The 71,815-nt window shown below is 37.6% G+C and overlaps 5 protein-coding genes across 6 annotated transcripts; 2 read left to right on the top strand and 3 right to left on the bottom strand.

Moving 5' to 3' along the window:
- Nucleotides 1-624: 624 nt before the first annotated feature.
- LOC124837607 (NADP-dependent malic enzyme, chloroplastic-like) lies at nt 625-2,811 on the bottom strand. Its single transcript, XM_088097205.1, has 11 exons — nt 2,695-2,811; nt 2,449-2,546; nt 2,119-2,224; nt 1,959-2,024; nt 1,695-1,790; nt 1,509-1,580; nt 1,321-1,404; nt 1,132-1,230; nt 983-1,030; nt 815-868; nt 625-729 (listed from the first exon to the last, which is right to left on the bottom strand). The coding sequence occupies exons 1-11, from the start codon at nt 2,809-2,811 to the stop codon at nt 625-627; spliced, it is 945 nt and encodes a 314-aa protein (XP_087953331.1).
- Nucleotides 2,812-15,775: 12,964 nt separating this feature from the next.
- LOC148194364 (uncharacterized) lies at nt 15,776-18,880 on the top strand. Its single transcript, XM_088097206.1, has 5 exons — nt 15,776-16,465; nt 16,580-17,677; nt 17,762-17,985; nt 18,071-18,328; nt 18,418-18,880. Exons 1-5 carry the CDS (start codon nt 15,776-15,778, stop codon nt 18,878-18,880), a joined length of 2,733 nt encoding a protein of 910 aa, XP_087953332.1.
- Nucleotides 18,881-28,576: 9,696 nt separating this feature from the next.
- FZL (FZO-like protein) lies at nt 28,577-36,977 on the bottom strand. Its single transcript, XM_047296341.2, has 11 exons — nt 36,396-36,977; nt 35,152-35,684; nt 34,969-35,037; nt 34,237-34,431; nt 33,965-34,096; nt 33,777-33,863; nt 33,240-33,680; nt 32,978-33,142; nt 32,485-32,715; nt 29,499-29,614; nt 28,577-28,995 (listed from the first exon to the last, which is right to left on the bottom strand). Exons 1-11 carry the CDS (start codon nt 36,886-36,888, stop codon nt 28,713-28,715), a joined length of 2,745 nt encoding a protein of 914 aa, XP_047152297.1. The 5' UTR covers nt 36,889-36,977; the 3' UTR covers nt 28,577-28,712.
- Nucleotides 36,978-37,478: 501 nt separating this feature from the next.
- CSP41A (chloroplast stem-loop binding protein of 41 kDa) lies at nt 37,479-39,503 on the top strand. The gene is made up of 6 exons (XM_047296340.2): nt 37,479-37,961; nt 38,107-38,228; nt 38,312-38,414; nt 38,516-38,654; nt 38,748-39,025; nt 39,224-39,503. The coding sequence occupies exons 1-6, from the start codon at nt 37,575-37,577 to the stop codon at nt 39,404-39,406; spliced, it is 1,212 nt and encodes a 403-aa protein (XP_047152296.1). The 5' UTR covers nt 37,479-37,574; the 3' UTR covers nt 39,407-39,503.
- Nucleotides 39,504-43,492: 3,989 nt separating this feature from the next.
- RANGAP1 (RAN GTPase activating protein 1) lies at nt 43,493-46,361 on the bottom strand. Of its 2 annotated transcripts, XM_047296339.2 has the most exons (3): nt 46,211-46,361; nt 45,987-46,135; nt 43,493-45,323 (listed from the first exon to the last, which is right to left on the bottom strand). In XM_047296339.2, exon 3 carries the CDS (start codon nt 45,310-45,312, stop codon nt 43,714-43,716), a length of 1,599 nt encoding a protein of 532 aa, XP_047152295.1. In that variant the 5' UTR covers nt 45,313-45,323; nt 45,987-46,135; nt 46,211-46,361; the 3' UTR covers nt 43,493-43,713. The 2 variants fall into 2 exon arrangements, with proteins under 2 accessions (XP_047152295.1, XP_087954009.1); XM_088097883.1 differs by lacking the exon at nt 45,987-46,135 and having other exon boundaries at nt 46,211-46,354.
- Nucleotides 46,362-71,815: the final 25,454 nt, after the last annotated feature.

Consider the following 71,815-nt stretch of genomic DNA (forward strand, 5'->3'; position numbering starts at 1 on the left):
AACATGTTCTTGAAAGTTAGGAGACAGGTATTCGTTGGTATAGTTTGTGGAAATAAACTTTTGATACAAATAGAAGTTCACTTTAATCAAACTTTTTCCAAAAAGGGGAGTACTTTAACTGATCGCAGTCTAATTAAGTCATAGTCATGTCTAATGTTGAAAACTTTTGATGATTTTAGCGAAGCAGGGAGGTAATGCATAGAGCAATGTGAGTTAAAGGAGAATGAATGGGTTAGGAATGTGTATATGGGTCATGAAAATGCAAGGCTTCTCAAAGAGGCAATAAATTCTCTCTCTCTCTCTAAACCTAAAACAAGTTGTGGTGTACGGAATGAGTACCACCATTGCCCAGTAACAATCAAACACTACAAAAAAGAAGGGCATTACCGAAGGCCAGAAGCCATCGGAAACAGCCCAAAACCGTAGGTAGAAGGTAATTACCGAAGGCTTATCAACGGCCAAAGAGCCCTCGGTAAATCCCTTGTCGCTAACATTTACCGAGGGCTTCGGCCCTTCGGTAATTACTGAGGGCCACAAGCCTTCGGTAATTACCGAGGGCCAAAAGCCTTCGGTAATTACCGAAGGGCGGAAGCCTTCGGTAATTTCCTTCTAAAAGATAAACAATCATACATTAACAGCATCTAAAAGATTGTTAACAGGTTCATGCTCATGAGCCCAGGGCTTCTTGAAATGTTGGAGTGAATCTTTGCGGGAGCTAACAATCAATCCCTATTAAAGTTTAAACAAAAGATTAATGAAATGGAAGATGAGAATCTACTTCGAACAGGTGGGGCTAAATTGGGTTTTAGACAACCTTTGAGTCCACCAACCAAATATTCTTGCGCACTTCCTCTAGTGGAGCATTTGTCTGCATAAACAAATGTAGTTTCTCAATAACTAAATTTCATGCATTGTTCACATCCAACATTCTCACCATCCGCCACAGGAAAAAAAAACACAACACTAAAAGCAGCTAACAAACCTGTTTTGATGTTTCAAGTGCTATGAGCTCTGTTATTCCAGTGCCAGCCTACAACCGCAAGACAATGCAATTAAGCCAGAAGGATAAAAACAAGCCAATCTTTATCTATGACCAATAAGGAACGTGAGCCCAGAATTGTACACACTCACATCTCCAGCACCAAGAAACAATAATATGTGATCAGCTAAATTACCACCAACCAATTTCAGAGCTGCAACTAATCCAGCAAGGACAACCGATGTTGTTCCCTGGAACACAGTAGACACAATATCAGGGCTGGTTATAGGTTATAAGTATAGGTAAGTACCTGAATTCATTGGTGAACAGAAATTTCTTACCTGAATATCATCATTAAAGACCAGATGTGTTGACTTATATTTCTCGAGCAGATCAAAAGCATTGTGGTTTGCAAAGTCTTCAAACTAAATACATGACAAAACAGGTATAGAAATCAGAAAAACGAAACTAGCAAAGACTACAGTATAATATGCCAAGAAATATTGTCTCTTGAAACACTTGTTAATACCTGAATTAGGACCTTTTCTCCATAAGTTTGCTTGAGTGCTGTCATAAATTCGTGCATAAGCTTGGCGTACTCCTGGAACCAAAGAAGTTGGAACAGAGTAGGTACTTAGCATAATAGGAAATTAGGATGCCTGAAATTAAAAATTACTAATTTCACATAATTGAGCAAGGAAAATAAATCACGAACCTGCCCAGTTGCACGTCTTTGCTTTAGCCCAATGTATAATTCATCATTCAGCAACTGCTCATTGTTTGTACCCACATCAATGGTAATAGGCAAACACTGAAAAACATAACATTATAGGATTACTAAGAAACGAAAGTTACAATATGCACAACAATTTGTAATGTCCGAAAAAAAAAAGTTAAGATCTTCAGACAAAGAAACAGATGATTATATGTTTATGACAGGCATAACTTATAGGTTAACAGTGTGATCAAATATACTTACAGCTGATGGGCGAACTCCTCCAAGTGCTGTATATAAAGAAAGTTTCCCCACTGGTATTCCCATTCCCTAAGAATACAGTAAAGCAGAGATTATAACATCAGATTTTGTGATTCAATATAACTCATAAATAATAAATGTAAACAGGTATAATGGAATTTACCTGACAACCAAGATCACCAAGACCCAGGATTCGTTCTCCATGAGTTACAACTATGACTTGGATGTTCTTCTCAGGCCAATTCCTTAGTACTTCACGGATCTTCCCCCTTTAAGTTCAAGTACCACCCAAGAGACAAAGGAACAATAAAATCAATACAACTAGTGATCACTTACAAAGCATTCTAGGGGAATAAAACAGAAATCAAACAGATTGAAGAACATCAACACACACTGTTGCCACAAGAACATCAACACACACTGTTGCCACAAGAACATCAAACAGATTGAAGAACAATTAAACTCAGAACAAATTTTTAAACGCACAACTTACCTCAACCAAGATAGCCCTAGACGATGGCAACCTTTGTAGAGCACGACAGCGATAGAAGCCCACAGTGGCCCCTCCAACGAAGTCCGTCGACCAAGTTCCTTTAATTTCAGAGCACACCGTGGTGAGGTCGCCAGAACACCGTCGTCAAGTCGCAACACCAACCACCACCCTCGACCAGCCCCCTCAGAATAATTAATTTCGTCAACCACCACCCTCCTTACCGTCACTATCCTAACGTCCACACACCAATTGCAGCAACAAATGGGTTAAACTGCAGTTCTGAAGTGAGAGAGAAAAATTTGGGGGAGAGGTTCTGCGGAAACAAAAATTGGGAGAATAGAGAGGGAAATCCCAAATTTTCATTTCATTAGGTCGATTAATATACCGACGGCCTATGGAGCCTTCGGTAAACTTAAAAAGCCTTCGGTAATCAACCACTTACATGACCGTCGGTACATCCTTCGGTAAGTCAACTTTACCGAAGGCCCCAGAGGCCGTCGGTATTATTCCTTCGGAAAATAACGCTTTTCCTGTAGTGAAAAGGACGTGGGGACCAAAAAACACTACTCATTCATCTTATTTTATTTGTGTTTAAGGTTTTCTTACATATTCTTGCAAATATTTTTTTTAAATATCTATGCACTTTGTAAATAATTAAGATATTAAATATTCCTCCTACTTAATTTGTTTGTAATTTTCAATATTCTTTCTCACTCATTTGTTTATGTTGAAATTAAATTGTATTTAGGGTTAAATATGTTTTTAGTCCCTCAACTATCAAGCGATTTTATTTTTCGTCCCTATTTCAAACTTTGTACGATTTGATCCCTCTCCTTAAAGAAATCATAATTTTTGGTCCTCCAAAACAAACGGCGTTAAAAATTAGCTGAGGTGGCTAACGTCTAACCACGTGTCGTTTGCCACGTTGGTATTTTTTTTGTTTCCCAGGAGGTCGTCCGCGGTTTCTTCTACGTCTCCACAGTCGTTCTCTCATCCACAATCGACGAGGATGACACCTCAAACGCTGCAAGGGGCTCCTTCACGGCGAAGAAGGAGCTTTCGGAGAAGAAGTGGAGGAGAGATCTAGGAAAGGAGTTAGGGTTTCGCACTGACGTCGTGTTGCTAAGTGACGCTTATGGGGCAGAAGGTGAACTGGGCATTGTTTTATCTAAGAAATTCATCGAACATGATGCTTATTGTATGTTTGATGCTTTGATGAATGAGGCTCGTGGTTCAATTTCAATGATCGATTTCTTCTCCTATTCCCCTTTGACTGGATCCCATATTGGCTTGCCTTCTGTAATTGAAGCTTCTGCTGCATTGTATCATTTGTTGTCTCATGTGGATTCATCTCTGCATGCCCATCTTGTTGATCTCGGGGTTGAACCCCAATACTTTGCTCTCCGCTGTTTGCGAGTTTTATTTGGGCGAGAATTTTCACTCAGCAACCTTCTAATAATTTGGGATGAAATCTTTTTATCAGATAATAGTAAAGTGGAAAAACATGTTGAGGACAATGCAAACTCTGGTTTTAGGATCTTCAATTCGTCTCGTGGAGCATTTATCTCTGCTATGGCAGTAGCAATGATGCTTCATTTAAGATTTTCACTTCTTGCTGCAGAAAATCCTACAACCTGTCTTCAGATATTATTAAACAAAAAATTGGGTGATGAGGTTCCCTGCATTGGATAGATCTCCAAGTGGTTTTCTTCCCCGGCTCTACCTTTCCTCTATCCTGGTAAATCTGCCTTCTCAAAAACAGATTTTGCTCCTACGCCAGAAAGAACAATACACCGTGAAAGAGAGAGAAAAGGTGAGAAAGATTCAGTGAGTGTCAGAAAAAAAAATATTTGGCATACACCGTTAGCCACCTCAGCTAATTTTTGACGCCGTTTGTTTTGGAGGACCAAAAATTATGATTTCTTTAAGGAGAGGGATCAAATCGTACAAAGTTTGAAATAGGGACGAAAAACAAAATCGCTTGATAGTTGAGGGACTACAAACATATTTAACCCTTGTATTTATTACCCCTAAATAACATGAACTAACTTCTTGAGGTAGTGTGTCATCTAGGATGCGCTTGCCTTACTATATGGTCCTATGGTCTTTCCAAGTTAAAGAAATACTTTTCCAGGTTATATACATTGTTTACTTTAAAATTGAATTACCAGTAATTTCACTTCAACTCAAGAATGAATGTGTAGACTTTATAAAAAAAAAAATCATAATTATATAGTTTATGAGTATCATAAAACTTCTTTTAGAGTAAGTTAACTTGGCCGGAAAACAAGCCTATGGTGACCAATATTTCAAGGAGAGCCAAATGTAAAATGTGTAGGATGATGTTGAAAAATACTGACTTAGTTTTGAACTGAAATTGTTGTAAAAGTTGGGTGAGTTTTATAGTGGTATGGTTTGAAGTTTGATGTTAAGAAACGGGGAATATGGTGGGATAGAGAGAGAAGGCGATGAGGTTGGGTATGACAGTGAAACGCAATTTTCAAGCCTCACATGCATCATTTTGTACCAAACATCATGTGCTTTAAGAACCTTGTTTGTGAGGTATATAGGTCCTTTAAGCACATATTCTCTCACCGTATCATGTCACAGCAACAAAAATCTTGTGCCAAATCACCATGTCCCCTAATTTTAATGTCACATGGAGGTACTAATGCTAATATCTCCAAAAGATAATTTAAAGAAGAAAGTGACTCCACTCTCCCCCGTTTTTCTCATTCTCTTTTTAATCTTTTCCCCTCTTCTTCGATTCGCTACTTACTGTCCTACCTCACAAATCCACCTATTCTTCTTCTTTCTTAACACCATCTTTAAATTCATCCAACTTCTACTGTATGTTCTTCGGCCAATAACTCGACTAACTAACAACTTAGTAGCCGATCATGGAGACAAAACAGTCGTTAAAATAATTAAAGAATAATTAATATCGATAATAATTATTAATGAATAATTAATAAAAATAATAATAGTTATTAATTAGTAATTAATGGGTTTGATTTAACTGTTATTACCTGGTTTATAAATATAGATTTGTTATCAAAGTAAAGCACACTAAACTTGCTGAGAAATATATACGATTAAAACTTTGGACAGCACAGCATAACTAGGAAGACCGGGAAGAGCGACCCCTGAAGTGAAACACAACCATTTCTTCACTCTCTAGAATCTTGATCATGGCCTCAATGAGCGACACGTGGGACCTTTTTCAGTGGTGAAAGATGAGATTCATGCACATTTGAGGGTGATAAAAATGGAGGCTTATGCTGTTCCTGTTGTGGCATTACTTAAATTGTAATCACAAATTTTGTCTACACCAAATCGAGGTTTCAATTTCAGGGTGGTATTTGTGTACATTTTTAGTGTTTCGTATTTGGGAATCATGATGTTTGTACTTGCACCTAGGTTGTTGTATTAAGGAAACGAATTTTACTTTATATGAAGTAGGGTATCTATGATTAAGTCCTAATGAGTTTTTATTTACGACTGCATACGTTGCATCGATGCTACTAAGATTTGATCGAGAAATGAACCAGTCTATATTCTTCCCCTGTTTGTACTAATTTGTATATAGGGATCAGAATAAGATCACCCCTCTTCAAATCCACTTCGGTTTGTCAATGGCCCAAGGTAAAAAGGATTTTTATTTTGAAGCAGTAAAGAAATAAATGTTTTTAACTAATGTGTATTTGAGCTACCTACTGCTTCACAAACTTCTTTTTATGTTTTTTAATTAATGAATTCATTCGTGTTAAACAAAACTTTAATATTAAAACTATTCTTTATTCCCAAAATTCGTCGGACCTTATCAAATATTGAGAAAGATCGGACCAGTGGCGTACGAGTTATCCTTACCTCCTCAACTATCCAACCTTCATCCAGTCTTCCATGTTTTCCAACTCCAGAAGTACATAGCCGACCCCTCTCACATACTGGAGTTGGAAGACGTTCGTCTTCGTCAAGACCGAACGCTGGAGATGCAGCCAGTTCGCGTGGAAGACAGTGACACCAAGTACTACAAAAGGAAAGCTATCAGAATGGTGAAAGTGGTGTGGGACGAAAAGACGGGCGACTCTACATGGGAGGTGGAAGATGCCATGAAGGACTTGTACCCTCACCTATTTCCGGGTAAGTTTTAATTTTCGAGGACGAAAATTTTTGTAGTTAGGGGGAATGTCAGACCTCGGAAAACGCAAACTGAAACCCCTTGTCAGTCATTTAAAACGCACCCAAACCCCTCTGCGCTGACGCCAGGTGTCAAGAAACGAGGATCTGAAATCAGATAGTGGAGTGCAGGTGTCAGCAGGAGAGCGGACGCTCGTTTTACGTGGGAAGAAAAGTGATTTTTTGAAACCTTCTCCCCACTCTCTCTGCATGCACCATTAGTCTTCCAAAAATCTGATCTTTCATTTTCTCCTCCACTAGAAATCCTATCTTCTCTCTAAGAAAACTAACCTCTCCTCTTCTCCGATCATCATTCAGAAACCGTAGAAGTATTCCCGGCGACCCAAGCTTCATCTTGAACCGAACAAGTTTCAAGTTTGAGCTGGTAAGTTTTCTCCCCTCAGTCGTTCGTTCTTTTATTACATGCAAACCAAGTTCTGGTTGCATGCAGGGATATAGTCTAAGTTATTTTTGGTTCTTTAGGTTGTTCGGTTTAGTTTGGAGAATTGTTGATCGTTAAGGGTAGAAGTTGTAGTTGGACGAACCAAAAACCCACTTTTAGACCGTTCCATCACGTATCTAGGTAAGGAAAACTTATTTAATTTAATTTGAATTGTATGTTGTTGAACTGTTTGACGTTCGTTTAGTTAATTGGATGATTTTAATGCATGATGGTTGATATGGTTGGATGAATTGAATGTTCGTTTACTTGATGAGATGAAATGAAATATGGCTGAGTTAGGTTATGATGTACGAAATATATGAAACCTGTATGATAGGTGATGTATGAGATATGAAGGTTGATTTTGATAGAAAGTTTATAAAGTTCTGAAGTTATGAAGGTATAGGTTGAGAAAACTGATTTGAAATAAATGATTTTGTATATGAGATTATACTTGTTAGCAAAAATCAAAGATAAAGTTTTGATGATGAACAAATTTGCACAAGTCAAGATCCATAAAGACAAATTGAAGATCTCTGTATTTTATAAAGCTTTTATAATAATCAAAGTTGATGTAATAGTGCTCAAATATGTATTAGGGTTGATTCTTGTAATTTATATTTGATTTATTTAGTTAATCGATTATTCCTGAGAATAATCAATTAACATTAGCCGTTGGGGGTTTCAGATTTGAAAAACTAGCCGTTGGGGGTTTCAGATTTGAAAAACTAACATTTGTACTCATTATTAATCGATTAATATTTATGTTAATCGATTAAATGCGTTAGATGGCCCGTTTTCGAAGAATGGAAGGGTATTAGGCTGAGTCTATAAAATGGCTCACTCTTTATCTCAAAAATAACTCTTCCCTTGTGAAAAAGATCTCTGAACTCTTTGAGAACTCTGTCAGATTGTTGAAGCTAAGGAAACTCTTGTCTGCAAAGTCCTGAAGTGCTACTGCGGTGACAGAGGAATAGCTTGTTCATCCTTGGTGTGTCCGAGGAAGTGCCTGGAAGAGAATCATCCTTCGTGAAGCATTCGAAGGAGGTGGTCATCCTTTGTGAAGATTCAAAGGAAGTGTAAGTTCATCTCTTGTAGTTTCAAGAGAGGTGGTATTTCTAAACTCTTACAAATTATTTTTCTTTGTGACTAATATTTGTAAGTGTTTTGTGTTAGTGAAAAAGGTTTATCTTGTTTGAGATAAGCGACTGGACGTAGGATCCTAGTGATCTGAACCAGGATAAAATCACCTGTGTAATTTTTCTCTTTCCCTTACTCTGTCATTTATATTTAATCATTCGCCCAGTAAGAAAAATTAAGAGAAAAAAAATAAAAGGCACAATAAAAGTATATAACCAATTCACCCCCCTTTTGGTTTGTTCCACGCTAATAATTCCGTTGCAGCAATTCTAACAATTGGCATCAGAGCTTGCTTTGATAGTCATTCAAATGACAGGATCACATCAAACCTTTGCAGAGGGTGCATCAATCAATAGACCCCCACTATTCACAGGTGAGAACTATGCATTCTGGAAGGTAAGAATGCAAATATTTATTGAATCTATTGATTGTGAAATTTGGGATGTTATTGCATCTGGTTCTTCTGTTCCTACTAACAATATACAGGAAACAAAGCCCCGTGGTCAATGGACCATTGAAGAAAAGAAAAGAATTCAGAATGATGTAAAAGCTCGGAATATTATTGCATCAGCATTGACTGTTGATGAGTTCTACAGGGTTTCTGTCTGCAAAACTGCTCAAGAAATGTGGGACGTGCTCAGAGTGACACATGAAGGAACGGATGACGTAAAGAGGGCAAGAAAGAACTCCCTAATTCAAGAGTATGAAATGTTCCGGATGAAGCAAGGAGAAACAATTTCCGACGTTCAAAAACGCTTCACCAACATTGTCAATCATCTCATTGGACTAGGTAAGTCATTTGATACTGATGAATTAAACATTAAAATCTTGAAGTCTTTAGACAGGTCGTGGCAACCTAAGGTGACTGCAATCTCGGAGTCACAAAACCTCAACACCATGACTATGGCGGCACTATTTGGAAAGTTGAGGGAACATGAATTAGATCTTGGAAGACTTGATGAAGAAGAAGCAAAAGCCAAAACCAACAAGAAGAGTTTGGCATTAAAATCAGAGGTTGAAAGAAGCAAAGCTAAATCGGAAGATGAAGATTCAGACGAAGAGGAAAACTTAAGCCTAGTGATCAAAAGATTAAACAAGTTCATGAAGTCTAAAGGTAAAGGAAGGTTTAGATACGAAAAGAAAGATAATCAAGCATCTTCCTCAAATTACCGATGCTATGACTGTGGAGAGAAGGGGCATCTAAAGGCAGACTGCCCAAATCAAAAGAAAGGTGAAGACAAAAAGGAGAAAAAATTCTTCAAGAAAAAGAAAGCATACATTGCATGGGAAGACGATAATGAGTCCATTTCATATTCAAGCGAGTCAGATGAAGAGGCAAACATCTGTTTAATGGCAGATGATGATAATGTCAGCCAAGTAAGTAGCTCACATTATTCTGATAATAATAGTCAAGTTGATGAAGATGAGTTGCATGAAACATATGCTACATTGTTAATTGAATCTGAAAAATTAAATATTGCTCATAAGAAATTGAAAAAGGATTTCAAAAATTTAAAATTAAATTTTGAAAATATTTCTGAAGAAAATAAAAATTTGAAATCAGACTTTGAAAATATTCTTGAAGAAAATAAAAATTTAAAATTAAATTTTGAAAATATTTTTGAAGAAAATAAAGATTTGAAAAATAAAGTTTTATTTTTTGAAAAGGATAAATTTACTAGTAGTGATGAATGTGCTTCTTGTGAAAATTTTAAGAAACTACTAGAACACACAACCTTAGGAGAATGTAGTAAAAATAACGAAAATAAGGTTGTTAAAAATAGGTGTGTTCCTAAAATTAAAAATAAACATAATAATAGAACCTGTAGAACATGGGTAGAAAAAGGAACAACTTATAGGAACACAAACTTTGTATCATGCTTTTATTGTATGAAAAAGGGTCATACTTCAAATAAATGTAAAATTAAGCATTATGGTGTTCCAAGTGGTAGATATGTTTGGGTTGTAAAATGATTTCTTTTTTCTAAATCTAACCCAAAGGACCCATACAAGTAGTTGGGTACCTATTGTTTAATATTTAGAATTTCTTTAAAACAAAATTTAAGAAAATTTTATTCCAAGGCCGATGAAACTTTTTTTGGATATCTTCTAATATACAAAGCATATATAGTTTTCAATCGGAAAACATTTGAAATAGAAGAATGTGTGCATGTTGTCTTTGATGAAATTGTAGACCTTGAGGCAAAACCTCTTGAGTCAGTTGAATTAGATGCAGGCAATGATGAAGATTTGTAGAAGACAACAAATGAAGCGAAGAATGATGACAATCCTCAAGATGAAGATCTAAACAAAATGTGGAAACAACCTAGAGGATTATCATTACGAAGTTGGAGGCATATCTAAAGGGGTAAACATTAGAAGAGATCTAAGAATCTTTAGAAATATCTTAGGATTGAATTTTTAAATGTGTTCCAGTTTTGCAATTTTGAAAAACTAGCCATATTTTTGTATGCTTTAAAATTCCTATCTTATATAGTTCAATGTATGTTTAAACAATGTTTTATAAGTTCCTCATCCTAAAATTATTTGCTTTAAATATCCTATTGTGTATGTTTGAATGAATCTTTAAATTTGAAATATTTTTAGCTCATATGCATACATGCTTTTATTAAGGGGGAGTATTATCTTAGGGGGAGAACATCAAACACACCTTTTAAATTATGATCAAAAAGGGGGAGAAAGTGTTTAAAGCTTATTTAAGCTTATTTGCTTATTTGTGTTTATTCACTAATGCACTTTTTCTTCCATAAGTTGTGTTTTATCCAGATTATTACTAAAAGCTTTTAATCAAAGGAGTTTTTTGATCATCATCAAAAAGGGGGAGAATGTTAGCAAAAATCAAAGATGAAGTTTTGATGATGAACAGATTTGCACAAGTCAAGATCCATAAAGACAAATTGAAGATCTCTGTATTTTATAAAGCTTTTATAATAATCAAAGTTGATGTAATAGTGCTCAAATATGTATTAGGGTTGATTCTTGTAATTTATATTTGATTTATTTAGTTAATCGATTATTCCTGAGAATAATCAATTAACATTAGCCGTTGGGGGTTTCAGATTTGAAAAACTAGCCGTTGGGGGTTTCAGATTTGAAAAACTAGCCGTTGTACTCATTATTAATCGATTAATATTTATGTTAATCGATTAAATGCGTTAGATGGCCCGTTTTCGAAGAATGGAAGGGTATTAGGCTGAGTCTATAAAATGGCTCACTCTTTATCTCAAAAATAACTCTTCCCTTGTGAAAAAGATCTCTGAACTCTTTGAGAACTCTGTCAGATTGTTGAAGCTAAGGAAACTCTTGTCTGCAAAGTCCTGAAGTGCTACTGCGGTGACAGAGGAATAGCTTGTTCATCCTTGGTGTGTCCGAGGAAGTGCCTGGAAGAGAATCATCCTTCGTGAAGCATTCGAAGGAGGTGGTCATCCTTTGTGAAGATTCAAAGGAAGTGTAAGTTCATCTCTTGTGGTTTCAAGAGAGGTGGTATTTCTAAACTCTTACAAATTGTTTTTCTTTGTGACTAATATTTGTAAGTGTTTCGTGTTAGTGAAAAAGGTTTATCTTGTTTGAGATAAGCGACTGGACGTAGGATCCTAGTGATCTGAACCAGGATAAAATCACCTGTGTAATTTTTCTCTTTCCCTTACTCTGTCATTTATATTTAATCATTCGCCCAGTAAGAAAAATTAAGAGAAAAATAATAAAAGGCACAATAAAAGTATATAACCAATTCACCCCCCTTTTGGTTTGTTCCACGCTAATAATTCCGTTGCAGCGATTCTAACAATACTATGATAAAATACGTTCGTTACTGGACGGTCATTGACCGTTCGGTTCTCCTATTGAACATAGTTGAAATGGGATTCTTTCATTTGGAAAGAATTCTAGTTAAGGACGAGCGCCTCCCTATCGTAATGCTGTGCTTGAACGATCGGTCAGCGTAGTTGCCTCTGAGTATCCAGTAGTAAACCTAAATTCGGTATCTATATATATATATATATATATATATATATATATATATATATAGATATATATATAGATATATATATATATATATATATATATATATATATATATATATATGATTGTATAGGTAGTTGTTTCTAAACACCATTCCTATGATATCTTATTTATAAATCTTTTATTCTAAATTTTAAGTAGTGCTCGGTCTCACACCAAGCATCTCGAATTTTAGTGATGCTCGGTCTTACACCAAGCGCTCGTATTTTTACAGTAGATTTACCCTGATAAAATAGCGTTCGTCCAATTTCAGAAGAACCTTCCTTTCCTCGTTCGGTCATTTACTGACATGAGATTTCTGTATGTGAATTATTCTAAGTTTGGTCCTTTGACGTCTTAATATGTCCACTTTATTGTCTCGGATCAAGAGTTCCCAGTTCTATGTATTCTTTGAGCTTCGATTGGAGTTCACGAGAGTCAGTTCATTTAACTGATTAGGGTTGTAGAAGACGTTCGTCACATATTGCATAGGTGTACCTAATTCCTTTCTAAAATTTCAGTAAAACCCATTTTGAAGTATTCTGTTCTAGAACGAGAGAGTTTCGTGTTTCGTTTCTGTCGTTCGTCCTTGTATTAAAGAGGGCTGAATGTTCGGTATCTGATGTTCTTGGAAATGATGATAAGAATGACACTTAAGTGAAAAGTTATAAATGATGAAGAGTATATGAGATGAATGTAAGATCTTGGATTTGAACGAGCGTTCCAGGGAGGAACGATTCTTGGATGAATATTGAATTGGTATAGTATGAATGTGGTAATGCTAAGCTGGCGGTTCATCCTGATGTTTCGTGAGTACTCGTCCTCACGTAGAGGAGAGTGGGTCATGTGTGGGAATGATAGGAGGTCCTAGTCCTTATGGTTAATTTGGACAGATAGGACTAACCTCGGGTGGCAGCTGATGAGGATTCCAGTTACTACATCACCCGGGTGCACGAACGTCGTAGCTACACAGAATTCATACAGTCCGGACAATCGGTCTAGTATCATGGTTTTGCTTGAATTGTTTATTGGAATGTATTTGAATGTGCTTGCATATGAAAATGTATGTTATTACTTGAATTAAATTACATAAGCTTACCCTGTGTTTTTCCTTGTGTTGTCTCGTTTGTACGTTCGTCCTTGTCTTTGCAATGATCATCCGTGTGGATGTGAGTAGAAGGAGACGCGCTACTGGAAGAGGCGTTGGAAGAGCAATATTTGGAGGAAGAGAACTTAGTCGAAGTCGAGGTGAAAACCGAACAATAGGACGTTCGGCTTGTAGTTGGTTATTTTGGTTCGGTGACCGTCTGTTCACCTTTTTCTTTAAGTTTTGTATGACCGCTCGGTGTTGGTTTTGTATACCGTTCGGCCAAGTGCTGTTTTTATTGTACAGTTAAGTTGTGGTTCCTGTAAGGTCGTTCGGCCACAGTTGTACTCTCTTTTAAATGTTAAAACTGACTTGTGTTATTATTAATCGTAATTATTCTATTATATGGTTTTATTACTGTATTTTTTGGAATATTACAAGACATCATTAACTCAATTAAAATTCAAATAAAATTAAATATGTTTGTAACTCCTAAATTTATTTCAATAAAATTAAATACGTTTATAATTCCTAAAAGTGAAATTGAAATTTGTTCTTATTGATATATTTTGATATTGAAACTTTAAAAATAAATGGATCTCATTTGCATCTCACTAAATTCATATTTGGAAAGGAAATTTTTTTCGTTTCAAATTACTTTTTCATCAACTTCCTTGAAGAAAAAATTTGCATAGAATTGCTCCAACAAAACAATTATTTCTAGGTTTGACTCTTCATATTTAATAATTATATGACTTGTAATATTTTATAATTATATGACTTTTAATATTTCATAATCATAAGACCATATTTGAGTGTATATTGTAATTTAATGTCACATACAAAATAAATATATTAAGGAACATTACGGATTTTTTTTATATTACTAATTTTATTTCTTGTGCAAACCTAGTCTGAATTTTGTTTTTCTAGGACAAGTGAAACTTTTAATCAATCTTACCTAGATTTATTTTGTCAACCAACCATTAATTTATCACTTAACTTTATTTAAAATATTAAAAAAAAATTCAACAATTGAAATAATTGTTATTAACACATAAAGTAAAAATAATTTGAATAAATTTTAGTTACAGAGAACTTTCTTGAAATTAGGTGAAAATCTTGTATAAAATTTGACAAAAAAAAGAACTTTGATCAACATCATTCGTTGATATTTTTGAATTATTAAATATTGAGTAACATTAAAAAAATTTTAATTTTACTAGTAATTCAAAACATTTAAAAAACTAACCAATTTAAAATAAAAATAAAGAAATTTAATAAGTTTTAAATTGTAAACCATTTCCTCCAAAGATATTCACCATTAAACCCGCACCCAAAAGCCACACCCTTGATGTTGATGAATATTGTGGAACATTGTTCCTATCTCAATAATAATACCTTCAAATCCATACCAATTGCGAAATACATATTTCTTTTCAATCTAACACAAACATTTTGAATGTTTTTTTTTACACGTTTTCAATATTATATGTATTTATGTATCCATACAAGTTAATGGTTCAACTTTATAAAATTAAGGTTTAATACCCAATGTTGTCCCCACTTTGGTTCGGAAATCTCAATTTAGTCCCTTTTTATAAAACTTAGTGTAATGTATCCTTATTTGTAATTATGTGAGTCTATTTAGTCCCTTCCGTTAAATAGAGGCAAACGGAGTTAATGGGCTGATGATGTGGCAGTAGTCACTGATTAGGTGTCAACACGTAATTGAGATTGTGCTTACGTGTTGTTAGGGCACATGATTTTAAAGTTAGGGTAGGGCACCTAATTGGAAATTGGGGGATAAACTGATTTGGGGGTGATTTGTTGCAGATTAGGGCATTGTGGTGTGTGCGAAAGAGGACAGAGGCAGTGATCGCGGGAACCATTAAGTTTAAGAGAAAGCATTTGTCAGTGGACGACCATTCGTGGAGATCGTGTTGGTGGGGTATCGAAAAGCGACTTTCGAAGGTGCGTTTATGGCAGGTTTTGTAATGTGTTGTGTTGCTTTGGGTGTGGTCCCCCCAGAAGTTTTGATTTTTGTATGGTTTGTCTGTGTTGTGTGCCCCATTGTCAGTGCATTTGCTTTGTTTCTGTTGCGCCATTGTCGTTGTGGTCCCCCATGATAGTGTGTGGTACTGTGTTGTGGCATTTTTCTTTATTTACTGTGATAAATGTGGTTTTGCTTTGTTTGAGTTGTTTATGGTCTGTACAGTGGTATGTTTATGCTTTGTGTTTTGGTTAGATATTATTTGAGTCAAGGGTTAAGCATAGATTAACTGTGAACAATTTTTATATTAGATAATATGGCCAACTCAGACATTGAAGTCGTGTTTCACCATGGAGGGAAATTTGAGAATAATGGGACATTTGGATATCACTATGGTCAAACCACAACTTTAAAAATAGACCCTGACCGATGGAGTTATTTTGAAATATTAAGCATTCTAAAGGAGATGGGTTATAGGAATGTAAAGGACTTATGGTATTCATTGGGTCGTGGTCCTGTATTAGAAGATTGTTTGGAACCTTTATTAGATGACAAGGGTGCTTGTCATCTGATCAATATTGCTATGTTGAATGGTGAAGCTCACCTTTATGTTATACATGGGGTGTGTGAACCTGAGTATCTTCTGCAGTTGGAATACTTTTCTGAACCCCAAATTGATAGACCTAGTGGTGAAGGACAAGTTGAGAGAGAGAGTGCTGATTTGCAAGTTGATAGACCTAGTGGTGAAGGAGAAGTTGGGAGAGAGAGTGTTGAAAAGGAAGTTGAGATAAAGATTGGTGAAGCAGATGTTGAGGCAGTGGGTGAACCTGATGTACAACCTGAATCAGAAGTTGATCCACAAATGATAGAAGTTCAGGTTGATGTACAACCTGAGGTAGAACCTGATGTAGAGGTTATGGTAGAAGTTGAGGTTCATGTACAACCTGAGGTAGAACCTGAATCAGAAGTAGCCCCACAAATGATTGAAGTTGAGGTTGATGTAGTGGGTGATGTAGAGGTACAGAGTGATGTTGGTGTGGAGGCACAGATTGAGGTACAGGATGTTGGTGTGGAGGCACATCTTGAGGTACAGAGTGATTCAAATGCTGAGGGAAATGGTGTGAATGTAGACGTCCAGTCTGATGTGCAGTCAGAAGTAGAGGGAGAGGTAGAGGGTGAGGTAGAGGGTGAGGCAGAGGGTGAGGCAGAGGGTGAGGCAGAGGGTGAGGTAGAGGGTGAGGCAGAGGGTGAGGCAGAGGGTAAGGCAGAGGGTGAGGCAGAGGGTGAGGTAGAGGGTAATGGAGTAGAAGCTGATGAGTATGATGTTAGAAGTTGGAATGGGTCCGAAGAGGATGTATTGAGTGACCATGGAGATGAAGTGGGATTCGATATTTTTGAAGCTACTAATGAAGTTCAATTTGGTGGACCTAGGGGTTTATCTGATAGCGATTGGGAATCCGACAGTTTGAACAGTGTTGTGGAAAGTGATAACACAGATGATGACAGGGATGACTATGGGGATTTTGGTGTTTTTTCAATGCCCAAAACTATGGAACAATATAAGTGGGAAGTGGGCACGTACTTCAGTGAGAAAAAAGATTTTATAGAAGCTATAAGATCTTATGGAGTAGAAAATGGTAGAAAATTAAAAGTTTATAAAAATGACAAAAGAAGAGTGCATGTCAGATGTTGTGGGGCAAAAGGGAAATGTCCTTGGAATGCATATTGTGCATATAAGGCAGCTGAAAAAACATGGCAGCTAAGGAAAATAGTAGACAACCACACTTGCAATAGAGAATTTAACATTCGTTTAATGACTTCAAAATGGTTGAGTGGAAGGTTAGAGAAGACTATGAAAGACAATCCAAATATTAATCTATATAACCTCCATAACAAAGTTTCTAAGAAGTGGAACATTGGTGTTTCTCGGTCCACAACCTGTAGGGCAAAAGCAATGGCTTTTAAACAAATAGAAGGTGATTTTAAAGAACAATATAGAAGAGTGTATGACTATGCCAATGAGTTGCTTCGGTCAAATCCTGGTTCAACTGTCAAAGTTCATGTTGAACCTAATGAGGACACTCCAATTTTCAAGAGACTATATGTGTGTTTCAAGGCCTGTAAGGACAGCTTCGTGTCTTGTAGGAAGATTATAGGTTTGGATGGTTGTTTCTTAAAAGGGAAATTTGGAGGTGAGTTGTTAACTGCAGTAGCAAGAGATGGGAATGACCAAATGTGTCCTTTGGCATATGCTGTTGTGGAGGTGGAGAATAAGGACAGTTGGAGTTGGTTTCTACATTTCCTCATTAATGATCTTGGTGGTGTGGAGATTTCTTCAACCATCACATTTATGTCAGATCAACAAAAAGTGAGTAACTTACTATTGCAATTTTTTTTTATCTTTTAAGCCTTCATGTCTTTTATTTTAACTTGTATACCTTCATGTGAATAGGGACTTTTACCAGCATTACAAGAACTTCTCCCTGGTGTGGAGCAAAGGTTTTGTGTTAGGCACATATATGCTAATTTCAGGAAGAGGTTTCCTGGCCAGATTCTAAAACGTCTACTATGGAAGGCAACAGCATCAACACACCCTCAAACATGGGAAGCAGTGATGAGAGAAGTTAAAGAGGTGAATCCAGACGCCTTTAAATACTTAATAGCCATTCTACCAAGGTATGTCAATCCACATGCCATTGTTCCTATTAATTGTTCTTTGTTTTCATAGCTGATATTTTGCACTTGTTATTTGTGTAAGTAGATTTTGGTCACGGTCAAGGTTTACAAGTAATGTTGTTTGTGACACCTTAGTGAATAATATGTCCGAAGCATTTAATAGTGTAATATTACATGCAAGAGGTAAGCCTATCATCACAATGATGGAAGACATTCGTCTGTACCTCATGAAGAGATGGGCAACAAATAGAAACAAAATAAGTACATATGAGGGTACTATTTGTCCAAAGATTAAGAAAAGATTTGACAAGGAATTGCACTTGACTAAATACTGGATCCCTAGGTATGTTGACATCACTACATTACCATTTCACTTCTTTATGTATTCAATTTTGTACTTTAAACAGTGATTTGTGTTTTAAAAATTTGCAGTTGGTCAGGACAAAAAATTTTTGAGGTCAGACACATTTCAATGATGAGTGACAAGTATGTGGTTGACATAGATAAACTGGAATGCAGTTGCAGAAAGTGGACTTTAACAGCTATCCCATGCTGTCATGCACTAGCTGCCATGACATTTATCAACATCAATGGAGAAGACTACGTCCCACATTGGTTTACAAAGTCAACCTACCAAGAAACATATATTCCAATCATCTACCCTGTCAATGGTCCTCAGCTATGGGAAAAGACTTCTCAGCCTGATGTTTTGCCTCCAAGTAAAAGAGTGTTGCCTGGTAGACCAAAAAAGAAGAGAAGGCTAGAGGCTTGGGAGCTAAAGAAGGATGAGACACAACTCAAGCAAAATGGAACTCGTAAGAGATGTTCCATATGTAGACAGCTTGGTCATAAAAGAAATACTTGTCCACAAGCTCCTCCAGCAAACCGAACTTAATATCAATCAACTCAGCAAGCTGAAACCCAAGCTGAACAAAGTCAGCCAATTACTGGACCAAGTCAGCTTACTCAATGCGTTTTGGAACAAACTCAGCCATCTACAACACAAGTTTAAAAGTGATGGCTATTTTGTAATCAAAGACAAGTATTTTGTTTAGGTTAAGTATGTTTAGCTTAAGTATGTTTAGCTTAAGTGATGGCTGTTTTGTAATCAAAGACAAGTATTTTGTTAACTGTCAAACGTGCATTTGAAGTCCACTTTGTAATTCCAATGACAGATTTTGTTTTCTTTATGATGTAATCATGAATGGTGTTTGGACCTTTGGCATATCAATTTCAATGACAGATTTTGTTTCTATGTCCATTTAACAATTCCATTTTGTCATTATATTTTTATCAGAGCTTATGTTTTGATCACAGCTTCTGTTTTGGTGTTTGGTCACAGCTTCTGTTACAGAACTATTTTTTTGGATTAAAACAATGCACATATACTTCTTCCAATCACTGAAAGTCCCTTCTTATACAGAACTCTCTTTTTGGATTACAGAACTCTTTTTTTATTAAAACAATGCACATATCACTCCTCATTTTATTGCCAGTTACACACCACTTCCTCATTTTATGTTGTATCTATCAAACAAAATGTAAATTCAAACCATAATTTCAGATGCTTGAATTCAAATTTCACATTCATTTCATAACATCATATTACAATTTGCCCAAAGTGCTCTTCACATAAACTATCTAATAGAACACATCATGGACTTTTAAACAAAATACATAGAACAATAATAAAACATATCATTGTTATTAACATCTTCTCCCTTTTCTGACATTCCCTAACACATTTCTCCATGCTATTAATCTTCCTCCTTTGCCTTCCAATAGTACTAGCAGCATCATCTACGTAATCTTCATTAAGCCATTTAAAGAAATTGCATCCTTGAACTTCTTCATTTCTTGTCCGCTGTTCAAAGTATCCAATCACAAAATTTTCATTAATAACTAAAAATAATTTATGACAAACATTACACTACAAACCTTGTAGTTAGGGCAGCCCCAGAATTGTTTCCCCTCGTTCTTAACTGTTTTTGCCACTCTCAACACAGCAGCCTCCCCACAATGGCATATTTGGCTTCCAACCAATCCTCTGGATGAACCACCACGAGAGCTCCCCCATGAGCAAGATGAACAACCGTGATTCAAAGACATTGCCAACCCCAAAGCGAGACAACCACTGAGAACGAAGAAGAAGTCGTCAACCGCGAACCACCACCAACCACTGACTTAAGCACAACCCGTAAAGAAGAACAACACGAATGACAAGATGATGAACAACACACCTACAACTGCTCCGTGTTCGCAATGTACGTGAAGAACTCCAACTCCAGCTGCCCTAACTTTCTTTCTATTCAATGCACCTGAAGAACTCCACCTCCAGCTCCCCAAATCAGTTTATCCCCCAATTTCCAATTAGGTGCCCTACCCTAACTTTAAAATCATGTGTCCTAACAACACGTAAGCACAATCTCAATTACGTGTTGACACCTAATCAGTGACTACTGCCACATCATCAGCCCATTAACTCCGTTTGCCTCTATTTAACGGAAGGGACTAAATAGACTCACATAATTACAAGTAAGGATACATTACACTAAGTTTTATAAAAAGGGACTAAATTGAGATTTCCGAACCAAAGTGGGGACAACATTGGGTATTAAACCTAAAATTAATTTATATATATATATATATATATATATATATATATATATTAAAAGTATATTTAGTTACATAAACATTTTTTAATTTTTTTATTAATATTTTTAATTAAATAAATTAAAATAATTATTATATTTATATATTAAATTATTTTATTACAATTAATAATATTGAAACTTAATTTATAAGTATAATGATTTAAGTTACACTACTATTATATATTTAAAAATTTAAAAATATAATATAAAAAAATATTCCTTTGAAATATTTTTTATTTTAATTTTTAATATAAAAAAAACGGGTCAATTTGCTTTGATCCGCATTTAGTATGCAAATTTGATATGTTAGATAAGTCAATAAAATTATTAGAAAATTGAAAATTCTAACTCAAATTATCAAATTTCGACGAATAAGTTAGTTTTTAAATCATAATCCACTTTGTCAACCTTAATTTATATACTGAGATTGCATTTTTGTGTCTTTTACAAATTACATATATTTATAAAAACTAAATAATAAGAATGTGCATGGATCTATAATAAAGAATTAAATCCAGAAAAGAAATTTCAAGAATATTATATTAAAAAGTAAAACTTAAACCTAATTTAATTTAAAAATATTGAATTTAATTTATTTATTAGCTATGTGAAATCTCCAACCATAAATACACATTAAATTTACGCACTATAATTTTTATTTATTTATTGACTTTCTATGATAATAAGCATACAATATTTGTTATAAAAATATATGGAAATGTAAGGATACTCTGAAATCTACGATCTTGTTTTTGAAAGTTGTGAGATTTGAAAGGAAATATATCAAATATTCCTAAAATCATTGCCAGGGTGGTAATGACGTATTTGATCCGATTGTATTGTATGATTCCCTTTGCAAATTTGAAGTGAGAAATTGATTCTGTGTGGACAAAAGATTATGCTGATAGGATTATTGTGTTGAATATGGATTCATACCACAATTCATTATCTGGTTTTTTTGTCGTCGACGTTTTCCAGAATTTGCATCACCAAGTAGGCCATATCATACCACAACTATGCTTTCAATTTGGTCGCGTCTTTTTCTTCTTTAAGGATTGCATATTTCTCCCCACCTTTCATACATGTCCTTTACATTTCTCACAAAATCTTTTTTTTTTATGTGAACTCAAACCAATCTTCACGGGTTAATATTCAAAATAAAGGAAAATGTTATAACATTTTTTACACAAAATATAATTAAAAACAAAAAAACATTATAGCACTAGTGAATTAAGACACTCGCTTTAATAAATTAATAAATTTCTAGGAAAGAGGTCATTTTTTGTCTTTATATTTTTAAGAAAATAAATTAATAACAGTAGTTTGTATAAAAAAAAGTAATAGGTTGTTTGTAACGTTTCTTTATATTTTCTCATAATCTCCCAATTGAACATTTTGATTAAATTAATCAAATCTTTGTTTCATTTTTTATTTTTTGTCATTATGTCGTAACACCTAACTTTTTTTTTTATACATCTCAGAATTCTTTAATCGTACTTCAATTCTCTTCACTAGATTTGACATGAACACACTAACCAGTTTCACTTCTTGTGCAATGTTTGGTCTTGTACAAATCATAGTATACAAAAGGTTACCCACCACAAATGCTTACGGTACTCAAGACATGTTCATCCTCCATGTTTCATTGCTAGAGCTCACACATGTGGAACAATTGATAGGAAGTGTGGTAGAAATTGGCTTGTAATCTTGCATGTTGAAGTGTCGCAAGATTTTCAATAAGTAATTCTTCTAAGAAGGCCAAATCTTCCTATATTTTAATTATCGGTAAATCTGCATCTCTAAAATCCTATTTGTCGATCCCAAGTCCTTTTTATCAAGCTCCTTAGCTAACCATATCTTAAATAATTGGATTCAAGCTTTTTTGGGGTCTACCTCCAACATGTCATTGACATACAATAATAAGATGATAAAATCATCCTTACCAAACCTATTGTAATAAGTACAATGGTATAAACCCAATGTATTGTAACCAAGGCTAATGACAAAGGAATCAAATATCTTGAACGAACACCTGAGGTTCCCTCTTTAAACCATACAGAGACTAGTTAAACGTGCAAACCAAGTTTTCTTGTTCTTTAAAGCCTTCTAGTTGGAGCATCATTACATCCTCATTAACAATAACCTTATGGATAGTGGGACCCCATAAGTGATATCCCTTCACATTGTCAGCATAACCCAAACACTTAATTCTTTTTCTAGTTTCGAGCATTACTCGTTGGGATTACTTGAATATTGGTAACACACCTTACTTCCTCTTAATGAGGTACACCCACAATCTCTTGAAGTAATCATCCATTGACACAAAATGTAGGGATGGCATATAAACACAACCCCGTTGGTATTGCTTGAACTCGTACCCATTTTGACGGGGAATCCCTACATTGACTGGTATATGTATAGATAATACTTGATTTTTTTAATTGGATATAGTGATAAGGATGAGTATGTATATATTCGTCCCATCCGCATACCCGCTATATAATACCCATCCCTACCCTTATCCTCGTCCCCATTTGAATTATTAAAAACTCAGTCTATATATATATATATTCATAGTGATAGAAAATTTTCTTTAGACCTCTCAATAGTTCACTTGCTAAAATAGATTAATTTATCACTGTAATTATATAAATACACAATCCAAGATATATTGAAGTCCAAAAGATGAAATATTTATGTTAAATTTCAATTTTTATTTGTTTAATATTTGTTCTTTGTAGGATTTTGATAAAGTGGTGTATTATATTTTTTATTAGTGTATAAAAAAAGATATTTCATTATAATTTAAAAAATCAAAGTTGTGAGACATTTAAAAAAATTTAATTTGAATATTTGTTTTCCTTTTATATTTTTTCAAAATTATTTTTTAATTTTATCAACTAGGTTTCACTAAATTTTGTCATTTTAATAAATATTTTGATTTTCATGGAATTTTATTTGGTACTCTAATTTGAAATGTATACAATTATAATTTTTTCTAAATATTTTATATTAAAAAGACGAGAATATCATCTTTTTTATATTGAATATTTGATAATAGCATGTTTCCTTTGATATATTTTTATTATTTTATAAAAATTAATTAATTAAAATTGAAATAGTAAGAAAGTGGATAGGAGTACAAGTACAAGTATATACTCATTACCTAGTACAAATGGGGACGAGACAAAAATTTGATACCAATGGAGTTTGGGTTCGAGGATGTGGATGAATTTTTCTTTAGGGATGAGTATGAGATAGTGAAACTCGTCCTAATCTCATCCCGTTGTCATCCTTAGATATATGTTTGTTTTTGGTAATTACTGTAACAAAATTTAGTCTATGTTGCTTGATTATCACAATGCTTGTAAAAAGGTAAACTAACCTCCTTGAGCTCGAGTAAGAGACTATGTTATGTGAAGATTTGCGAGCCTCGCTTTGAATAATATTGTCTATTGGAACAACAAAGGCAAACTGAGTGCACCAAGTAATTTTCAGGAAAGAGAGGTGAGTCACTAATGTACACACTTAAATACCATATATTTTCTAAACAAAACTTTTTTAAAGAAGCACTTTCACACAACCACACTATATTAGCATAACACTATTCTAGTGACAATGATAAAAAAATATAATCACATAAACTAGTGACTCTAATATTAGTGTTGTGTATTCATAATGAACAAAACAAATAATAGATTACAAAAAATGTAATTTTATTAAAGAAAAAAAAATTACATACCCTTTTTTCTATCCTAAAGAGAGAACAATGATAACCTCTATTTTGAAAATAAGAAAAATAAATATAAGGAGAACTTAAAATAAAAAATTAACCTCTCTCTTAAAAGAGAAACTAATTTTCTCTTTTAATTTTTCTCTCAAACAACAAAAGAAAGAAAAAAAAGAAAACTTTAAATCGAGATTCTAAATAAACACTAGACTTTTTTTATAACATGACAACATAAATTCTCACACTTCTCTTCTCACATATACTAAATAAAAAACCATAATCATAAATATTAACTAACAATTTTTGTTTGGAATTAATACTAACAAAATTATATCTTTATGCGTTCACACTTTTAAATAAACAAAGTTAATTATGTTACGATGAATTATTCATCCAGTTTACAATGTGAACTTTAATTTATTTTAAAAAATTATCTTATCAAATATGTTGCTTTTTATAATTAATTTTAAATCTAATTCAACCTATAAAACTGATTTTTAAAATAACATTTACACCCATTCCAAATATAAAATTTATAATATGAAAGTACAGGAAGAATCTTTCTAAGTCGAATTGATTTTAATTCATGAATCCAGGATGATCTAAAAAAAAATCAAATATCAATGCTAAAAAAAAGTATAGATTTAAAACATACTCCCAGTTTATAAGCTATTCTAAATTTTGGAAATAGAATAAAAAAAAATAAGTACAAATGATTATTCTTTCGGTGTTCTCTCTGAATAAAATGTTTTGGTGTTCTCTCTAACTAGAATCAATGGCGTTCTTAAACATGGCATGTGAATCCTAGTAAGAATCTTTGGTTATATTAGTCAATATCGTAGTTCTGTATTTTATATAATTTCGTTATACTGCTAGGTCAACATTTTGAACATGAATTTTGTTTGTCAACTTACTTTGTGCTTCTATATAAAATATATCTTTTGTTTTCATTTAATTTTGGTAGTATCTAAACATGAAGTCTAACCCCCAAATTCTGAAATTAATATCATGCATTAGGTTGCAATTTTCCATTGCAAATAGTTTTTTTTTAGTAATTATAGTTCAAGTAGGATATGGGGAATCAATTTCACTATAATCTCAATAGGGTGTTGCTTCTTCCACCACCATCCTATACTTCCTCCACCTTCCCACATTATTTTAAATACAATTATATCCTTAAATTAAAAAGATTTTTATTTTTTTTTATTTTAAATAATTTAAAATCCTAATTTTACTTCCCCAGCACCCATTCACGGAACTCTCTTCCCCTTTCCCCATTTCCGTTTCACTTCCCCACCTCCCGCACTTCTATTCCTTTTTCTTTCCAGTTTTTTTTTATTGAAAGCTTCCATTGTCGCCGTGGTGTGAAGGAGCGTTGCCGCCGTGGTGTGGAGGAACATCGAGGAGCGTCAAGAACATCAACCAGTATGAGGAAGTATACATCAACGGAGGTGACATCCTTCAATGGATGTCCCCTAATAAAACAAATCCTAAAATAAAAAACATAACCTTTAAACGGAGGTGACATCTTCAACGGATGTCAACATCCGTTTAAGGTAAAACGGATGTCGACATCCGTTTTTCCTTAAACGGATGTTGACATCCGTTGAAGGATATCACCTCCGTTTAAAGGTTACGCTTTTTATTTTAGGGTTTTATTTCAAGGTTTATTCGAATATGCACCTGAAAGAAGCACGACACGCACTGCACCACTCCACGCACTGCACCATGAGAGGGAGACTAATTGATAATTCTTTCCACCACCACCAACCTTTGCAACTTATAGTATCTCACAACGACGAAAGAAAGAGAGGAAAAAACATAATGTTAAAATGAAAGAAAAGTATTTTACTCATGTACAAGACTATAATAGGTTATTAGTGAAATAGGTTATGAATGAGTAAAATTAAAAAATAATAACCTTAAAAAAAAAATTTTACTGAGAAGCAAAATAGTAAAAGAGAGGTGAAGGAAGAAAGGTGTGGTGGTGGAGGGAACAACACCCTCTCAATAGTGGGTGTTGCTCCCTCCACCCCCACACATCTCTTCCTCCACCTCCCCTTTACTATTTTGCCCCTTCCTCCACCTTTCCTTTACTATTTTGCCCCTCAGTAAAATTTTATTTTTAAAATTGTTGTTTTTTAATTTTATTCATTTATAACATATTTCACTGATAACCTACGTAGTTCCTTGTATGAGTAAAATATTTTTCTACAAAGCTTGGTGATCGTGAAAAGAATTATCAAACAATCTTCTTCTTGTTCTCGGTGCAGTACGTGGTGCAGTGCGTTTATGGTGTAGTGTCCTTGTCGTGGTTCCTCTCCAGGTACGTAGTCATAATCCTTCCAATAATCCTAAACCCTAAATCCTTCCCATACTTCCAATAATCCTTTTAATATCCAAGCCTATAATCCTTGCATGAGCCGCAAAACGTAGTAAAATAAAAACGAAACGTAAAAGGAACACTGCCTATGGACGGATGACATCCTTCAACGGATGTCAACATCCGTTTAAGGCAAAAACGGATGTCGACATCCGTTTTGCCTTCAACGGATGTTGACATCCGTTGAAGGATGTCATCCGTCCAGAGACAGTGTTCCTTTTACGTTTCGTTTTTATTTTATTTGTTTATTTTATTTACAGTAATTTATATTTAAATTTATAATTTTAAATGTTATATATGGTTAGTTTTTAAACGTAATAATTTTGTTAAAATATGAATTTGTTAAAATATGAATTTGTTATAGGTGGAGAAGAAGCTTAACGGAAGAGAGAAAGGTAAACGAAAATGGAAGAGAGGAAGAGGTGCAGAGGGAAGTAAATCAGAAGTTTTAAATAAATTAAAATATTAAAATAATAAAAATAAAAAATTTTAACTTTTGAGGATATAATTGTCATTTTAGAAGGATATAATTGGCATTTTAGAAAATTGGGGAGGTGGAGGAAGAGACGTGTGGGGGTGGAGGGAGTAACACCCCTCAATAGTTTATACCAAAATTCATACCACTTGACTTAATGATTTTTATGTTGGGGTATTTTTTCTGCACCCTCCTATTTTTCTCCTTGCACCTCCGTAAAATTCTATATTCCCATTTTACCCTTCAATTGAATTATATTTAAAATCCTAATTTCAGCATTCAATTAAATCACAGTACCGCTATTTATCTCCTTCTTCCATCAGCACCAGAAGCTTTAACTGCGTCGACGTGCGTGTCTCTTCCACGTGCCACTCCCTGCGACTAAGGGCCTTTCCAATCATCACTATTTTCTCCATTATTATTGTTGGGGATGAATGGCATGAAGGAGATTGAAGAGAATTTTTGCAGATTCGTTTATCAGAAAAAAAAAATCCTATTTAAGAAATAAGCTCAAGTGGTGTATATATAAAAAATTGGGTGTATAAAAAAAACTTCTCCATTGGGAGTTTTCATGAAATGGGCAAATTTTCGTGGTAAAAACAGCTTTCGAAGGGTATTACGTGAAAGTATAAGTGTACAAAAAACAAAGGTATACATAACCAAATATTTAATTTACGATTTAAATAGTTTTTTCCTTTTTAAGACATGTCGTTTTGTAATCCATAAATTACCTTTTTATTTATAATATCAATTAATATATATTTTTTGTTTTTAATTTTTAAAAACATGTCATTTTTAACGATACATTTTTCCGTAAATGGTAATTCTATTTTCGATGTTATTCTTTCTTTTATTTCAAGTGACGCATTTATTGCCATGTAAATATAATAATCTTATAAATATATTGTTAAGGTAAAAAAAATACTCTATTTTTATTTTTCTAAAAAGGCATTAAACACTTAAAAATTAAATGAGTACCAATTTAGCCTTAAAACTATTTTTTAAAATTTATTTTAAACGTGTAAACAAATATGACTTGCTGAATGAGAAAAAGATCACACATAGCTTAGCAATAGTTCTTAGTTATGGTATGTTTTTATACATACACAAACTAGAACAAATTTGTCACTTCTTTATAAATTAAATTTAAAATGTTCCACACATCGAGCACTTGTTAATTTAATACTTCCATAATATCATGACATAATATTTGATGTTGTCATTATTTATAAAAGTTTGACAATGGCCACGTCAACTTCTTCTTAGTCATTTTGAAAATTTGGACAAAAGATTTAAAATCAAAATGGATGGAAAAATCTACGGATATGCTTAGAAAAAATAACAACAAATGGGAGAAGCGTCCTCCAAGTTGAGAACTTATCATTGACAATTTTAAAAAAATAATTACTCCAAAATTGGGAGGCTAAGATCCATGGTAAGGTAGAACTGTTAGAAGGGGCGCTAACTGAACAGGAGAGTTCAAAGTCAAGACACACGAAGATTTTGAATGTCAATTTGTAGTGTTCTAAGTTTTTTCTCAACATTTGATAATTCTTCTTGAATCTGTACTAAGTTGTTAAGTCTATTCTGCGCTTCATCGTGGTAAGGTTCGCTAAGGACTTTCACAAAGGTATTCAAACTTTCTATGGCTTCAGTTAAATCCTTTTTCATGGCTTCTTCAAGTTCATATGCCAAGTTATCTGCCTTTCTTTTCACCTTATCTATCACCCTCTGCCTCCGACCAGGGAAAGTTGATATAGCTAGATACCTGCAATAGAAGGCAATGTCAATCCAGACATTTATTAGCAGCTAGTGAGCAAAACCATCAAGCAACCAACTAGAATTATCTTTAACCACCTTATGAAGATTTTAAAAAGAAAATCACTGCATTGTCAAGTAAACAGAAATCTGTGACACAGCGAAAGAATATTTAAGTGTACTTCCAACACCAGCTCATTGTTATTGATATATATATATATATATATATATATATATATATATATATATATATATATATATATTACAAAAGAATGTAGTAAACTAACCAGTTTGTGAATTGTTATGCCTTAGCACAAAAGATACTGTTTTATGATCGATGATTTTGAAGCAGGTTAAAAGTCTGATTAGGGTATTCATGGATGTTCATATGCATGTTGCAGTAATGGATATTCTGATTAGGGTCTAAGATCACTGTCTCATCAATCACTATGCATGCACGTTTTTGAAATAAAATCAGTGCAATCAGAAAGGAACTCTAACTGAATATATTACCCGCCAGCTGAACAAATACCAAGAGCAAGAAGATCTTCCAAGGTTGTTTGCAGAACAGATGTCAGTAGCGAAGCAGATAAACCGGCCACACCCAGTTGACCAAAAGTTCCTATGATCTAAGTTAAAAGGAAAACACTTTTAGATCAAATTGGCTTAATAACATCAACGATAACCATAATAATGATAACATGATGCTAGAACTCAAATCTCAAAGAGAAAATACAGTAGTTACAACTCGGGAAGGTTCATAAATGATTCACATTAGTACATGGATTGCAGGATCAACACATACTAAAAGAGATATTTGCAGAGATCACAAAAATTATCACTAACTTATTATAACTACATGCCGTATCATAGAAACTATATATCACAAAAATTATCACTAAATTATCACTAACTTATTATAACTATCAACGCTCACGGTAATCAGAAGAACAATGAAAGAATGAGTTTCTGTATTGATATTGAGAACAAAGTATACTTATAGCGCTAATGGAGGCCTAATCCCCCTCTTAGCCCTAGCGGAGGCATAATCCCCCTCTTTTAGCCAAAGTCCAGATTTACAAAACAATACTCAAAAACTCCTCTCTAACAATGAATAGAACTTTATTTATATAAGATCTCCCATCCCGCCTTTCCTAACTGCTCTCTCATTTTCCCGTCTTTCTTAATTGCTCTCTCATTTCCTCTTCCTTCTATCCTCTTACCTTAGATCCTATCATTACACCCTGCTGCAAAACAACCTTGTCCTCAAGGTTGGAACAATGGTCTTATCATAGGAAGGGAACCCTCTGGCTACTACCTACAACTTCCTGTCTGAAGACTTGGGTGGTGGTCGAAATGAGAGACAAAACTTATGGGACCATTTTCGTGTATACATTATTTCCTTGAAGGCAAGGAGCTTCTTAATCTAACCTGAAAAATAACTTCTTCTACTGTTCGGCTCTCTTCCCACTATCTTTATACCGTTCAGCTCTCTTCCCACTATCTTTATATTGTTCAGCTCTCTTCCCCCTATCTTTACACCGTTCGGCTCTCTTCCCCCTATCTTTACACCGTTTGGCTCTCTTCCCCCTATCTTTATACCATTCGGCTCCTCCCCCTTGCCTTCAACCGTTTGGCTCGCGTTAACAACCCTTGGCAGAGTTGCTGCAAGATCTACAGTTGTGGACAACTCTGTCTACTTCAAGTCTAATTCTGTCTCAGCTCCTTCAATCTCCTCCTCTTCATCCTCCGTCAACCTAACCATTCGTAGACTCCTTTCTGGACAATAGTTGCTTGGACCGAACTGTCCCCTGAAACACCTTCCCTCCTCTCTCTGTTTTTGGAATTCTGAGTAAGGCAGTTTCCGGGTGTTCAGTACTAACCCCACATTCTCGGCGGCTCCCGATCGGCCTGGGTGATTTGCTTCGGACCGCTCGGCAACTCCCGATCGGCCTGGGCTATAGCGTATTGCCTCTGACCACTCGACAACCCTCAATTGGCCTAGGTTATAACGATTGGCCTCGGACAGTGTGACCTCTCCGCTCGTTTGTCCCCAAGACGACTGGTCTTCAGTCCCGCTCCCATTCCCCACATTTGCGCCTCCCTGGAACTCCTCAACATCCCTTGCGATCCACATCGCCACCATTAATTCATGCGGGTTATGCGGATCGGACTTGATTCCGGATGTCCTCTTGAAATCCCGCAAGAAAATATCCTAAGAGCTGCTCGTCCGCACCCTCCTCGTTCGACCCGCGAATATCTTGAACTATTGTACATACTCGTCCACTGTCCCTATCTGTTTCAATGCCGCCAAACGCTCAACAAAGGTTCCAAACCTTATCACCAGGGCTTCCTTCAAACCATCCCATGAACGATTCTTGGCTTTCTCCTTCCAGGCTCTGAACCAGTAGCCAGCGCTCCCCTCCATCCTGATATCAGTTAGGCGCACCTTTTCCTCCTCCGATACCCCTTGAAACTCGAAGAATTCCTCTGCCTGTGCGATCCAGCCAGTGGGATCCGCATCGTCAAATGTAGGTAGTTCAACACGCTTCCTCCAACTGCGTCGAACTTCTCCTCTATCTTCTTCCAATTCCTCCTCTAAGTTTTCCAATGGTTGTTGTTCGCGTCCTGCATTGACAGAATCACCACTTCCTTCAGAGCTCCTAGGCTGGTTCCTGGTGCGACGTTCTGAAGTTCGTTGAAACGCGAGAGTCATCGCTCGCACCTCCACCTTTGATTCCTCCACCGTCGACTCAATCGCCATCAATCGTCCCTCCATTCTTCTTCTTCAATAATGAAAGAATGAGTTTCTGTATTGATATTGAGAACAAAGTACATTGATAGCGCTAATGGAGGCCTAATCCCCCTCTTAGCCCTAGCGGAGGCATAATCCCCCTCTTCTGGCCAAAGTCCAAATTTACAAAATAATACTCAAAAACTCCTCTCTAACAATGAATAGAACTTTATTTATATAAGATCTCCCATCCTGCCTTTCTTAACTGCTTTCTCGTTTCCTCTTCCTTCTATCCTCTTACCTTAGATCCTATCAGAAAGACATCAGCAACATGACAAAATAATGTAGTTGTGATACTTATTTCTCAACTTTTGAACATGCCTGTGATCAGTCAAGTAGTTTTGAGGCTTTCACAACAACTGACTAGCACAGTAGCACTACATTGACGATAATTCTTTCTAAATAGCCAAGACATCCTTCAAACTCATTGTCATAAGTTGATTTAGCTCTTCCAACAAAATTGTATTTCACTCTACATTGACGATAACTCTTTCTGAATAGCCAAGGCCCACATTAATCATCGCCTTCAATTTAAGGCAGTCTGATGAATAAGTGCATTTGTTTCAAATCATATGAGCAAAACTAAAGCAAATGAAACAAGAGGACCAAAATTTAATTTATCTCAAACAAGGAAACCAAATTGCACTGAAAGGCATTACAGAAAAAACCAGTTATAAATTATTTTACAAAGAAGTCCAAGCTTACCATTTCCCGTACTTCTTGCTCAAATGCCTTTGAAACTGCACTGCTGCTGAAATTGGCAATCACCTGACTACCAGCTTGGTCCACTTTCTTTTGCAACTGGTTTGTCTCAAAATTCGTCTGATTACTTTCATGCCTCAAGGAGGGCCACCGCTTTTCAAAGGATTCCTTGTAGAGTCTCCCTTGTAGGGTATATTTGGAATATAACCAATCTTCATATTCTTGAAGTATTTTCTATGAATAAAAAAAACTATTTTAGCATAACAGACCAACCTAACTTCTACTCACAGCATCTATGTCATTTTATGTCTTGGTCCTATTGGGGTTATACCAATAAAAAATAGAAGAATAGTTGAATTGAACCAAACTATTCTAATAAGCAAGAGTAAAAATCACCAGAAAATTATTAGGATTAACTAGGTTTGATGTCAAACAACATGGTAAACAATGCAAAACCAAAACTATAATCCTAAACAGATTACATCCAGAAACTAACCTGGACAGCAGAGACAGCAGGGCCAATTATGTCATTCTGAATCTTTGAGGTAGTGGGCATTGCATTTTTTTCTCCTTTGAAAGCGTATGAAGCAATAATATCAAAATTTGCCAATTGCAGATTAGTTTCAGCAAGCTCTACGATGCGTGATTTTGTAGTTTCAATCTGATAATGAGTACCGAGGCATATTCAAGAACATACGCATCAAGAGATAATCAAATTGGCCTGAATTTAAAAAATTTATAAACATCTTATAGCATACCAAAGACACAGCTTGTCTCCTCCAAAAGAGGCTCTCAGTTTCCATATTCAAAGCAAAATCATTTACACTATTAACAATGTCTTTCACTGCAGCCAAATCCTGCTTGGCATATCGATAGTCTTGTGTCACAAGAGTTTCACATGCAGATATTAGTCTATCTGCAATTGAAACAGGTGTTTCAAGTTTGAGCCTCATTCTGTCCATTCCTGGGATTGTTGACCCATCTAGAAAGCTATACAAGAAGTTTTCAAGTTCAAAGAAGCTGTTGGCACCATAATGAGAATCAGAGGTTGACAGTTCTTCATTTAGCTTTCCAACATTGGAGGTAGCTATAAGTTTTGATTCAAGAGCTGACCGAGCAGATACAGGATACAATATGACATTTTCAGTGTTCAGCAATCTCTGTATGTTGTCCTTAATGAACGACATTGCTTCCTCAAGCTGCATTGAATTTTACAAACAACTTCACCACAAAAGAACTCGTTGATATAATATCAGTATGCCAATAACTAAAAAGAATAAAAACACAACACATACCTCTTGATTATTCTGATATATGTCAGCTTTATTCAAGACAAAGACCGCTTTCTTCTTCCACTGCTGAGAATATCGAAGAAAAGCAATCTGAAAACAAGACAAAAGACCACACATGATGATCCTGCCTGACCAATGATAATAAACACAAAAGTAAGAAAGTATGCCCCATCCACAATGACTGACCATACCTCACTTCCAGTTAAAGGGCGATCAGCAGAAATGACAAAAAGAAGTAAATCTGCACGGGGTACAAATTCCTCAGTAAGACGCTGCTGTCTCTGAAGAATCACATTAGTTCCAGGTGTATCAACAATGGTCATCTGTTATCAAACAAAACAACAGCTGAGCGCATTCCAAATTTCTAATTGCAAGCAGACAATAGTAGTTAGAGGGGATAGTATAAAATATCTAAGTCTTGAAACACACAAAGGACAGGAACAACCATAATAAATTGACTTACTTCTTTAAGAATTGGAGCAGGAAGGTAACAAATATATTGACCATCTGGGTGTCTTTCACACCTTTGTTGTTCGATATCTAAGTCATTATATCGTAAAAATGTGATCTCATTAGTTGTTGGAACAACTCCCTCTTTGAGATATCTTTCTCCAAGAAGTGCATTAATCACGGTGGATTTACCAGAGTTGAATTCCCCCTGGTAATATCAAGATTTTAAGAAAAGAAAGACAAAAGGTGAGATGTCAAGTTTGAAGCCTATACAAAAAGTTTATATAGAAAGCAGCTGATTTTGGCATTTCATTCAACTAATTCTTTTGAGTTATAATTGAAATATTAGAATAAACTGCAAAGGGGAACTGGATAAATTGTAAGAACCAACCAAACATATATCATTGTTCCAAGTAGAATATAGAATAATAAGAACAGAGAACACGACCACAAAATATATGAAAAAAGACTCCCCGGAAGACAATAATGTCTATGAAGTTTGTAAAGCTAGAAGAGACAACTACTACCCATAAAGCATGGATAAACAGTTTCGGAAATGTTTACGTAAGAAGGTTATCTGACGTTAAGGTGAATTAAAAGTAGAAAATTCTCACAACAAATAGCACTTATTAGTTAAGTAGTTTCTATCTAGATGTATTAAGAGAAGATTTCTTTTTGAAATTTAGAGCTAATACCAATGTATATTCCAGGAACCAGAATTTGTTGAGATTCAGCACACAATTACCACTATAACCAGTAAGAACGGCTCATCAATTTGAGAAACCGCATCATTGAGAAGTGAAACCTCCTCCATCTGTCATTTGAAAACGACCACAATTCAACAAAAAGTAAACAATATACTGGTCAAAACACTGAATAATGAAAAAAGAATTACTTCAAATACCAAATTTTTTAATTAAAAGATCACCAGAGGTGCAGCCTTCTTGATAACTTCAACAGCTTCATTCAACACCAATTTCTCTGTTTCTATTAACTGTTTCTCCCTATCCTCCAGCTTAACAAACCCAGCCACAATCTCCGTCCCACTCTGAAAACCATTATCATTCAATTCAATCTCACTCACATTCCCGCCATCAGTACTTGCATACACAGTACCAAAAATTTTGTGCAGGAACTCATCACCATACTGACCAAAATTTGCCAAACTTGTAACAAAACCGCTAGCACCAAGGGCAAGCAAACCTGAGATGTCAGCATAAGACAAATTATCTTTTCCACATGAGACAAAAATAGGTATCTTCACACTCTCACGCACAGAACCAACTTCCCGACCAACAAGCTGCAGGTCACCACCGCCATATATAAGAAAATCGGCACCTTCTGATTTAGACGCATTCATTGCAGCATCCACAGTGTGGACAATCCTAGCAACCAATGGAAGAACCACCAATTCAGATTTTGAATCCAGCATCGTACTCCTGGCAACAACAGTGGGAAGACCTGCACAAAATTATATTCAAAGATATTTCAAATTAAATCAAGCAAAGCTGCCAGCCAAAATACCTAAGAGACAGAAAGAGAATTTATTATGGGTTCAACACCACCACGATCCATGGTCCTGATCAATTTCTAGTGGCATCTATCGAGTTTTATTCATTCCATCTTCGCAAATTGAAAAACCCAGGTAACATGTGGAACGTGAGATAGGCATAGGCATGAGTGGAGTTTAGGAAATATTGACCCAAACTTACCAGAGCTATTCAGGTCAGGTCAGGCTATTTTGTTTATCAATGAAAAATAAAACACATAGAGAAAATAGAAAATATTGAAAGAAAAAGGAAAAAAACAAGACACCATAATAAAATGAAAGAAAATTAATGAATAATTAAAAAATCAGAAATACAGTTACACAATCATAATATTGCACAACATAATAAAAAGTATAAAACGGTACGAATTTGAATTGGTTGGAGTCAATTTGTGTTCCATGTGCCCAGATCCACTACTCAAGCCTATATAATTGGGTCTGTAGTTTTAAAACCTGAACTAAACCGATGCTGTAAAAATCTTCTAAAAATTAATTTATTCAGCTTGTGAAGAATCTAATCTCAATTTTTCTTTCTATTTTTCTAAATACAAGTCCTGACTGGAGATGATCCTCCAAACAGACGATGTACACTAATTTCCGGATTAAGTAGAGTTAAAAACAACCTTGGTCAGAGAGCAAAACTCCACTAGCGGCAGCGGCAGCAGCAATATCGACGCGCTCGGCGACTAGCAAATACGCGCGATCTAGAAGCAGCGATTTCAAGGAGCATGCAGCTTCGTAGAGCTTGCCACCGCTAGGTTCACTGCTTGAAAGAAGGACAATTCCAACCCACTTGGAGACGGCTTTGTCGATTAAAGCGAAGGCGTGGTTGTCGGCGGCAAGGACTTCGTCGGAGTCCAATTGAAGGACGAGAGTGGGGACCTTGAGCTCGGGGCGCTTGTAGCCGCCGGGAAACAGGGTCCGGGGTTGCGAAGGGTCGCTAGGGCTGAAGAGTTGGTTGTTGGATTGGGAGGAGGAGTCATTGGAGAGAGAATTGACTGGAGAAGCACGTGAGAAGCGAAGAGGGAGAGAGTAAGGACGAGAGAAGAAGGTGTGGCGTGGAATGATTGCGGCGACAAGCGAAGAAGATGGGGCTGTGACCGAACAGGGTACCATCGCATGAAGCGGTTTTCGGAATTCAACCACGAGAAGGGAGATTGCGCTATCGCACAACACTGTCCTTCCGTCACTCAAATCTCATTAGTTTATCCTCTCTTTATCAATAACCACTATCTACATCACCCTCATTTCTTTATTCACCTCCATTATTTTATTAAATAACTTTTATCAAAAAAACTATTAAAATAAAAAATAACAGTATTATTTGTCAAAAAATAATTCAAATGTTGTTTAGAACATAAAATAATGTCCAACTCAAACACGCATGAATTTATATAGTGTTTGGTTTGCTTTACATTTTACTATCTCTCAGTTATTCGATCATTAAAATATATTACTAACATGCAATTTAAATGGATAATATAATGTAAATAAATTTCAGCCGCAAAATCAAACACTTCTCTCTCTATCCATAGAATTTATAGCGGATCCCAACATGCAGAGTTTATAACTAACATGGATTTTAATTTAGGTTCATTTTACAAAAGATTAAAAAAAACATCATAATTTTTTAATTTAATTTACGTTTTGATGAGAAATTTTACAAAGGTGGTGAACATTAAATTCTTGTAGTGTTTATATCCACATATGTTGGTAGAGAGAAATGAGGATGGTGGTTGTGAGTTAGCTTTATCTGAAACTGCTGGTTCTCACTGTCTGAAAGTCAGAAAGGTTAACGAGCAATGGCCACCACTGCTTCTTCCTCATCCACTGTGCTCTTCTCTGCATCCTCTTCCAACCTCCTTCCAGTTTCACACCCTTCTACTTCGCGCCTTTCCTTCTCCTCCTCCCTTTCCTCCTCCTCCTCCTCTCTATCAATTTCTCCTACCTTTTTATCACACACTTCTTCAACTTCTAGACACTTTGTTAACCACTCTGCCTTCACCGTCAGTGCCAGTTCTGTTGAGAAGAAGAAGGTGCTCATCGTGAATACCAACAGTGGCGGACATGCCATTATTGGCTTTTACTTTGCAAAGGAGCTTCTTGGTGCTGGCCACTCGGTCACCGTGCTCACTGTTGGTGAAGAAGGCTCAGACAAGATGAAAAAAACTCCTTTTAACAGATTCTCAGTTAGTGATCGATCCTTAATTTTAATAAAACTCTCTTGTCTTAGACTTATTCATGTTCTAAGGATTTAGCTACTTGCATTGAATGAATGTTGCGAATTCCAATCACTGAGTCAAGATTTAATTGTATGATTTGAGAAACAATCAGGAAATTGTGAGTGCCGGAGGGCGCACGGTATGGGGAAATCCTTCTGAAGTCGGAAGTGTTGTAGGAGGGGAAGTGTTTGATGTGGTCTTGGACAACAATGGCAAGGATCTTGAGACCGTGAGGTTTGTTGTGTTAATTATTGTTCTCACATATCTGCAATGGTTGACTTTTAGGCATCATAAATATCATCCATGTTCACTTTTAGGCCGGTGATTGATTGGGCTAAGAGTTCAGGTGTCAAGCAATTCTTGTTCATCAGTAGTGCTGGGATCTACAAACCGGCAGATGAACCTCCACATGTTGAAGGGGTATGTTGAATATTCTTATATTCGTCATCATCATCAGTATTTGTAAAACCATTATGGCAATGCAATTGCATAAAATTGAAGTAGCATGCACTGTGGAGTAGGATGTTGTTAAAGCTGATGCTGGTCACGTTGTTGTGGAGAAATACCTTGAAGAAACTTTTGGAAGTTGGGCAGCGTTCCGGCCACAGTACATTATTGGGTCTGGCAACAACAAAGACTGTGAGGAGTGGTTTTTTGACAGTAAGAACACATTTCTTAAAATCTGCTATGTTTCAACAACTACTCTTCTCTTTGTAAAAAGAAAAAAAAAAATATGCACTGTCATAATTGCAGGGATTGTTCGGGACAGACCTGTGCCAATTCCTGGCTCGGGGTTGCAACTGAGTAACATATCTCATGCTAGGGACTTATCCTCGATGCTTACTCTTGCTGTTGAAAAGCCAGAGGCTGCAAAGGGTAGCATTTTCAACTGCGTCAGTGACCGTGCGGTGACTCTGGACGGAATCGCCAAACTCTGTGCTCAAGCTGCAGGACGCCCTGCTAACATTGTTCATTATGATCCAAAAGCCGTAGGAGTTGACGCAAAGAAAGCCTTCCCTTTCCGCACCTACGTAGCTTCTGATACCTTATCTTCTGATATACTTTAAACCTGATCATAATGCATGGAAACACCCTATTTATTGCTAACAAAAATACCTATTTAGAATGCCTGTTTAACAGCATAAATACATAGCTATGAATTCTTGCAACAAAGACCTATTTAGAATGCTCTTTCAACCATTTAAAGATCCTGTTTGTGTATTATGCAGCACTTCTATGCAGAACCCAGAGCAGCCAAAAGTAAATTGGGATGGGAATCAACTACGAACCTCCCAGAAGACCTAAAAGAACGGTTTCAGGAGTACGTACAGATTGGGAGAGATAAGAAGTCAATCAAGTTCGAGGTAGATGATAAGATTTTAGAGGCATTGAAAGTTCCTGTGTCTGTGTGATCAATTCATATCCAACATGTACGAAACATATATCAAAAGATTGTAGTAAGATCTTTTGTCCCTCAATTTCAATCATGAGTTATATTTGTTTTGGGTATATGGAATGGAGTATTCTCTTCCGCGGCTGGTCTTTAATTGATAGTATGCAAATCCAAGTCGCTAATTACAATTCAAAAATGGCTAATCATGAGATTAATTTTCTATCGTTCGGTTTTTATAATGTTACAATAGTCCGGTCTGATTTCACTTAACAAAATGTTGACCACTAGGTTTGATTTATCTAATAAAGAGTTGAGCGTCCGACTAATAGTTAACTGAATATTGTACATAAACTCCCAAACCTCATACAAGTTGTAAAGGAGTTCGTAATTTGGTTGAACCATTTTTTCTTTCTTCTTAGCCTATATTATTATTATTATTATCATCATATTAATGACTCCATTATTAATTATAAAATATTAATAATATTATTTATTATTGTACATTTTTATAATATTTAATAGGATTCTATAATTTGTGAATTATTCAATTTTATATACAATAACGTAATTTTATAATAATTCTAATAAAAAAACTTAATTATTGTTATAATGTTAAAAAACGTTGTAATGAGAATATATAAATTTTTATTTAATAAAACATAATTTAAATTCATTCTTACAAATCTTTTATAATTTTACTTTCATTGTTTCAAGTTTAACTCTCTTTTTAATTTTAAATAATAACTTCAATTTCATTTTAACATAATTTTCACTGTTTATATTTAAATTCATATTACATTTGTAACATCCCAAAAATACAGCCATGAACCATATAATCGAATAATTACATTTAATAATATATCAGATCAGTTTTATATACGGTCTCGGCCGAACAGCCTTGTAGAAAGAGTTACTATATATATAAACAATACATAAGTACGAGTCTGACCGAACGGTTTACAAAAGCCAAATATCGAACGGTCATACATACAAAGATGAGAAAGAGGTGAAAGACTGCCTCATTACAAAAACTACTCTACTGACCGAACGTCCTATGGTTCGGTCTTAACTTCAACTTCTACCAAATTTTCTTCTTCCAGCGTATCTTCCAGCAGCGCGTCTCCTTCTGCTCACATCCACACGGATGATTATTGCAACGACAAGACGGACGTACAAAACAAGACACAACAGAGAATACAGGGTAAGCTTATGTAATTTAATTCATGCATAACATACCTTTCACAAAAATCAAACAAACAAGATAATTCATAGTTCGTTCATACAAAGCCTAAAATACTAGACTGACCGTCCGGACTGTATGAAATCGGTGTAGCTATAGGCGTTCGTGCACCCGGGTGATGTAGTAACTAGGATGCCCTCAACAGCTGCCACCCGAGGTTAGCCCTATCTGTCCAAAGTACCCCTAAGGACTAGGACCTCCTGCCGTTCTCACACATGACCTACCCTCCTCTACGTGAAGACGAGTACCCACGGAACATCAGGATGAACAGCCAGCTTAGCATGCCCATAGTCATACTTTACCAATTTCAATATTCAAGCATGAGTCGTTCCTCCCCGGAACGCTCGTCCAAAAACCACAACCTTTCCATATCTCATTTTCTTCATCTTTCTTTAATAATCATCTTACTTAACCAATTCACACAAAAACCCGTTCGGAGACAATTTACCGAACGTTCAACCCTGACTCAGAACGAGACTGAACAATTTGGAGCGAGACTGAGAGGCCTCCAATTTCAGAATGAATTTAGACCAAGAGGTTTACTATCGGTTTAAGAAAGAAACGAAGTACAATCTAATATCCCTACCAATGAATAGAACGAACGTAACTTGCAAAATGAGTCAATTAGATGAATTGACTCTTAAGAACTTTAACCAAGCATCTAAAAAGAAAAACCATACTCAACACTAAGCTCCAGGCCGAAGCCAATAGACACAGACACTCCAAGAGATTCAAAGAGTAATACGTAGAGGAATTCCCATGAATAAACCGAGCGTTTATGAGGACTTAGATTATTTAGATTTAGTATTAAGAAATACGAATGTCAGTTAAAGACTGAACACTATAGGGAGCGAACGTTAGTGGTTTGAACGAACGCTAGTATTAGAAAATTTTATTTAAGGAGATAGAACGAGTGCCTGGTGTAAGACCAAACACTAGCTTAGGACGAACACTTGGTATAAGATTAGGAGCTACTAATCTTATAGAAAAGAGGTTTGATAATTATGCTAAGTTACTATGGAAGTAATATTTAAGAATAGCCAAGATATACAATCTTATATATGTGTGTGTATATATATATATATATATATATATGTATATATATGTATATATATATGTATATATATGTATATATATATGTATATATATGTATATATATATGTATATATATGTATATATATATATATATGTATATGTATATATATATGTATGTATATATATATATATATATATATATGTACATACTTAAGCTTATAACAGGGTATCAAGACAGCACTATGCTTGGCCGAACGCTCAAGCACAGTATTTCAAAGTATAGACACTCGACCTCAGCTAGGATTCTTTCCAAATGAAAGAATCCACTACTAACCAAATTCATTAGAAAACCGAACGGTCAAAGACCGTTCAGTAATGTACGTACACTATCTTAGGGGAATTTCATATTCAGAATTCATATATAATCAAAATCATTTCTTAACGTGTAACTCCATAACTTTACACATTCATGGCATAATCAATTTTTCATACTTCATATAGTTCAAACATCTCAATCATCATACAATATATTCATTCAGTCAATCCAACGAACGCGCATGCATTACATAATCATACAAATTAAATTAAATAAGCTTCCCTTACCTCTAGTGTGAACGAGCGTACAAGATACAGGATGCGGTTTGTCTGACTAAAATTCTTCTACCCTCGACGTTCAATCAACTCTTCAAACCAAAACAAACGACAAACAAACTAACTCAGAAAGATACTATGAACTCATGCAACCAGGAGTTGGTTTGCATGTGCCAGGGAACGAACGACTTAAGGAGAAAAAGACTTACCAGATCAGAACTCGAAACTGTTCCGTTCATAATGAAGCTTAGGACGCCGGGAGTGCTCCTACGGTGCCTGAACGGAGATCGGAGTAAAGAATTGGTGAGTTTTGGTAGAGAGAAGGAAGAACTTTTAGAGAGAAGGAGGAGAAATGGAGAAGTTCAGAGTTTGGGAAGAAGGGTCCATGCAGAAGAGAGTGGGACGGAAGTTTCAGAAAATCATTTTCTTCCCACGTCAAAACGAGCGTCCGCTCTTCTACTGACACTTGCATCCCACTATCTGATTTCTGATCCTCGTTGCTTGACATCTGACGTCTGTTCAGAGAGGTTTTTGATGCGTTTTAATGATTCTGACAGGAGAATTTTGGGTACGTTTAACGAGGTCCGACAACATTTTACATCAAAGATAAAATAATAATAATTTAATATAATCAATAATAATATTTGTTTACTCTATCATATATTTTTAATCTATCATATTCATTTTATCATTCATGAGCAAACTTTCCTTACAAATCATTCTATCCTTTTCTAATTAATCTCATATTCACCCTTTCTTTTTTCTTTTTTTCTCAAATTCATCTTCAAATCCTATCACAACCGTCAATATTTTAGTTTTATAAGTACGAACATTAATATTGCAACTTTCTGCCGTGATGACTTTCATACAGTAACTTGAGTGACATTTCCTTAAAGAGTGTGCAAATAATCATTTCGATTCCAACTTGCACTTGATCTTGCAAGTAGCAACCCATCATTCAAAAGTGATGATTTGATTAGAAAGCGTATAAATTTCAAAAAGAAAAAGTGAACATAACATTGCTAAGAAATCATGGATATATGCCCGCCAGTACATTTCCAACTAAAGCACCGAGACTGTAACTGCATTCAGGTTAATGGCGGAACTTTATGCTAATAACTTTAGATACAGTGCTTGCAATTGGATGTTGTTTATAGCACACGAGACACGACCAGCAAAGAGGCTATTCAAATAATGTGTATACCAGCAATTGCTAAAATAATTTGCAAGCACAGCAGAGCCAAAAAATTTCTGCAGCTATTCCCATTTCTTGTTTTGCCAGATATATTAAGAGTATATATATCGGTAAACTTCTAAAAGTCGAGTCATGGAATAGAATATCTAAAATACAAAGATTACAGCTAGCTATTGTGCCTGAAACAAGTACGTCTGTAGAAAATATTAATTGGCCTACAAATTAATCTCAAGTAAAATCCGAATGTTTGCTCCTATAAATCTTTCTAAATTCCAAGGCCCTTCAATTTTGATTCCAATTCATCATGTTCGCCATCTTCTTCAGCCTTCTCATCACTGTCTTCTCCTTCAGGATCATTCTCATCCAAAGGACCCAGCATATCAGGTGAGTTTTTAAATATATTTTTCAACTCAACAATCCCTTCATCAGAAATGAAATTAGCATTAATGTTCAACAACTTAAAACCTTGTTTCCCCACAACAGCTTCAGCCACCAGCTTAGCACCTGACCATGTGATCGAGTTTGTGCTCAAATCAACTTCAATTAATTGGCGCCCTACTTCCAGTGCCTTGCTGATCAAAGCTACACCTTCATCCTTCAGTTCATTCTCAGATAAATTAATCTTAGTGAGGAATTGTTTTGATGATATACAGGCAGCCACAGAGGCAGCACCTTTTGCAGTAATGTCATTCCCAGCCAAATCCAAAATTTCCAGTGATGGTGCAGATTCCTTGAGGGCGTTAGCGATGGATTCTGCACCATCATCCTCCAAGTTCAAATAACTCAGGTATATCTCTGTAAGATCAGTATATGCAGGTATAACTTTACTTAGAGCAACCCCAGCCTCTGTCCCAAATATATTGTCTCGCAAGTCAAGCTTCCTCAAATGCTTACAAACCCCAAGTGCTTCAGCAAGGGCAACTCCACCATCAGAGCCTACTCTGGTAGATGAGCACCGAAAATCTTCCAAAGCTGGGGAATGTTTCACTATTTCACCAATAGCAATTGCACCTTCATCCCCAGTCATATTATTATGGAAATGAAGAACCCTGAGCTTCTCAGTTGAAGGAAGAAATTCAGAAACTGCTTTTGCAGCTTCTTCTGATATACCATCATTCATCAAATAAAGCTCCTCTAAATTAATTTGCGATTTGAGGAGAGACCGAAAAGCTCTGACCCCCTTCTCACCCATGGCATTATTTGACAGGTTCAGATACCTCAAAGCACAGCCTTCCAGTGCAGAAGAAAATATAGACATCACTTCAAGAGCTTCTGCTTCGCTTCTTCCAGCAATAAAATCTGAAAGGTCTACCTCTTTCAATTGATCCTTGATTGATATTAGGATGGGTTCAGCAATACGGGCAGCATCCAAGCCAAAACTTCTATTGCTAAAAATTAACTTGGTATAAGAGTTTGGTCCCCTCAACGGTTCCAAAAGTTCTGCTGCTTCCTTTCCCTCAATAAAGGCTCTACGACCGCCAGATATGTCAAAAACAGTTTCAGCAGTCGCACCAGCCTTGCCAGATGTTAATTCTCCGTCCTCCTTCACTCTTGGCCCTCTTTTCAAAACTTCCAACATAAGCTTACTTGACTCCTTTGCATAAATTTGAACAGCAGAACTCCCATCACCATCAGGCTCCTTCTCAAAATGTTGGGTTGCAGTGGCAAAAGCGTCATCCTCAATCTGCTTGGCATCCTCCTCAGCCTCTTCTTTGCTAAGAAGTCCGTACTTCCTAGAGAAAATTGAAGGAGTTGTCAGGTTCTTGGTCATCCGCTCTACAAGCATAAGCCTAGTACTCTGGCTAGGTGGCCATAATTTGATCGCGAGGGGACGATGTTGGTGTGTCTGCGCAGAAGAATCCATAGCAAGACAACCTGGGAACATGCGTGACAGCAAATTTTAAGTGTTTCTATCAAAAACCAAATATTTCATTGCAACCATAAAAATAAAGAGAAGACAAAAACTGCTCACGGAAAATCCTGAATTTAAAACACTAATAATAATAATAATATCAATAAAAAATACTACCCTGTAAAATTTAAATCAAACAATCATAATATGAATAGTGTAACATCTGTTGCAAAATTCAGTTATTGTCACAAAAAGTTAAAAAAAAAAAACCTAAATGCTGGTAAGTATTTGCTAAAGTCAACGACTAGGTATAAAATAAAATAAAATAAAAAACGACCTTGCGCATAAAACAAAAGGGACATAGCAGGGGCCTAAAAATGTATGGATCCAGTGTTTCAAAGATAAATGCTGTTTCGACATCTATAGTAAACATTCGAATATGCTAATTGGCAGCAAACGAAATTACGAAGATCGAGTTCGGGGAGAAATCCACGAATCAGGACATTTCGTTTCGTTTAGGGTTTAGAATGTACAAGTAACCAAGCACAGCAAAAACGGTATCAGGCCGGAACGAAAGTCAAAATAAAAATTGGGAAAAACCATAAAACCCGAGAAAAATATTACAACAAGCGCATCCAGAAGAAACAGTGCATAGAGATAAAGGAGGAAACGAAGGGAATGTGAACCTGGGGAGAAAGCAATCGCGAAGGGAAACAGAGAAACCCTAGAAAGAGTGTGGAGCAGAGAGCAGAGAGGGAGAGGTTTTGCGGATTTTGTCCGGAAATTTGATTTGACAGAAATTGGTGGATAGAGGCTTTAAAGGTGGTACTGGAATCTGGTGGAGCGGGGAAAAATAAAAATTAAATTAATGCAGCCTCAAAAAATTTCCATTAAAAAAATATACATATACCTGAAGCGGCATGTGAAAAACTGGAGGGAAATGATGGGAAATGAAAACCATAATCATTCCAACCCTACTTTTCTAAAATAGGCCAATTAAATTGAAAAACCCCAAGCGTGGATTTTCCGCTTCCTTTCTCCACTTTATTTCCTCCAATGACTATCCTACCCTCTGTTTATTTTCAGGCCATTTCTTTCCGCACTCTTTTTTTCATTCTCATAAAATATATTATCCATTTTATTTCATCAATAAAATATATTAAAGCCTATACTTTTTCATCTTCACAAAACTATGGTCTTTTTACATGTTTAGGTAAATTTAATGTAATCATTTCCAATTACATATATTTAACAATGACCAAATATAGAAGAGGTACAGTCCTGTGTTAAAAAGCGAATTCATTATCATGGACAATCAGTGAGTTCATAAATAAATTTATTTTAGATTTTGTAAAATAACCATGGACAATTAGTGAGTTCATAAATAAATTTATTTTAGATTTTGTAAAATAACCAAGTAGTTTAGAGTTTCTTTTTGACTTTTTATTTAGGTTTCGGATTATAGTGTAAGGTTTTAGACCTATAAAAGATGGGCCCAAAAGACACATGAATCTAGGGTAAAAATCCTAACTTGGAAGCAAACCTTCTAGAAGCTTATGGACCCTTGGCTAGAATGGTCTCGAAGTTATCATTTTTTGAGACACATGTTCTTGCCATGTGTTATGCTCTTAATGGAGAGGAATTTCCATAGGCAGTGACCATGTGTTATTCTAGGAATGGAGAGGATTCTCATATATTAATGGTCACATGTCCTCCTCCTAATGGAAATGATTTTTACCTTGGTCTCTAAGTTAGCCAAATTGAAGATTTAGGGTTTGCTTCTATAATTTAGAGATACCTTAAGCCTATAAATAGAGGTGTTTCCCCTTATGTAAATTCACATTTGATTGAGTATTGTTATGCTACAAAATTTGTGTCATACTACTCAACTTAGGTCACCAAGGCTAGATTACCCCATTTAGGTTTCCTCTAGTCACCCTTCCTTAAGAGTTGGCTCAACCTCTCTTGAGAGCATCCAAACAACACCATAGTCTCTCCTCTTGCTTGAGTAATATAGCTTGGAGGAGCAGTTATCATCTCACCCCATCAAATCCACCATATGTGGCTAATATTCCTACCACCATCAAGTTTCTGCAACTACCAATCCATTTGGAATTTGGAAGTCTTCATCTTGCTTGAGTCATATATATTGGAGAATCTTCTTCCATCAGTTACAAAAATAGACAAATTTAAAAACAAAGGTTAAATATGTTTTTAATCCCTAAACTATCAAGTGAATTTGTTTTTAGTCCCTCTTTAAAACTAAGCTACATTGTGGTCATTCTCCTTAAGGAAACCTTAATTTTTCGTCCTCCAAAACCAACGGCATTAAAAAGAAGCTGAGGTGGCTAACGGTGGAATGCCACATCATTTTTTTTTCTGACACTCAGTCAATCTTTCCCAACTTTTCTCCCTCCGTCTCCTTCCTTCCATCTTCCACTCCTTTCATCATCTTCACCAAATCCTCCAAACAAAGAAACCCATCACCGTCAAAATTCATCGTCGTGTCAATATCGAATTTCGTCCGGATTGGTTTTTTAGCTTTACCGTAGACTGTTCTCCTTTGTTTTATTATTTACCCTTTTTTATTTTTATTTTTATTTTTATTTTTATTTTATTATTTTCGTTTTTTTTTATTTTCTATTTATTTATTTATTTATTTTCTTATTAGTTTATTTGTGTCTTTAGTTTTTGTTTTTTTAGTTTTTACCTTTTTAGTTTATTAAAAAAAGAAAAGAAAAGAATTAAGAAAAGGGGGCGTTTTTGTCTTTAGAAAAAAAAAAGGGAAACAGTGTGTGTGCGGGAAGGGGGGCAGGAAATCGTTTCTGCAGAGTGCGCGGGTGTGGCAGAGACGTTTTGGGATGGCAGAGACGTTTTGGGATGTACGGGATCGGTACAAGGGGATTTTGATACGGGGCACAGAGAAAGGATCAAAAACACATGGAGAGAGAGCAGAGGGAGGGGATTATTATTCTGGTTTTGGAGAGAAAAGAAAAGAGAATTTTCACACACGGTCTCTCGGACCTTCACCATTGGCACCTGAAAAGAAGGAAGGGACATCATTCACAAGAAGGAGAAGGGGGAAGCCAGCCAGCCAAAGGAAAGGGAGAGACCCACTAGAGATACAAGGTTGGCAATAGCAAACGGATCTTCAAGAGGTAAGTGATGTCTTGCACTCCATGTTTTTTGTGAGTTGGTTGCTTGCCCTTCAACATATCTCTGTTATGTTGTAGCTATGTTTGCATATGATTCTTGTTGGATACATTCCTAGTGTTGTGGATATTTGTATATGTCCATTGTTACCGAATATCATCGTCATTCTTATACCACCTCACTTCATATCTTCATCTTACTCCTCTTTCATCTGGAACACATGGTGACCAAGGCCAAGGGGGGGCACTGGCTTCCCCGTCACTACAAAACTCACACCCTTCCGGCCACCTTTTCCTTCCACTACCAATTTTCACAGACCAGGGAACTAAGCTTTCAAGCCTCCCTTCATCTTCAACACCTCTGGCCATACTCCATTGTCTCCAACCCGTCATCCATGTTCACTCACTGTCACAGCCATCTTCAATAGCTCACGCCCACGGCTACTACCAACATCCTTCCACCATCTTCATCTCAATTAAATCTCCATTCCCGTCCTTCTTATCATACTTCTCACCTATTTCCCATGTATTCAAAACTGGCCAAATCAACATCCTGTTCAACTCCAACCACCAAGAATCCCAAAGAGCCAAACCAGATATTGGGACTAAGCCATCAAGCCTTCTCTCATCTCTAATCACCACCGAAGGAGTTGAATCTTTGAACGGGAAACACACGCACACAACATAAACCATAAAGCACACCACAACAGCAGATCAAAACTTCTAAAATCCCAAACATTTTTCGGCATAACCACCGGTAGTGGTAGGTCCGACCGTGGTGGCGGTGGCTCTGTCGAGGGCAGCGACGGCATGGCACAGGGATGCTAGAGTTCCTCCGTCGTGCGCGACGAGGAGAAGAGAGGGAGAGAGACCGGAAGCAACTCGCGGCGGCCGATTTTGGCTGGAGGCAGTCACGGTGGCCAGTTCAGAGTGTAGTGGCGGCGAACCTTCGGGGGGAAAAGAGACCTTGAGTCTCTAGAGAAGCTGAGTATGAGTGAATGAGAATGGGAAGGCAGAACCCCTAGGGGAATTCTAGGTTAGAAATTATCCCGGTGGGCCAAGCCCAGAAGTAAACCAACGAGCGCTCGTTATCCAAACGAACGAGCGCTCGACTGACCATTCAACCCTCTCACCAACGAGCGCTCGTTATCCAAACGAACGAGCGCTCGTTATCCAAACGAACGAGCGCTCGTTATCCAAACGAACGAGCGCTCGACTGACCATTCAACCCTCTCACCAACGAGCGCTCGAACGAGCGCTTGTTAACCTTAAGCCTTTCTCGACTGACCATTCAACCTTCTCACAAACGAGCGCTCGTTATCCAAACGAACGAGCGCTCGTTATCCAAACGAACGAGCGCTCGACTGACCATTCAACCCTCTCACCAACGAGCGCTCGAACGAGCGCTTATTAACCTTAAGTCTTTCTCGACTGACCATTCAACCTTCTCACAAACGAGCGCTCGTTATCCAAACAAACGAGCGCTCATTAACCTTAAGCCTTTCTCGCCTGACCATTCAACCCTCTCACCAACAAGCGCTCGAATGAGCGCTTGTTAACCTTAAGCCTTTCTCGACTGACCATTCAACCTTCTCACCAACGAGCGCTCGTTATCCAAACGAACGAGCGCTCGTTAACCTTAAGCCTTTCTCGACTGACCGTTCAAACTTCTCACCAACGAGCGCTCGCACGACCGCTCGCTAACCTTAAGCTTTAAGCCCTGGCCGTTCAACCTTCTCCCCAAAGAGCGCTCAATAACTAAGCCTTTTCGACCGTTCGCTCAGCCTTCTCCCTGACGAGCGCTCGTTATCCAAACTTTTTCGACCGACCGTTTGGCAGCCTCAGCCTTCTCCCCAACGTCCGCACGATAGCCTCCGCTCTCTTCCACGGACCGCTCGTTAACCAAGCTTTTCGACTGACCGTTCGACACCCTTTTCTTTTATTTTTTATTTTATCTTTATTTTGGCACCCCATTTTGTTGTTTTTTTTATTATTATTTATTTATTTATTTGCCTTTTTATTTATCTTATTTCATTTTATTTTATTTTATTTTATTACTTTATTTATTTCTTTTAAATATCCACTTATTTCAAAATATATATATAATAATTTTACTTATATACACATAAAAAATAAAATTTACAAAAATACGTTACAAAAGGTTAAGCGCATGTGTGATCGCTCGCATCGTCCTTGTGCTAAAAACCTTTTCTCTTTCTTAAATAAAAATTACAAAAATATGTTATAAAAGGTTAAGCGCATGTGTGATCGCTCGCATCGTCCTTGTGCTAAAAACCTTTTCTTCTTTCTCAAATAAAATTATAAAAATATTTTAAAAGGTTTAGGCACATGTGTGATCGCGCGCATCGTCCTTGTGCTAAAACCTTTTCTTCTTCTTTTCTCAAATAATAACAAAAATATTCTAAAAGGTTTAGGCACATGTGTGATCGCACGCATTGTCCTTGTGCTAAAACTTTTTCTTCTTCTTTTCTCAAATAATAACAAAAATATTTACAAAAGGTTAAGCGCATGTGTGATCGCTCGCATCGTCCTTGTGCTAAAAGACCTTTTCTCTTTCTTTTATAAATAAAAAAATAAATACAAAAAATATATTTTTAAAGTTTAGGCACATGTGTGATCGCTCGCATCGTCCTTGTGCTAAAAACTTCTCTCCTTCTCACGTAAAAATACCAAAATATAAACATCCACATTTTCAAACAACAAACAATTTCTCTCCCAGAACTACGTGATCCTTGATTCTCCATCAAGATTGGAGATACGTAGGAGCAAGGCTAGTCCTTGTCAGGTTCACTTTCCCAAAAATCCAAAATCATTTCAAAACGAATTTTCAATCAATTTCTCAAACAAATCTTTCAATCAATTTCTCAAACAAATCTCTCAAGCATTTTCAAAAAGAACTACGTAACCCTGATTTCTCATTTTGAATGAGAATACGTAGGAGCAAGGTCAATCCTTGTCGGGCCCAAAAAACTAAAAAATATGTTTTGTTTATTTAGAATTTTATTTTAGGGGATAGTTAAACATTTTGAAAACCACCTCATATTCGTGCATTTAGTTAAAGGTACTGCCTTAGGGCAGGCGTTGTGGGGTGCTAACACCTTCCCCACGCGTAACCGACTCTCGAACCCAATCTTTGGTTTTCGTGGACCGTGCTTTATCGTTTTATGGTTTTTCCGTAGTTTTCCAGAATAAACTATGGTGGCGACCCCAAATTCTCTTTTTCGAAATTTAATTTCTTTTTTGGATCGTCGTCCCGTCGCGATTCCGGTTGCGACAGATGGCGACTCCGTTGGGGAACGCGAGAGTCAGGCCATTTAATTAGATGCGCGAATTTGACATGATTTTTCTTTGTGTTTTTCTTCTCCTGTTTTTTTTTCTTTATCTGTGTTTGATAGTTGGAATAACTGCATGTGAATTGTTAAATATGGAACCCTAGGGTAGAAAACATGTTTATATCTGCCTGGGAATTTTTCTGGTTGTTTTGCAGGTGAGGGTTTGGGTATGCATTGCATTCTCCCTTCACACACACACTTTGTGCATATCATGAGTGGGGCCCTATACCCGAGTCTGAGCGTAACTTAGAATTAGAGGAGTTGTGTAGCGGTGTCACTCTGGGATGTACTTCCTGTCTGGCTATCGTGAGAACTCCAGCTAGAGTCTGTTATCTTCACTTGTGTCTCCTCATCTAGTTGATTACTCGACTGTGTTGGAGATGCTATGAAGGGGGCCATAGCTCTAGTGACCATTGACCTCTAGGTTCAGGAGACCATCCTTGTGAAATTGCATATACTTGACCTCGGATCCAAGCCATTGAACCTTTATTAGGGCACGAAGGGAGAAATGTGTATTCTTGTAATCCTCACGTTGTTCGTTCTCTTTCGAAAATTATGTTATTGCATTTTCATGCCATGCATGCATTTGATTCATCGTGTTGTTTTATTATCATGCATCACATTCATGCATCATTTAGTAACATGTTGGTTTTAGGGGAAATCACAGGTATACACTTGACTTCACACGAGATGGATGTTGACACCAGATCTGATGCTACACTGCATACCAACTCCGCCATTTTAAGAAAGAAGTCTAGCCTAAGGACACATGTTGAAAATTTGACCGGGTTGATAAATTTAGGCCGAAGACTCAAGACCATACAGAGAGAAGCCTTCGGGAGGAAATATGGGAATTTGTTGAGTTTAATGGAGGTGAAAGTACAGTTGCCCGCTATTACAGCTCTAGCTCAGTATTATGATCCTCCACTGAGATGTTTTACCTTCCAGGACTTCTAGCTGGCGCCAACTGTAGAAGAATTTGAGCATATTCTGGGCTTGCCATTAGAGGGTACCAGGCCATATCAGCACTTGGAGCATCATGCCTCTGTTTCTACCCTTGCTGCTATAATGAAATTACAGCCCAATGAATTGGAGAACCGGTTGATAACGAGACATCAAATGCAGGGGCTGACACAAGGTTACCTTGAACAATATTTGCACGACCTGGGCGATAGGGAAGAATGGGAGACCTTCATGGATGTACTAGCCCTCACTGTGTTTGGCATTGTCCTGTTTCCCAAGCTGGAAGACTTTGTAGATTACACTGTTATTGATGTCTTCGTGGCAAAAAAGACGAGATCAGAAAACCCCGTAAGAGCAGTCCTCGCAGATGTGTATGGGACTATGAGTTTTTGCCATGAGAGAAAAGGGAAGAGGATTCTTTGTTGTTTGTCGGCGTTATATGCGTGGATGACGGCACGAGTATTTAAGGGGGTAATCGATGTTAGAAGTTCACCTGAGAATCTGTCGCATCAAGGAGGTAATGGGTGGGCTCTTTTCTTTGCCGGTTTGAGAGAAGGAAACGTAAAATGGCGCCTTCCTTGGCTTGAGACTAAACCATCTATCCAACATTGTGGCAACTTCCCTAACATACCTCTCATAGGCGCTAGGTATTGTATTAACTACAACCCTGTTTTGGTCCAAAGACAGTTCGGATATCCTATGAAGGGAGCGCCTTCACCAGATTATCTCACAGCCTTCTTCATCTACTATGAGGACGGACATTGTACTGAAATGTTGAGGAGAGTCAGAAGTGCCTGGGAAAATGTGGTGCGAGCAGAGAAGGACCTGAGGAGTGGAGTGATTGATAGCAGGGTTAGTTATCATACCTGGATTCTGGAGAGGGTAAGAGAAGTCAAGTTGCCTTTCAAGCCCATCAATGATCAATCGGCGAATGAAGGAACATCCCAAGCCCCAGAAAGTGAAGAGGTGAAACAGCTGAAGGCTGAGGTGGAGAGATTGAGGGTGAGGAATGCTAGGTTGGAAAATGACTTACAGAAGGCTCGCAATGATTTTGTGGATATGAGGAATGATAACGAAGAAAAGTCACGGGCTTATGAAAACATTGTCAAAAGCTAGAAGGCAGAGAGAGATTATACATTCCGAGTAAAACAGGATCTTGCGGCCGCAAGTAAGGAGTTATCCATGAGGGTGAATGAGAAGAATGTGGCTTTAGAAGAGGGCAGACAATGGAAACAACTCTATGAAGAAGCCAAGAGGGATAAAAGGGAAGCCCTAAAAAGACTAAGGGAAGCGCAAGTCCAAGTAAGAGAATCGGGGCATCAAATGAAGGAAATGGCTACATCATTTGAAGCGGATTTGGATCAGGAGCGCTGGAAGCTGGCAGAGGCTGAAGGGGAATATCGAGCCATGTTAAAGCAGATGGAGGATTACATCGAGGAGCAGGAGGAGCGATGGAGGTCGATGGAATTTGAAGAAAGACATCAGGCCTTGATAAAGCAAATGAAAGAGCACATCGCAGAGCAAGAAACGACCGTAAAGCATTGGAAGGAAAGCTTCTCTCAGTTGGCTGCTTTGGCAAATGGGGCAATTGAAGACATCCCCAGAATGGTGTCGGAAGCTGAAGCGAGTACCCACTTTTATAGCCCACCAGTAGAAATAGAGCTTTTTATTAATCACTGTAAACGGTTGATAGACGAGATGAAATCCCTCATCACTCGGACTAGGAATTGATGTTTTTAGAGATCTTTATGATTTGTTTCCTTTAAGAAATGTAATGAACTTGTTTCCCTTTAAATCAAAGGTGTGGGATGTTGTTTAGCATCTGCTTGTGTTAATTTCCATCAGTGATGTCATTACAATCTTGTGATTTCCCCCTATTACTAGCATGCATCATCTTTTCTTTTGTTCAGCATGTTTCATTTCCATCTAATTAATTAAAATAATAAAGCAGTACGCGTGAGAAAAACGACGACCAAATTTCCACGACATCCCTACCGGACCCGAGCAAATTCAAAAGCCATGGCAAGCTGGGAGGAGTCACAGGAGTCTCTCAAAATGGATGTTGGCCAGTTGAAGGACCAGATCGGCCAGATCTTGGCGACGCTTGAATCCATGAAGACTACTGGAGAGTCTTCATCTGCGCATGTTGGGGGGAATGCTCACCCTTATCCCCCAATGTTCAACGCTGCGAGCCAATCTGTTCCTTTCCCACTATATGGTTTACCTCCGGGTTACGCTCCTCCTGTAGGAGAGTACTCAAAAGCTGAGCACGCTTCATTCTCGTTCCCCGCGACTGTCAATATACCACCAATCGGCACTTAGGGACCTGTCTTAGTGTCGGCTCCCATGGTGGGCACGGGAATGAATGAGACCAACACAACTGATGGAATTCGGGTGACCCCAGTACCGCATGTGGTTGCTAGGGAGGATTCTTCAGCCGAAGCTGCACCGCACGCCACGATGGTTGGGGGATTCGGTAGCCTCGTTGGAGCTACGGGTAGGTTGGAAAGTCTGGAGGCGAGGTTGAGAGCCGTTGAGGGAGTTGAGAGCTACGGGTTTGGAGATGCGGCCAGATTGAGTTTGGTTCCGGGCTTGAAAATCCCGCCTAAGTTCAAGGCGCCGGAGTTTGAAAAATATAGGGGTAACACTTGCCCTAAAAGCCATGTGACCATGTACTGCAGAAAGATGGTTGCGTATGCTCATGATGAGCAGCTACTCATCCACGTTTTCTAGGAAAGTTTGGCTGGGGTGGCATTGAACTGGTACACCCACCTGGAGCCATACCGAATTCGTTGTTGGGTGGATCTAGTTGACGCCTTCGTAAAACAATATGTATACAATACTCATGTTGCTCCGGACCGTCTGCAGCTACAGAATATGACAAAAAAGGACAATGAAACTTTCAAAGAGTACGCCCAACGATGGAGAGAGTTGGCTGCGCAAGTTGAGCCGCCGTTGTTTGATAAGGAGATGGTGTCGATGTTCGTAAACACACTCTAGCCGCCATTTTATGAGCATATGGTTGGGAATATATCTGTCAATTTTGCTGACACCATCATCATTGGTGAGAGGATAGAAATTGGATTGAAAAACGGGAAGATAGCATATGGCCCACCTGCAGCTACAAACTACAAAAAGCCTAGCTTCAATCAGGGGAAGAAAAAAGAGGGGGAGGTACATGCTGCGTCGGTAATGCCTGTGTGGAGAGGACGAGCTCCCGATCCTAATTATCGACCATACTTAAACCCACCTCCTTATGCTGCTAACACCACGTTTGCTCACCAAGCTAGGCCTCAACAACAACAAGCGTATTATCCACCGGAGCGTATCCCAACCGAAGCTTCAAGACCGGCCGCAAACATGGGCCCAAATCTGAATGTGGGACACAACAACAACCCAAGGGGAAATCAATTTGTTAGGTTCACCCCAATCCCTATGACCTACACTGAATTGTTACCTAACCTAGTCAAAAAGGGTCTGGTCACCATTTGCCCGATGAAGCCTGTACAGCCGCCGTACCCTAGGGGTTATGACGCAAATGCCAGGTGTAGTTATCATGCAGGAGGCGTTGGCCACTCGACCGAAGGATGTATGGCTCTCAAATACAAAGTTCAGGCTCTGATAGATTCGGGTTGGTTAAAGTTTCAAGAGGACCAGCCCAGCGTCGATACTAATCCATTGTCCGAGCACGGGAGTTCCTCGACGAACGCTGTCGAGGTTGGAAACCATGATCTGATAAGAGATGTGGGCGAAATCCGAAGTTCTAGGAGGTTTATCTTTGAAGCTTTGTTGAAGAAGGGCCTAGTGAAGGGCGATTATGATCTGGGTATAGCGTGCGCACTCCATCCGGAGGCCGGGCACTCTATTGAGGAATGTATGGAATTCAAGATTTTTCTACAAGACTTACTTGATAGAAATCTGATGCAAGTGTGCCGCAAGGTCAGAGAGGAAGAAGTATTTGCACAAATTGGTGGAGAATCTGATGTGACTCTACCCGAACCTTTGGTGATCCATTTTACTAGGACCACCCCTGCACTGGTAACTGAAGGAAATCCGTCTGTTGTCATCCGAGTGCCAACTCCTTTCCCTTATAAGAACGAGAAAGCCGTCCCATGGAGATATGGGGCAACTGCATTAGATGAGGGAGAATATGCAAATCCGACTGAGGAAAACATATCAGGCATTGGTGGAATGACCGGAAGTGGTCGAATCTTTACACCACCAGAATTGGCGAGAGAAAGAACCAATGATAGGGAAGCGACAATGGCTGCAAAAGCAAATGAGTTCTTGAGGGGGAAGAACGTGGAGGCCGAGGAGACCCCCGACAAAGAGGAGAAGAGGGAAATATCTGAAGAAGAAGTTGGTGAATTCCTAAAGTTCATACAACAGAGTGAGTACAAAGTGGTGGAACAGTTGAATCGCATGCCTGCCCGGATCTCCTTGCTAGAATTACTCATGCACTCTGCCTCCCACCGAAAGTTGTTGATGAAGATACTCAGTGAGGCTCATGTGGAGCAAGATATTTCTCTGAACAAGTTCGAGGGCATTGTTGGCAACATCGTTGCTAATAGTTACCTCACCTTCACTGATGAAGAGATACCTGTTGAGGGGAGAGGTCATAACAAAGCCCTTCATGTCTCTGTGAAATGCCTGGATCATGTGATAGCACGTGTCTTAGTGGATAATGGATCCTCCCTGAACGTCATGCCAAAAGCAACCTTGGAGAAGCTACCCAGTGACGGAACGCATATGAAGCCAAGTTCTATGATTGTGAGAGCCTTTGATGGTAGTAAGAGGGAAGTGATGGGAGAGGTAGAACTACCAGTCCAAGTCGGTCCGTGTGTTTTTCAAGTGACATTCCAAGTCATGGACATCCTCCCGGCCTATAGTTGTCTGTTGGGTCGCCCATGGATCCATTCTGCAGGGGTTGTGCCTTCTACACTACACCAAAAGTTGAAGTATGTTATGGGAGACAAGCTGGTGATAGTGGCAGGAGAGGAGGATTTCCTGGTGAGCGGACCATCATCCTCCTGTTATATTGAAGCAGCCGAGGAAGCTCTCAAGACAACTTTCCAATCTCTGGAGATCGTGGGAAACACCTATGTGGAGCCATTCCCGGTCAACCCGCATCTGTCGCGTGCTTCTATCATGATGGCCAAAGTCATGCTAAAAGAAGGTTATATGCATGGGAAAGGTTTGGGTAGGTATGGACAGGGGCAAGCATTCCCTCTGGAGGTCGTCGAGAACAAGAATAGGTATGGCCTGGGATACAAGCCCACCAAGGAGGATAGGAGAAGGCTGATAGAAGAAAGGAGAGAGCGCAGTCTGGCTCGGATGGAAAGACGGGAGCCCAAAGTGGGAAGAATTCGTATCTGTGACCTCAAGGAGAGCTTTCGCAGTGCTGGTTGGGTTAACGCTGGCCACATAGCAGCTGTGGGAGATGAAGATGGATCGGAAGGCTCCAGTTTCGTGTGGGCCTGCTCCCCGGATACACGACTCGACAACTGGAAGATGCTGGATTTGCCCGTGATGCTTAATTTGAATAAGATGTAATAACTTTAATTAATCCTATAGCTTTACCCGGGGCTTTAGGATTTATGACTTACGGGTTGACGCTTTTAGTTTGTTATGCTCAGCGCGATAATCAAAGGTGTTTGTTTGTGTTTTATCATCATTTTGCATTCCTCGTCGTTTTTCCGTTTATTTATTTCCTTTTCATAAACTCAAATAATGCAGATATGACAATGAATGTTTTGAAAGTAATTATGTCGATATTCCTGATTTTGGGCGCCCTGTCAATAATACGGAAGATGATTGTGATGATGACCCGGAACCCCCTCCTGAACTATTGAGACTAGTGGAACAAGAGTGTAAGGAGATGAAACCTCACCAGGAATATGTTGAAGTACTCAATTTAGGGAATGAGGATGAGGTAAAGGAGGTGAAGATCGGTACAGCCATGAAAGCATAAGTGAAAGAAAAATTGCGTGTCTTATTGAGGGAGTTCAGGGATGTGTTTGCTTGGTCTTACAATGACATGCCAGGCCTCGATACAGATACTGTACAACACAAGCTCCCACTCAAGCCGGAATGCCCACCGGTAAAGCAAAAGCTAAGAAGAATGAAACCGGAAATGTCCTTGAAGATCAAGGAGGAGGTACAGAAGCAATTCGATGCAGGGTTTCTAGTTGTGGCGAGATACCCATAATGGGTAGCAAACATTGTACCGGTGCCTAAGAAGGATGGTAAAGTTCGGATGTGTGTCTTTGAATCGCGCAAGCCCAAAGGACAATTTCCCATTACCACACATCGACACCCTAGTTGATAATACAACCAAGTATTCACTGTTTTTGTTCATGGATGGTTTTTCGGGGTATAACCAGATCAAGATGGAGCCAGAAGATATGGAAAAGACGACTTTTATTACATTGTGGGGGCACATTTTGTTATAAGGTGATGTCTTTTGGACTCAAGAATGCTGGGGCAACATATCAAAGGGCGATGGTGGCACTTTTCCATGATATGATGCAAAAGGAGATTGAAGTTTATGTGGACGACATGATCACGAAGTCCGAATCAGAAGAAGAACATGTCCTCAACTTGACAAAGTTATTCGAGAGATTGAGGAAGTATAAGCTTAGGCTGAATCCCGCCAAATGTACATTTGGAGTGAAATCCGGGAAATTGTTGGGCTTTATTGTCAGCCAGAAGGGGATAGAGGTGGATCCAGACAAAGTGCGAGCGATAATGGAAATGCCTGCGCCTAAAACGGAAAAAGAAGTTCGAGGGTTTTTGGGTAGATTGAATTACATTGCTAGATTCATCTCCCACTTAACTGCTACTTGTGAACCACTGTTCAAGTTGTTACGGAAGAATCAGGCTGTGGTGTGGAATGAGGATTGTCAGGCCGCTTTTGAGAGAGTCAAACAATACTTACAAGACCCTCCTGTATTACGTCCACCAGAACCAGGAAGGCCACTCATTTTGTATTTGACTGTATTGGACAAGTCAATGGGTTGTGTGTTGGGTCAGCATGATGAGGATGGCAAAAGAGAGCACGCTATATATTACTTGAGCAAGAAGTTCACAGACTGCGAACAACGATATTCATCGTTAGAGCGGACTTGCTGCGCATTGGCATGGGCTGCTCATCGTTTAAGACAATACATGTTGAGCCATTCCACATGGTTGATATCCAAGATGGATCCTATCAAGTATATTTTTGAAAAGACTGCTCTTATTGGAAGGATAGTTCGATGGTAGATGCTATTGTCAGAATACGACATCGTATATGTCACTCAGAAATCTGTCAAGGGTAGCGCACTAGCTGAATACCTGGCTCATCAACCCCTTTGTGATTATCAACCAATGCAACCTGAATTTCCCGATGAGGATATCATGGCTTTATTCGAAGAGAATAAAGAAGACCAAAACGAAAAAGCATGGACAGTGTTATTCGACGGAGCCTCGAATGTGATGGGACATGGAATAGGGGCAGTGCTTATCTCCCCAGAGCGTCAGTATATACCAATGACGGCAAGGTTGTGTTTTAGCTGCACAAATAACATCGCTGAATATGAAGCATGTGCCATGGGTATTCGAGCAGCAATTGAGTCTAAGGCAAAAATTCTGGATGTGTATGGAGATTCAGCTTTGGTCATCCATCAATTGAAAGGAGAATGGGAGACTAGGGATACAAAATTAATTCCCTACCAAGCTTACATCAGGGGATTAATGGAGTATTTCGATTCCATCACATTTAACCATATACCGCGAGAAGATAATCAATTAGCAGACTCACTGGCTACCTTGTCGTCAATGTTTGAGGTTGATCAAGATGCAGAATTACCAAGAATCAAAATGAAAAGCCATGCAGAGCCAGCATATTGCCACTTCATCGAGGAGGAGTTAGACGGTAAACCTTGGTACTTTGATATCAAGCGTTATCTTAAAACCCGAGAATAGCCTGAGGATGCGTCTGAAAACGATAAAAGAGCACTAAGAAGGTTGGCCGGCAGTTTCATCTTAAGTGGGGATGTTTTATACAAGAGAAACCATGACATGGTTCTCCTCAGATGTGTGGATGCAAAGGAAGCCGAGTTGATATTGAAAGAAGTGCACGAAGGTACATTTGGTACACACATGAATGGACATTCGATGGCTAGGAAGATCTTAAGAGCTGGTTACTTCTGGTTGACCATGGAAAACGATTGTTGCATACACGTGAGAAAGTGTGAGAAATGTCAGATATATGCAGATAATATCAATGTGCCACCCACTGCTCTGAACGTGTTGTCTGCACCACGGCCATTTTCGATGTGGGGAATAGATGTCATCGGAGCTATAGAACCAAAAGCGTCAAATGGACATCGCTTCATACTAGTCGCAATCGACTATTTCACCAAGTGGGTTGAGGCTGCTTTGTATGCCAACGTGACTAGAAAGGTTGTGGTTAGATTCATAAGGAAGGAGTTGATCTGTAGGTATGGGCTACCTAACAAGATCATCACTGATAATGCTACCAACCTGAACAATCAGATGATGGCGGAGTTATGTGAGGAATTCAAAATTCACCACCATAATTCCTCTCCTTATCGTCCAAAGATGAATGGGGCAGTAGAGGCTGCTAACAAGAACATCAAGAAGATTGTGCAGAAGATGGTGGTCACCTACAAGGATTGGCACGAAATGCTTCCTTTCGCTTTGCACGGATACCGCACATCAGTACGAACATCAACTGGGGCCACGCCGTTCTCGCTAGTGTATGGGATGGAAGCGGTACTTCCATTTGAGGTCGAAATTCCCTCCTTACGCGTGTTAATGGAAACTAAGTTAGAGGAAGCTGAGTGGGTTCAAACCCGATTCGACCAACTCAACCTTATCGAAGAGAAAAGGTTAACAGCAGTGTGTCATGGACAGCTGTATCAAAGGAGAATGAAAAAGGCGTTTGACAAAAGGGTGCACCCAAGAGAGTTTCATGAAGGCGAACTGGTGTTGAAGAGGATTTTGCCCATCCAAAAAGATCATCGAGGCAAGTGGACCCCAAACTATGAAGGGCCGTTTGTGGTGAAGAAAGCATTCTCTGGTGGGGCACTAATTCTCACAAGGATGGATGGGGAGGAATTACCGTTACCGGTTAATTCTGATGCGGTCAAAAAGTTCTATGTATGATGATTCCGTGATAGGGGTTGCCGTTAGCGAATATTAACATTGCCTTTTAAATTGTTGTAGTCTGTGTTATTTCATTCAATAAATACCGCATATTAATTTTTGTTCATACTTTCTGAAATTATTGCATGTCGCGCTGAGCTGTTTAGGTAAATAAAGAGGAATGAAAACGAAAATAATTGAACGAATGTCAATAAAAGCATCACGGGTATTCAGTCGGCTTAGCTCGGTCCTGGTGGGTGTCGTAAAAAAGAAATAAATAAAAAAAAATAAAAAAAATAAAAAAAAAAATAATAATAATAAAAAAAGAGAGCAAAAGAAAAGACACATGTTGAATTCGTTGTCAATGAGGTTGTCAAGGGCATAGTGTTTTCGAAAAGCAAAAGCAAAATAAATTTTGAAAATACCAAAGTTGGGTCTTCTCCTGACGCAAGGTTTCGGGGGTAACCATCGTTCTTTTCCGGCTAGAGCATCTGCATTCATACTACTTGAACCCTCAACCTTTTCGTTTCCCATTAAAACAAAGGATTGTCATGAATACAATACTGGGGCAGTGTTCATCATGGTACACATCCCCGGCGATCTGTTGATTGGGAGATTAAAAAATAAATAAAAAAAAAGGAAAGAAGAGAAAGAAAAAATAATGAAGTCGATGTGTCAACCACTACCGAGTTTTTATTCCAAGGTTAAAGTCGCGAGAAAGTAAGGTAAGCAAAGATTCAGAGTGACGTGTGGCCATTCTTTCTTTTTTTCTTTATCCAAACGTTAAAAGAAGTTTATCCAATTGCACCCCTTTTGAGCCATAAATTATAATTGTTTTCATCACCCTCGACAAGAATCATTAGCACATCGATGTCAACCTAAAGGGTACATCAAGGGCATCCGAAATCAAGGAGGGGATTTCTGAAAAAAAAAAAGAGAAGAAGGAAAAAGAAATAAAAAAATATATAAAGTCTCAAAGAAGTTCACAACAGAGACAACGAAGCAAGCGACCCAAAAGGGGAAGAAAAGAAAGAAAAAACAGCAATGAAAATAAAAGGATGCCCGAAGTTTCAAATCTTTAAGGATAGTTGACTCGATACCTTGCAAATGATTCTTGTTGAAACAATTTAACCGCCAAACACTTATTTGAGCCTTCATTATCCATTTCTTTCAAAACCCTTTGACCTTTAGCCACGGTACAAGCCAATAAAAGTCCACGCTGACTGAAGACTGTTTGTCCTAATCTTTCTCACGAATTTAACCCTGAAACGAAATGATGTGGTGAATGACACAATCACTCAAAAGAAAAGAAAAAAGAAGGAAAGAAAATAAAAACATCGAAAAAAAGGAGAAAAGACAAAAGATGTGAAGCCTCCCCGTCAATCAAGAATCGCCAAATTGGGGCAATCCTTCCTACCCGAACCTTTCCCCCTCTCCAAATCAAGTTTACTATACGCAACAAAGTTGGGGCAGCCCTTGCGGGCCATGCATGTGTAGATACTAAAGTAAGAAAAATTCAAATGCTAACGTTACCCACAGGTAATCATTCAACCATCTACCTTTCATACTCATCTCCCGCACCTTTTCAGGTTCAAGCTAGTGCTAGAGGGAATTTGAACCCCTAGTTACGTTCTCTTCCTTTCATCAAAGAACCCACTGCTTCTTGACATTATTTTGATTGAATGCATTTCGAACGTACATCGCGTTTGACGTCAACATTGACAACGGATTCCAAGCATAGAATTCCCAAAAAAAAAAAAAAAGAGAGAAAAAAAAAGTGCAAGAAAGAGAAAGCGAGAGCAAAAGAAGGGAACGAAACCAATGGCTCATATGCATTCATGCACCATCATAACATAACATCATTTCATATAAAGCAAAGAAAATTGTTCAAAAATCCGTAAGGGGAAAATGAAGTGGTGAAAAAGGTTAGCAGACCTTTATATCTAAATCTCTCTAATGTTTTGCTCAGTATTTACCAATGCTTCTTCAAAAAAAATCTGAATCCAAGAGTTTCTCCACGAGGTTAGTACACCTCATAGCATTCATCCATAGGGTTAGTACACCTCACATCATTCATCCATAGGGTTTGTACACCCTCCACGAGGTTAGTACACCTCATAGCATTCATCCATAGGGTTAGTACACCTCACATCATTCGTTCAGGGTTTGTACACCCTCCACGAGGTTTGTACACCTCGTTCCCCTCAAGCACGGTTTTGGTTCAGCGTTTCAAGCCCCGTCTTGTCTGGCGCCTCTAGTCTTTCTGTGATTTTGGGCCCTCTGCTCGGCAATGGTCAAATCCAGTTTTTGTTGTATTACCAACCCTCTGCTAGGCAATGGTCGAATCCAAGTTTTCGTTTTTATCTTATTGACCCTCTGCTCGGCAACGGTCAAATCCAGCTTGTTGTTTTATGTTTTGACTCCCTACTGGGCAAGGGTTGCCTTCTTTTATTGCAATCTCACATTTTGCATGGATTTGGCTAATCTTAGGTCTCGTATTCATTTTCCTTCCTTTCGCCTCCTTAGAAATCCAAACAAAATTAGTATTTCTATCTTTACTTATCTTTTACAATATAATATGAAAACATCACTTTGTCATATTATCTAGTAAAATCTAAGTAAAGAGGGGCAGCTGTCAATATCGAATTTCGTCCGGATTGGTTTTTTAGCTTTACCGTAGACTGTTCTCCTTTGTTTTATTATTTACCCTTTTTTATTTTTATTTTTATTTTTATTTTTATTTTTATTTTTATTTTATTATTTTCGTTTTTTTTATTTTCTATTTATTTATTTATTTATTTTCTTATTAGTTTATTTGTGTCTTTAGTTTTTTTTTTTAGTTTTTACCTTTTTAGTTTATTAAAAAAAGAAAAGAAAAGAATTAAGAAAAGGGGGCGTTTTTGTCTTTAGAAAAAAAAAGGGGGAAACAGTGTGTGTGCGGGAAGGGGGGCAGGAAACCGTTTCTGCAGAGTGCGCGGGTGTGGCAGAGACGTTTTGGGATGTACGGGATCGGTACAAGGGGATTTTGATACGGGGCACAGAGAAAGGATCAAAAACACATGGAGAGAGAGCAGAGGGAGGGGATTATTATTCTGGTTTTGGAGAGAAAAGAAAAGAGAATTTTCACACACGGTCTCTCGGACCTTCACCATTGGCACCTGAAAAGAAGGAAGGGACATCATTCACAGGAAGGAGAAGGGGGAAGCCAGCCAGCCAGAGGAAAGGGAGAGACCCACTAGAGATACAAGGTTGGCAATAACAAACGGATCTTCAAGAGGTAAGTGATGTCTTGCACTCCATGTTTTTTGTGAGTTGGTTGCTTGCCCTTCAACATATCTCTGTTATGTTGTAGCTATGTTTGCATATGATTCTTGTTGGATACATTCCTAGTGTTGTGGATATTTGTATATGTCCACTGTTACCGAATATCATCGTCATTCTTATACCACCTCACTTCATATCTTCATCTTACTCCTCTTTCATCTGGAACACATGGTGACCAAGGCCAAGGGGGGGCACTGGCTTCCCCGTCACTACAAAACTCACACCCTTCCGGCCACCTTTTCCTTCCACTACCAATTTTCACAGACCAGGGAACTAAGCTTTCAAGCCTCCCTTCATCTTCAACACCTCTGACCATACTCCATTGTCTCCAACCCGTCATCCATGTTCACTCACTGTCACAGCCATCTTCAATAGCTCACGCCCACGGCTACTACCAACATCCTTCCACCATCTTCATCTCAATTAAATCTCCATTCCCGTCCTTCTTATCATACTTCTCACCTATTTCCCATGTATTCAAAACTGGCCAAATCAACATCCTGTTCAACTCCAACCACCAAGAATCCCAAAGAGCCAAACCAGATATTGGGACTAAGCCATCAAGCCTTCTCTCATCTCTAATCACCACCGAAGGAGTTGAATCTTTGAACGGGAAACACACGCACACAACAGAAACCATAAAGCACACCACAACAGCAGATCAAAACTTCTAAAATCCCAAACATTTTTCGGCATAACCACCGGTAGTGTAGGTCCGACCGTGGTGGCGGTGGCTCTGTCGAGGGCAGCGACGGCATGGCACAGGGACGCTAGAGTTCCTCCGTCGTGCGCGACAAGGAGAAGAGAGGGAGAGAGACCGGAAGCAACTCGCGGCGGCCGGTTTTGGCTGGAGGCAGTCACGGTGGCCAATTCAGAGTGTAGCGGCGGCGAACCTTCGGGGGGAAAAGAGACCTTGAGTCTCTGGAGAAACTGAGTATGAGTGAATGAGAATGGGAACGCAGAACCCCTAGGGGAATTCTAGGTTAGAATTTATCCCGATGGGCCAAGCCCAGAAGTAAACCAACGAGCGCTCGTTATCCAAACGAACGAGCGCTCGTTATCCAAACGAACGAGCGCTCGACTGACCATTCAACCCTCTCACCAACGAGCGCTCGTTATCCAAACGAACGAGCGCTCGTTATCCAAACGAACGAGCGCTCGACTGACCATTCAACCCTCTCACCAACGAGCGCTCGAACGAGCGCTTGTTAACCTTAAGCCTTTCTCGACTGACCATTCAACCTTCTCACAAACGAGCGCTCGTTATCCAAACGAACGAGCGCTCGACTGACCATTCAACCCTCTCACCAACGAGCGCTCGAACGAGCGCTTATTAACCTTAAGTCTTTCTCGACTGACCATTCAACCTTCTCACAAACGAGCGCTCGTTATCCAAACGAACGAGCGCTCATTAACCTTAAGCCTTTCTCGCCTGACCATTCAACCCTCTCACCAACAAGCGCTCGAATGAGCGCTTGTTAACCTTAAGCCTTTCTCGACTGACCATTCAACCTTCTCACCAACGAGCGCTCGTTATCCAAACGAACGAGCGCTCGTTAACCTTAAGCCTTTCTCGACTGACCGTTCAAACTTCTCACCAACGACCGCTCGCACGACCGCTCGCTAACCTTAAGCTTTAAGCCCTGGCCGTTCAACCTTCTCCCCAAAGAGCGCTCAATAACTAAGCCTTTTCGACCGTTCGCTCAGCCTTCTCCCTGACGAGCGCTCGTTATCCAAACTTTTTCGACCGATCGTTTGGCAGCCTCAGCCTTCTCCCCAACGTCCGCACGATAGCCTCCGCTCTCTTCCACGGACCGCTCGTTAACCAAGCATTTCGACTGACCGTTGGACACCCTTTTTTTTTTTTTATTTTATCTTTATTTTGGCACCCCCATTTTGTTGTTTTTTTATTATTATTTATTTATTTATTTGCCTTTTTATTTATCTTATTTCATTTTATTTTATTTTATTTTATTACTTTATTTATTTCTTTTAAATATCCACTTATTTCAAAATATATATATAATAATTTTACTTATATACACATAAAAAATAAAATTTACAAAAATACGTTACAAAAGGTTAAGCGCATGTGTGATCGCTCGCATCGTCCTTGTGCTAAAAACCTTTTCTCTTTCTTAAATAAAAATTACAAAAATATGTTATAAAAGGTTACGCGCATGTGTGATCGCTCGCATCGTCCTTGTGCTAAAAACCTTTTCTTCTTTCTCAAATAAAATTATAAAAATATTTTAAAAGGTTTAGGCACATGTGTGATCGCGCGCATCGTCCTTGTGCTAAAACCTTTTCTTCTTCTTTTCTCAAATAATAATAAAAATATTCTAAAAGGTTCAGGCACATGTGTGATCGCACGCATCGTCCTTGTGCTAAATCTTTTTCTTCTTCTTTTCTCAAATAAGAACAAAAATATTTACAAAAGGTTAAGCGCATGTGTGATCGCTCGCATCGTCCTTGTGCTAAAAGACCTTTTCTCTTTCTTTTATAAATAAAAAAATAAATACAAAAAATATATTTTTAAAGTTTAGGCACATGTATGATCGCTCGCATCGTCCTTGTGCTAAAAACTTCTCTCCTTCTCACGTAAAAATACCAAAATATAAACATCCACATTTTCAAACAACAAACAATTTCTCTCCCAGAACTACGTGATCCTTGATTCTCCATCAAGATTGGAGATACGTAGGAGCAAGGCTAGTCCTTGTCAGGTTCACTTTCCCAAAAATCCGAAATCATTTCAAAACGAATTTTCAATCAATTTCTCAAACAAATCTTTCAATCAATTTCTCAAACAAATCTTTCAATCAATTTCTCAAACAAATCTCTCAAGCATTTTCAAAAAGAACTACGTAACCCTGATTTCTCATTTTGAATGAGAATACGTAGGAGCAAGGTCAATCCTTGTCGGGCCCAAAAAACTAAAAAATATGTTTTGTTTATTTAGAATTTTATTTTAGGGGATAGTTAAACATTTTGAAAACCACCTCATATTCGTGCATTTAGTTAAAGGTACTGCCTTAGGGCAGGCGTTGTGGGGTGCTAACACCTTCCCCACGCGTAACTGACTCCCGAACCCAATCTTTGGTTTTCGTGGACCGTGCTTTATCGTTTTATGGTTTTTCCGTAGTTTTCTAGAATAAACTATGGTGGCGACTCCAAAATCTCTTTTTCGAAATTTAATTTCTTTTTTGGATCGTCGTCCCGTCGCGATTCCGGTTGCGACACGCCGCAATCACCATCTCAGCCTCTCTCAACCCAACCTCCCCACCCAGCATCCCTATTTTGTTCCTCCAACATTCATCATCCATATTCCTTTTTTTTGCAATTTCTTGATTTCTGGGTTTTATTTTCCTTTAGGGTTAGTTTAATTGGGAAAAAAATTTGGTGGGGTGAGGTTAGTTTTGGATCTTATTGCACGGGTTCAAATGGGTCAGATCCAATTCTTTTCGGATCCAGTGAAGGTTTGATTCTACTAATTTTCATGGAAATGTTACTAGAAGTGAAAAAAAGTTTGTGCTTTCTATTATGGGAAAGTACAGAGATTTGATTAAGCTAGGATGTCAATTCGTTGTTGTGCTTTTGAACTGGGCTGGAAGTGTTCTAATTTTCTTGGTAAAAATACAGGGTTTGATTTGCTTTTGTAGTCTGGGAAAAGTTTAATGTCAATGTCGCTGCTTAAAAAGGTAAACATTTTTTGGGGGAACATACAAGATTGTTGTTGTGCTTCTAAGCTAAGCTCAGAGCTAATTTTGTTGAGAATCAAATAAAGTTTGTTTCATTTTGATTTGATTTGGGTTGTTCTTGTAGTATTAGTAAGGGGAAAAGTTTCATGGTGTCATTAAATTGTTTATGTTTTCGAGAAAGGAAAAAGATTTGACGAAGCAAGGTTATTGATCTGTTGTGGTGGTGGTGAACTAAGGTTCTGAGGGTGGTATTTCACATGGACTTGAGTCAATAAGAAGATCCATTATAGCTTTGAAAATATATCCTCTAAAGCCTTGACTGGACCAGATTCGTAAGCAAGCTGATGATCATCGTTCTTTGGCTCTTGTGTATGCTTCTTATGCACGCAAACTCAAGCTCAAGAGCTCAAAGCTTGAAATTAGATTACAATTGTATGAAAATGAACATTCATCATTCATAGGTGCATGAATTCCTTTTGAATTTGATAAGGATGCTGGGTGGGGAGGTTGTGTTGAGAGAGGCTAAGATGGTGATTGTAGCGATGGATTATGATGGTGATGGGTTTCTTTGTTTGGAGGATTTGGTGAAGATGATGGAGGGAGTGGAAGATGGAAGGAAGGAGACGGAGGGAGAGGGAGGGAGAAAAGCTGGGAAAGATTGACTAAGTGTCAGAAAAAAAATGACGTGGCACTCCACTCTTAGCCACCTCAGCTTCTTTTTAACGTTGTTGGTTTTGGAGGACGAAAAATTAAGGTTTCCTTAAGGTGAAGGACCAAAATGTAGCTTAGTTTGAAAGAGGGACTAAAAACAAATTCGCTTGATAGTGTATGGACTAAAAACATATTTAACCCTAAAAAAAACTTCAAGAATAGACAATTCATGCAACTCTCATAACACTTTAAATGGAGAAGTCGTGTATCCTCACACGACTTTCATTTTGATGGCATTGAAATTGAAAGTCGTGAGCCCCACAATGACTTCAATGTGATGCAATCGATTACCATGATTATGTAATTGATTACATTACATTGAAGTTGTTGGGAGAGCCTAATGACTTTCAATTTCAATAGATAGTCGATTACCATGTGAATTTATTTCTAGAATGACAAACTATAATCGATTACACGCTAAGTGTAATTGATTACCAAAGTGTTTTGGTCCTTATCATGTGGAACACATCTTCTAATTGACAAAAATCGCACTTGATTAAATGATTCGTGGTGTATATTAATGATAATCTTTTAAGAATAAAAAGGTACAAAAGTAAATTAATAATATAAAGCAATGAAAAGTACACAAATGTAAAATGTAAAAGTTATTGACAAAATAAACATGTTCTCCTATGATGACCTTCATTGTAGTAATAAAAAAAATTTCAGTTTATCCAAAATTGGTTGATTCATTTCGTTATGGATTTGAGTAGTAGTTGGTTTTCTCGATGCCTTACGTCGCATTTGAGTATCTGGTATGAAATTCCAACCATTATACGTTGACAAATAATCTTCATTTCTTAACAGATGGAATTGGACTTGATAAGCCTTATTTATGGTGTTGAGAGCGTTTAGGTGCATAGACGATTTTGTCTTAACAACTATGACTCAACACCATATATATGAGAATATCCATAAACAACTATGACTTGATAAGACTTGATCGATAAATTCTATTAACAGTATATGAGAATATGCACAAATAGCTATGACATGATGACAAGGGAGACGATTTGTTTGAAAGTGACCACAATCACACCATCATTCTTTTAATATGAAATTGGTTAAGGGCGATATTAGTGCGGGTTGATATCTCTTTCACGTCGATTTCCTATATTAAAGCGATATACATGACAAAATGATGATTGTTGTTGATTTTTTTTAAGAACGACGATAATATCTTCTAGATATTGATGGCCTGCTCTTAACATGGACTATGCTTTCAACCTTGTTCAACAAACCATGATTGTGTCCTTTGTATAAGAGAACACATTCATTATCCATCTATCACCAAACTTCATTGCAAGCGCTTCTTGTTTTGCTAGCCATGCTTTTCTGTATGACACAAAATTGTTAAGACAAAATCGTCTATGCACCTAAACGCTCTCATGTTTTGAAGTTTAACTAAATAACATTAAACTGAATAATAATCTAGAAACAACATAGGAAGAAACATAAGACTTAGAACCAAAATTCTCAACATAGAAAAACCTTAGGAAAATACTTAGGACTTTAGGAAACAAAAAAAGAACTAAGTCATAACATTTAGACCCAATGTTAAATGATTGTTAAGTTAAAAGCGTCTAAGAGTTAAAGCTAAACGAGTAAAGTTTATCATACCCAAAGGGTATTCAGTTTAACTATCGGGAAAATGAAATAATGTCAAGACGATGTCATTGAGAAAAACACTATAAAAGACTAAAACCTAAAACCTCAAAGAAAACACAAACAATGTTAAATGTTATCTATATAAAGAGGCAAAATCACAAGAGCTAAACTATTAGTTCGTCTAACGATGAAGTCTTTACTTAACACTTGATATCTTTAGAAAAAAAGCTTAATGGTTAAACGCTACCTCAACGGTAGGAAATAAAAAAACACTTTGTTGTTCTGAGTAAGCATTGAATGACACTAAATGCTCAACGTTCAAACAAAAGTGGTAAGAGAAAAGACATATCTGATGCATGCACAATCTACTCTATTCTTTCCAGATGAGCTACTCTACACGCATCCACAAGCTTCAAATTAAAATATCAGAAGTGGACGTTAGACACGAAAGAGATATTCACATAATGTTCTTCACTTGAAGCGGTTTCTAAAAGAAAGTACAACCTACTTCAAGCAAAGTACTGAAAAAACATGTCTACATTGACTAGTTGAC

The sequence above is a fragment of the Vigna umbellata genome, chromosome 8 (assembly GCF_029865625.1).
Source record: "Vigna umbellata cultivar VRB3 chromosome 8, Vumbellata_1.0, whole genome shotgun sequence".
Taxonomy (NCBI): domain Eukaryota; kingdom Viridiplantae; phylum Streptophyta; class Magnoliopsida; order Fabales; family Fabaceae; genus Vigna; species Vigna umbellata.

Coding starts and splice junctions, on each gene's coding strand:
- LOC124837607 (XM_088097205.1), bottom strand. CDS start 2,811: ATGAAAATTTGGGATTTCCCTCTCTATTCTCCCAATTTTTGTTTCCGC. Junction 2,025..2,118: donor TTGGTGATCTTGGTTGTCAG/GTAAATTCCATT, acceptor CTGTATTCTTAG/GGAATGGGAATACCAGTGGG. Junction 730..814: donor TTTGGTTGGTGGACTCAAAG/GTTGTCTAAAAC, acceptor AAACTTTAATAG/GGATTGATTGTTAGCTCCCG.
- LOC148194364 (XM_088097206.1), top strand. CDS start 15,776: ATGGGTTATAGGAATGTAAAGGACTTATGGTATTCATTGGGTCGTGGT. Junction 17,986..18,070: donor TTAATAGCCATTCTACCAAG/GTATGTCAATCC, acceptor TTGTGTAAGTAG/ATTTTGGTCACGGTCAAGGT. Junction 18,329..18,417: donor ACTAAATACTGGATCCCTAG/GTATGTTGACAT, acceptor AAAAATTTGCAG/TTGGTCAGGACAAAAAATTT.
- FZL (XM_047296341.2), bottom strand. CDS start 36,888: ATGGTACCCTGTTCGGTCACAGCCCCATCTTCTTCGCTTGTCGCCGCA. Junction 33,864..33,964: donor GCCCTTTAACTGGAAGTGAG/GTATGGTCAGTC, acceptor TCTTGTTTTCAG/ATTGCTTTTCTTCGATATTC. Junction 29,615..32,484: donor AGCAAGAAGTACGGGAAATG/GTAAGCTTGGAC, acceptor CTTTTAACTTAG/ATCATAGGAACTTTTGGTCA.
- CSP41A (XM_047296340.2), top strand. CDS start 37,575: ATGGCCACCACTGCTTCTTCCTCATCCACTGTGCTCTTCTCTGCATCC. Junction 38,415..38,515: donor AACCTCCACATGTTGAAGGG/GTATGTTGAATA, acceptor ACTGTGGAGTAG/GATGTTGTTAAAGCTGATGC. Junction 39,026..39,223: donor CCTTCCCTTTCCGCACCTAC/GTAGCTTCTGAT, acceptor TGTATTATGCAG/CACTTCTATGCAGAACCCAG.
- RANGAP1 (XM_047296339.2), bottom strand. CDS start 45,312: ATGGATTCTTCTGCGCAGACACACCAACATCGTCCCCTCGCGATCAAA.